This window comes from Mastigoproctus giganteus, chromosome 4 (assembly GCF_048544385.1).
Source record: "Mastigoproctus giganteus isolate SK-2022 chromosome 4, ASM4854438v1, whole genome shotgun sequence".
NCBI lineage: Eukaryota > Metazoa > Arthropoda > Arachnida > Uropygi > Thelyphonidae > Mastigoproctus > Mastigoproctus giganteus.
The window spans coordinates 37517650-37589738 of record NC_143578.1 but is presented as its reverse complement, the minus strand read 5'-3'; the positions used below and the strand labels follow the sequence as shown (position 1 = coordinate 37589738).

General features: G+C 37.1%; 1 protein-coding gene across 1 annotated transcript; it reads left to right on the top strand.

Moving 5' to 3' along the window:
* The first annotated feature begins 20599 nt into the window (after positions 1–20599).
* Positions 20600–71672, top strand: RpS12 (ribosomal protein S12). Its single transcript, XM_090371486.1, has 6 exons — positions 20600–20692; positions 20816–20857; positions 35053–35178; positions 59422–59524; positions 67544–67645; positions 71564–71672. Exons 2-6 carry the CDS (start codon positions 20841–20843, stop codon positions 71627–71629), a joined length of 414 nt encoding a protein of 137 aa, XP_090227612.1. The 5' UTR covers positions 20600–20692; positions 20816–20840; the 3' UTR covers positions 71630–71672.
* The last annotated feature ends 417 nt before the right edge of the window (positions 71673–72089 follow it).

Below are 72089 nucleotides of genomic sequence, written 5' to 3'. Positions count from 1 at the left end.
AATTAACCCCAGTTTCTGGGGGGGAACCTTGTTATTTATGCCTGGAATCCACTTACTCAGCCACAGAGTGAAAAAAGTGCATTAAAGTTCCTCGCGTTATCGACGAGATTCGGACCTTGTCTTTTCCACCCGGTGTGGGTCAGGATGGTGACGATACCACTGTGCTACACATGCAGACACTGTTAAAATAAGTAATGCATAATCATCTCTACAGTAGACATAGGCACCTCCATAGCCAGGTGGGCAGGAGCAACAGTGCGTAGCACACACTTCTTGATTAGACCGGGGTTCGAGCCCGTGACCACCAAATATGGAGGATGCAGAAAGGTCAGGAAATGACCACCGCATATCCCCGGAGCAATATGGCCTTAGTTGCTAATGCTCCATAAAAAAAAAAAAAAAAAAACAAATAACAACAGTAGACATGTATAGTATCTTCTGTACGGTTGCTCCAGGAACAATAGTTCATCTCCGCCATGTTATTCTGTGATGATACAAAACTCTGTGTACTTGGTAGCAATACCCGTCACGAGGTGGAACCCCCAATCAAGGAGAAAAAAAAAAAATAATAATAAAGGGGCACAATGGCCCTGTGGTTACGACATCGGCCTACCTGCCTGATGGACCCGGGTTCAAGTACTGCCTTGGCGGAAGTGAACACAGCTCCATCACTGGGAGACTGGTATAATAATAATAATAAATTAGAATAATAATAATAAATAAATTAATAGTAATAAAATAAATAAACATCGTGAAAGTTACTCCAAGGGACCTACCTATCCCAAAGTTAGAGTGGCGGCTAAGGCTGACTGTGGCGCCACCTGGCTTCACTGGTGAGAATTACCACTGGATATGAGCGGAAGCTAAACAGGTCCACCATCCATAGATGGATGATGGCCAAGGATATCAGATGCTTCAGAGGCTCATTCAGAATTTCTTAATGTTGATGTTGACAATTCTTCTGGGGATATTAGCAGACGAAGCATAGGTACCAATGTCAGAGAGAGCAACATAATAGTCAACAATATATACGAGCAAAGATGCAGATATGGGGATGTAAATACAGTATATGAGTTGATTACAAAGTTAAAGAAGATTGTGGTTGATTACACCACGAGCGAAGCCAACAAGGTTATAAAGACAGCATCAAATTTTATACTAGATAAATGGGTTGACATGGAGATAATTACTACAGCCTTGCTCATTGATAATGAGCGTTTGAAGGCTAGGATTGATGAGCTACAATTAAGAGCCAATCTATTCGATGATCTTATTAGAGATCAGTCCAAGCTGTCAACAATTGGAGAACAACAGACAGTTTCTTATGCAGATAAATTGAAATCAGGTGTTGTAAAGGGGCAATTGGGTGCTCAAGTTGTTTTAGAGGATCATGAAGGTGTGTCAGATGGAAGTCATTGGCATCAACCTAAAAACATTCAGCAAAAACAGGGCAATACTCTTATATTGCGAGCAGAAGACAATACTCAATTTACTTCCAGTCAAGAGGTGAAGGATGTTGTGGCTCAATCCCTGAAAGAAGGCTTTAAGGACATTAAAATTAGAAATTTAAAAATGATAAGAAATAAGGGAGTGCTGATTGAAACAGTTAAAAGGGAGGATTTGAATAAAATTATCAATTCTGAACAGTTAGTAAATAAAGGTTTAAAACTAGACAACATTAAACTTTCAGACCCTTCAATTTTAGTATATGATGTGCCAAAGGATGTGGAAAAGGAGGAATTTTTTGAGGACTTGTTTTATAAGAACTTTAAGGATTTTGGTTTTACTGAATTGGAAGTTAAAGAGGGTGTATTATTTAGATTTTGTACTGGATCTAAAGCCAGGTATAATAATTGGGTTATAAGTATGAATCCAAAATTATACAGGTGTATCTTAGCTTGTGATAGGTTATACATTGGGTTTGCTTCTTTTAAATTCAGAAAGTTTGTAATAATATCCAAATGCTTTAAATGTTTGGGATTCGGACATTCAGCTGGTAACTGTACACATAGGACTGTGTCTTGTGGGCATTGTGCCCAGGGGGGGCATAAATATAGTGATTGTCAAGATAAGGATGGTACTCCAAAATGTGTTAATTGTAAAAGGAAGGGAAGGATTCATGATCATTCTATAAGAGATGTTAATTGCCCTGAATATATCAGGGCATTGGAAATTGCAAGTATGCGAATTAATTATGATGAATAATGCTAGTACGTATGATCATAGAGTAAATTATTTAAGAATTGTTCAATTGAATGGGCAAAAATCAAGAAATGTCATGGATGAAATTAAAGTTGGTATGATTGAAGGAGGTTATGATATTCTGTGTCTCCAAGAACCTTATGTAGGTACATTTGCAAACTCTTGTAAGGTCACTGGATTTCCAATAACTGCTCATGTTATACACACTACTGTAGTTAAACCTAAAACTGCTATTGTAGTTTTTAATAAGAGTTTTAATATCACTGTTATATCTAGTCTTTGCTCTGAACATGCTACTTGTATTCATGTTTCAACTAATGTGATATCATTTTATTTAGTATCTCTATACTGTCCACCTTCATGTAATATTGATATTTCAGTGCAATACTTAGAAAATGTAATGAATTTTGTAGCTTCTAGTAATCTTATATTAGCAATGGATGCTAATGCAAAATCACATTTGTGGTATAGTGATATGGTTGATTATAGAGGTGTTCAATTAGAGGAATTCATTTTATGTCATAATTTAAGTGTTTTGAATGAACCTTTTAAACCATATACTTTTGATAACATTCATGGTGTTTCCAATATTGATATCACCTTAGTAAATAATCAATTAAATAGAAGAGTCAGTTCTTGGGATGTTGTTACAAATATGACTAACAGTGATCACAGAGCTATTGTAATAATTATAAATTTATCTGAAATTAGCAATACAGATATGTCAACAGATGATACTTTGAGATTTAATTATAAAAATATTAAGTGGGATAAATTTAAAGGTGCTGTGTTGGATAGTTTTTCAATTTATACTAGGGAAAATTTAAATTCATTAACTGCTTCTGAATATGCATTTTTTGTTCAATCCTCTATTTTTAATGCTTTAAATTTGGCTGCAAAGAGAAGAAAACAGAGAGGTCATAAAGTACCTTGGTGGTCTTTGGAGCTATCAGAATTAAGGAGGGAAGTGTTTAGAATGAGGAAGCTTTTTCAGAGGGTTAGGAGTAGAAGTAATAATGAAGCATTAAGGTATAAAGAAATGTATAAAATTAAGAGGAGAGAATACCATAAGGCAATCTCTGAACACAAATTTAATGCATGGAAAGAATTGGTTTGTACTACTGGAAATAGTGAGCCATGGGGATTGTTGTTTAAGTTAACTAGAAACAAGTTGAATGTTAATAATTTAATTAATACTGTGTATTCAAATGATACTGAGTCTACTGATTGGTATTCTACAATTGCTACTATTACTAGCACTTTATTTTTGAATGACAATTGTGGGGAAGATAGTGTACAGCAGCAACAAATTAGACAGGGGAATGAACAATACACTGGATCATCTGAGATGGAATTGTTTAATATTGATGAAGTGAAATTTGTATGTTCTAAGGTTGGGGATAATAAAACACCAGGTTTAGACTTGATTGAAAATAATTGTGTTAAAAAGTTTGTTGACTTGTGTCCAGAAATAATGGTTAATATGTATAATAAGTGTTTATTGAAAGGAGTTTTTCCAGGATTTTGGAAAATTGCTCTGTTAAAATTATTACAAAAACCTGGCAAATTGTTGACTGATCCTAGGGGTTATAGACCCATTTCTTTGTTAGCAAATTTGGGCAAAATATTGGAAAGATTGTTGTTGTTAAGGCTAGAGAAATTGTTCAACGAACAAAATCTTCATTTTAAAGCCTTACGAAGAAAGGCTTAAGTTTTGCAAATTACAGAGTCTGGAGACTAGGCACCGGCGAGGTGATCTGATAGAGGTGTATAAGGCTTTGAATGGTTTGAGCATGCTCAATGCCAATGGGATTCTTCATCTTTCTCAGAATAATCACCTCAGAGGGCATAAATTCAAATTGAGGAAGGACGGATGTCGGATAGATGTGCGGAAATTTGCCTTTGGCCAGCGGGTGGTTGGTTGGTGGAACCGACTTCCATCACTTGTTGTTGAAGTTGATAGCCTAAACAAATTTAAAGCTCAACTGGACAGGTATTTCGAACGAACGGAGGGGTGAAATGGGAGAGGGTTTTTTTTTTTTTTTTTTTGGCTGATGCTGAATAAGCTTGCTTTCTTGCATCATATGCCTCTACTAATGCTAATGCTAATGCTAATGCTAAATATCAATATGGTTTTAAGAGAAATAGTTCAACAGAAGATGCCCTACGCGATTTGATTAATTTTAGTGTAAATTCTGGTGAGAAATATGTGTTAGCATTATTCATAGATTTTGAAGGAGCATTTGATACTGTATGGTATCAAAGTGTGCTTTTTTCATTAAGAGAATTAAATTGTCCCAATTTGTTATACCAAATTATTAAAAGTTATTTAATGGATAGACAGATTATTATAAGGTCCCAACATTTAACTTTTAATAGAATTATTGATTGCGGTTGTCCACAAGGATCTGTGTTGGGTCCTATTTTATGGAATCTGGTCTTAAACCAGTGGTTAAGTAGAACAGTCCCTAATTGTTATAAGGTGGCTTATGCTGATGATTTGGTTTTGTGCGTGACAGGAAGATCTAGAGCAGTATTAGAAAACAGAATGGAGGTTATTGTTCAGGATTTGACTGATTGGGCTATATTAAATAAACTAAAAATTTCATCTTCTAAAACTGTCATGATGTTATTAAAAGGAAAAATTAGACTACAACAGACCACCTCGATTATTAGTAAACAGTAAACAAATTCCTCTTGTTTCCCAGGTAAAATATTTAGGGGTTATCTTGGATGACAAGTTATTATTTTTCCAACATTTGAATTATTTAAGTAGGAAAATAAAAAATTACACTGCTTCTATAGTTAGGGTTACCAGAAAAGATTGGGGATTAGGTAAACGCATTTTGTATCTATATTATAAAGCTATTTTTATTCCGATTGTGTCGTATGCTGCATCAATTTGGTATGTTCGTACTGTCAATGTAAAATTTAAACAAAAACTATTATCAATACAAAGAATAATGTTGTTAACTATTTTGCGTGTTTGTAAGACTGTTTCGACTAATGCTCTACAGGTGATTGCGGGGGTATTGCCTTTGGATTTAACAGTCGTGTATAGAGCTTTTGTTATTTTATAAGAAAAGGAATACAAATTACATTTCTGGGGATTACTAATGAAGTTTCTTCTGCAGTCAGCAAACAGAAGAAAGAAATTTTGGTGAAATTAATTAAATTATGGCAGGACCGTTGGGATTCCAGTAGTACTGGTAGAGTAACTTATTTATTTATACCTAGTGTTGAATTTAATTTTAATAACAAATTGCATTGTTGGTTTTATCCAACTATGGAATGCTCATATTTGATTACGGGGCATGGTTCCTTAAAAAGTAAGTTGCATCAGTTTAGTTTAGTGGAAGATCCTTACTGTGTTTGTGGAAGGTTGGAAACATGGGATCATATCTTATATGAATGCAATTTGTATGATGAATTTAGATTAGACTTATTTAATTTGGTACCTAATTTTATTAGGGGTTCTGAATTAATTTGGCTGTCTAATGAAAGGAATTTTGTAGAATTTCAACGGTTTTGCAGGTTGACATTTAATAAAAGGAGGAGTATACATGTTGTTACTAATACTGACTAAAGACCTTTTTTTTTTTTTTTTTTTTTTTTTCCCTCCTCTGGATGGATAGGCATTCTGTCTTGGAGGCAGGGAGAAAAAAGGAAAAAAAAAAAAAAATTTTTTTTTTTTTTTGGCTGGCCTTGTGGAATGACCATGAGGCGGGATTGTTGCACTCACTAGTAAGATGTATTCTTCTAGTTGGTGCATTTTTTTTTTTTTTTTTTTGCTGGCTTTTGGGTGTGGGCACCCCAGGAGCAGGACTGCTGGCACCCACCAGTCTTGCACCCTTACTGGTGGGTGCGGGATTTAGGTGCAATATGCACAGCCAGAGCTAATAGATCCAGGCATAGCTCCTCGTGCCAGGGATGGGCACCAGGTGGTAATTGCCCAATGGACTATCACCTAGTGGCAGAGTAGCCTGTTTCACTTATAACACATTACACACACGTGTACACACATTTACACTAACAGGCCATTATGAGAATATGTTATATGATAAATTGGTGGAGATGGATGTATGTCCGGGTGCCACCCTTCGACAGTTAAATACATACATACATACATACATACATACATAGATGGATGATGGACCTGTTTAGATTGTTAAATTGGAATAAATTTAAGAATTCTCTAAAGATTTCTTTTGATGACAATATTTTGGGTCAGATAAATAGATTGACTCCTGCTGAATTTGCACTTTATGTACAAAATAGCTTGTATAAAGCTTTACTCATAGCATCTAAAAGAAAAAGAGAGATTGAAAAGTGTGTCCCATGGTGGTCCAATGCTTTGACGGTTTTAAGAAGGGAGGTTTTCTCCCTTAGGAAGAAATTTCAAAAGTGTAGAAGTAGAGATTCTACTGAGTTATTAATTTACAAGGAATTATATACAATTAAAAGGAGACAGTATTATAAAGAGATATATGAACATAAATTGCCTTCATGGAATAATTTTGTATTTGCAACAGGGAATAAAGATCCTTGGGGACTTTTATATAAACTGTCTAGAAACAAATTACATATTAATAATGTGATCAATACAGTTATTATTATTATTATTATAATTAGCCATATGGTGCAAGGAAGCCTGAGGCTTTTGCTGCACCAGCCAAAAAAAAAAAAAAAATTCTGAGTTACCCCTGAGAGAGAGGTCAGAAATAGAAGGGAATCACCAAGAAAGAGAAGAATGATGATATCCAGCTCAGGACCCTGGGTGTGCCAAACCCATACTCACCAGATGTGAGCCTCTGGGGGGAAAGATAATGGGGAAACTTGTGATTGGTTGTCAACTGTTAAGAAAATCACTGATGAGTTGTTTGTTTGTGATACTGTAGATGATGATGCTGATGAGCAAAAGAGAATTAGGTTACACAATTCTTGTTATGTTGGAGATAATGATATATAATTGTTTACGAAGAGTGAATTACTGATGATATGTTCAAAATTAAATGTAAATAAAACTCCAGGTATGGATTTGATAGAAATTAATTGTATAATTAAGTTGATTGATCGTTACCCTGAGATTTTAGTGGTTATGTACAATAAGTGTTTATTGGGTGTTTTCCAGGTTTCTGGAAAATAGCCCTTTTAAAACTTTTACGTAAACCAGGTAAATCAGTTAGTGATCCAAGAGGCTATAGGCCTATATCACTATTAGCAAATTTAGGCATGATTTTTGAAAGACTGTTGCTGTTAAGGTTAGAGTATTTGTTTGTCAAAATTAAACTGGAATTTCCATATCAATATGGATTTAGGAAAGTCTTCTCAACTGAAGATGCTATAAATTCTTTGGTTGATTGTGGTAAACAATCAGAAAGGAAATATGTACTAGCATTATTTGTAGACTTCGAAGGTGCTTTTGACAAGGTGTGATATGAAAGCATTTTATGCTCACTGAGGAGAATAAACTGCCCTCATTTACTGTATAAAACTCGAAGAAGTTACTTAAGTGGAAGGAGAATTCAAGTTTGCTCACAACATTTAAAATATGGTAGTGCTATTAATTGGGGCTGTCCACAAGGTTCAGAGCTTGGTCCGGTCTTCTGGAATATGGTGCTGAACCAGTGGTTGGAGATAGAGATTCCACATTGTAAATGAGTTGCATATGCTGATGATTTGATTATATGTGTTTAGGGTAAATCTAGGGTCATATTAGAACAAATGATGGGAGAAGTAGTACAAGATTTAAATAAGTGGGTATCTTTAAACAAACTTAAGATTTCGGATACCAAGACAGTCATGATATTGCTAAAAGGCAAATTGGATTATGGAAGGCCACCTAAATTAAAAATTAATGGGAAACAAATTCCTTTAAAATCACAAGTGAAATACTTAGGTATTTTACTTGATGATAAGTTAACATTTTTTCCGTACCTTGATTATATTAGTAGTAAGATTAAGAAATTTACATCGGCAGTTATTAGAGTTACCAAAACTGAATGGGGCCTTGGGAAAAGGATAGAAATATATAGTATTTCTGCCTATAGTAGTAGTATATGCAGCATCTGTATGGTTTAGATGTATTAACAATGTTAAGTTTAGACAAAAATTATTATCTTTACAGAGAGTAATGATGTTGACTTCAATTAGAGCATGTAAGACCGTGTCAACAAATGCTTTACAAGTTATAGGAGGGGTACTGCCATTAGACCTAGTAGTTGTTTATAGAGCATTTTGTTATTTTTTGAGGAAAAAGAAAAGGGTTAGTTTTTTTGGGGATAAATGTGTATTCTGTTGAAAACATTAAAAATGAAAAAGAAATGATTATTACAAAGTTATTGGAAATGTGGCAACACAGATGGGAAACAAGTGTTACTGGAAAAGTTACTAGAGCTTTTATTCCCAATGTGAAATTTAATTATAATGTCAAAGATAAGAAGTGGTTTTATCCACATATGGAGACATCATTTTTAATGACTGGACATGGGTCACTAAATCAAAAATTGTTTTATTTTAGGTTAGTAGACCAACCTTATTGTAGATGTTCACTGCCTGAGACGTGGGATCATGTCATGTTTGACTGTCCCATTTATGATGACTATAGGAGGAATTTAATGCTCGCTATACCCCACCTTGTCAGAGGGCATGAGAGTAAATGCTTAGATAATAGGGATTTTTTTCAGGCCTTTCAAAATTTTGCTAGGTTGTGTTTAGGAAAAGGAGGGCTTTGTCTATAGTTACTTACAGTTCATAAATGCTGTGCACTTTCTTTCTTTCTTTCTTTTTTTTTTCCCCCTTCTCTCTCCCTGTCTTGGCATAACCAAGACAGGCAGAGAAAGGAGGAATTTTATTTATTTTATTTTTATTATTATTTTTATTATTATTTCTATTTAATTTTATTATTTTATTTATTTATTTATTATTATATTTTTATTTATTTATTTATTTTTTTTTTGCAAGCAAAAAAAAAATACAGGTCACCAGAGTGCGGGATGCTGGTGCCAGGCATTTTGATTTAATGTCTGGTGCAGGATTGCCCTGCATTTATTCCCAAGTGGTGACAGGGTCTTTTTTTGCTGGCACTCAGGTATGGGCAGCCTGAACACAGTTTGTTGGCACCCACCTGTTTAGCACTGCTCAGGTGGGTGTGGAGTTGGTGCTAATTTGCACAGTGAGGCGTATAGTGGACCCAAGTCTGTCTCGACTTGTCGGGGGCGGTCACCGGGAGACAGCTACCTGGGTGTTGGCTGCTTCGTAGTGGCGGGGGTGGCCTGGGTGCAGCATGCATGGCATGTATTCAGGCCTCTATTCAGAGTTTGTTGTAGATAGGATTGGGGGTGGATTTGGACGAGAGTCTTGGGGCCACCAGAAAAGAACATACACAAATAGATAGATAGATGATGTCACAGAGAAATATTAATCATACTGCATCGAGTGTGGTGCAGGATAAAGTCACTTCTGTTCAGGCCTTAGGCAGAGGAATCGGTTCGAAAAATCAGAGACAGTCTCCCGAGGAAGACAGTGGAGTGAGTGGTGCTGACCCAGTATGGCTACCACAAGAGAAGGGCAAGACCATCCAGTCCCACTAACTGGAAGTACTTCCTGTGCAACTGCGGTAGTGACCACCCAGGGAGGGAGAAAACACCAACGCATGAAGTGGAGCATCGAAATGATTACGTACATCATGCAGGCATACTATGAAATAACGAAGCTGGAGACCGATATGACAACTTACAGGGCGAAACTACATACCAAGTGGGTGGAACGATTCCTGGATATTCAGGTTTCCAAACAGTGAATAATGGACCAGAGAAGGACCATCGTCACGACACACTTGATAGCTTCTGCAATCTTGGAAAAAATCAAGCAGGACATGAGCGATCAACTACAAAGGATAAAGAATATAAAACCAGAGGACGAAGAACATCCCACCACCAAACCAGAGGAGGAAGAGCAAGAAGAAATACAACCCACAGCAGCTGAAGTGGAAACAGAGGAGGTCATGATATCCAAATTAGAGAACGAGTGGAAGAGGGCCCTAACTGAATTCGAAGGAATGGACCCCACAAAGACTCACGTGATACTAAAGCAGAGACCGAATAGAACCTTGTGGAGATTCACAGACCACCTCAATCGGCACATAATACCTCATTACCTCAACAGCAATGGTGCAACACTGGAGGCCATCCACACAGCTGTGTATTGTGCTGGGTAGCAGCCACGAGGATTAATGGAAGAGAAGCAAGAGACCAGCAGCACAAGAACCGAAAACAAAAGGAACCACCAGCTGGGAAAGAAGACTTCAGCAGAAGATAGAAGAATTAAGAGTCAACATAGGGCCAATTGACCCAGTACCAACGGGGCAATAGGAGTAAGGAATTAATTGGAAAAGTGAAGAGCATCCTCATGAGGGACACCTTCCACAGCAAACATGAGACAAAAAATCAGAGAATAGGAGAGTACTTGGACACATTGAAGCAGAACCTCCTTGCATTCAGCAAGAGACTACGCCAATACAAAGAGAGCTCCCAGATGAAAATAAATAACCGAATCTTCGATGAGGACCAAAGAGGCTTCGATAGGAATCTCAGAGAAGACGGGAAAAAAGGGAATGGACAACCTGAGAAGAAGCCGATTGAGGAGTTCTGGGGAAAAATATGGAGCAGGGAATTAATACATAACAGCCGAGCCCCATGGATAGAACTAGATGCAAGAAAACCAAGGACGCCAAGAAATGAGAGGGTGAGAGATTCGGGAAGAAGAAGTAAAACAGACGATCAAGAGATGAGTGAGAGTTTCACAACTGGCGAACTCCAGGAATAGATAACGTCCACAACTAATGGTACAAGAAGCTCACTTGCACTCACAAGCACCTGGCAGAGCAGTTCATCCACATGATACAGCACCCAGAGACAATCCCGAAGTTTCTCGCTCAAGAAATCACATATCTGAAGCCTAAAGACGAAGAAACAAGAAACCAGTTGAAATATAGGCCAATCATTTGCCTCCAACAATGTACAAGATTCAGACCAGCTGCATAACCAGGAAGATATCAGACCACTTTAAGATCCAGAACATAATGGTCGAATAGCAGTAAGGATGCAAGGAGCGATTATCCATAGATGCCACGGTTCTGGAGCAAGCCTACAAGAAGTGCTTCAACATGTACACAGTCTACATGGATTATCGCAAAGCATTTGACTCCGTTCCTCATAGCTGGCTAATAGAGATGCCGAACATCTACAAAGTCAGTCCATAGTGACAAACTTCCTAGGAGAAACGATGGCGAAATGGAGTACCACCGTTACGGTCGAAAACATCACAACCAGGCCAATCCTCATCAGGAGAGGAATCTTTCAGGGAGATGCCCTGAGCCCATTGTGGTTCCGTCTAGCACTTAACCCATTATCTACCATGCACAACAGTAGCAAGTACGGATATAACCTCAAAGAAGGGAAGAAGAACCTGTACACCCTCGCCTCTGCATGATTGGTTGAATAAATTTAAGGAGGAACTGGATAGGCATTTGGAGGGAATGGTGTGATTTTTTTTTTTTTTTTGGCTGATGCTGCATAAGCTCATACACATGCTTTCTTGCATCACATGCCACTACTACTACTACTACCTGATGTAATGGATGACATCAAGCTGTACGCGGGAACCGAGAAGTACCTTCAGCAACTACTCCAGATCACCGAAGAATGCAGCAATGATAATAGGTTGGAATTTGGTCTGCCTGACCGAAAAATACCATCAGAGACATAGAAGCCTGCTGAAAGCAAAGCTGAACGGAGGGAACACAGTTAAAGCCATAAGCACCTATGCAGTCCCACTGCTAACATATTCCTTCGAGGTCATAGATTGGACTAACACCTAGCTGGAGGATATCACGAGAAACGCAAGGACAATGATGATCAAGAGCCACTAACACCACCCGAAATGTGCCGTGGAGAGGCTGACAGTTGCCCGGAAAGAGGGAGGAAGGACCTGATAGACCTCATTGAGCAACAGAAGACAGCGATAGTTAACCTGAAGGATTACTTCCAGAAACACACAGCAGCATTTCACCAGGCCATAAGGAAGATAAACATGCGGTTGGGGAGTCCCCTGGTTGGGGACTCCCCAACATCCTGGTTGGGGAGTCCCCTCCCCAACCAGGAGGTACAAACGAAGCTAGAAAGATGGGCAGAGAAGACACTCCGTGGCAGACACTACAATGATCTCCATCAAGATCGCATAGATAAAATTAGCATTAGCATTAGTAGAGGCATATGATGCAAGAAAGCAAGCTTATGCAGCATCAGCCAAAAAAAAAACTTCCACTTCACCCCCCCGTTCGTTCGAAATACCTGTCCAGCTGAGCCTTAAATTTATTTTCTCTTTCCTCAATTTGAATTTATGCCCTCTCAGGTGATTATTCTGAGCAAGAGGAAAAATCCCATCAGCATTGAGCATGCTCAAACCATTCAAGGCTTTATACACCTCTATCAGATCACCTCGCTGGTGCCTAGTCTCCAGACACTGTAATTTGCAAAACTTAAGCCTTTCTTCGTAAGAGCAACCCTTTGTTCCATTCACTAATCTTGATGCCCTTCTCTGTACTCGTTCCAGCAGCTCTACAGCCTTCTTGAAATGAGGCCTCCAGACCTGTATACAGTACTCAAGGTGTAGCCTGACAAGAGAATAATCACCTCCTTATCCCTGCTATAAAAATTCCTGTATATCATTGACAAGACACCATGAGCTACTCTTGCAGCCCGTCTGCACTGATCAGAGAACTTCATATCTGCCTGCACAATTACCCCCAGGTCCTTTTCATTCTCTACCGCTGTCAGTGTAGTACCAAAGAGTTGATACGCTGCTCTGGGGTTGCTGTTTCCCATATGGAGTACTTTATTGCTTCCAATGCATGGCCCACGAGCGGGACTCTTTTCCCCGAGACTGAAGGAATCATGGTCGCCATCCAAGACCAGGAAATCAACACTAGAAACTATAGAAAATACATCGCCAAGAAGCCCGGGGTGTTTGTGACACATGTCGACGATGCCACCTAGCCTCAGAAACGAATCAACACATCACTGCAGGATGCAAGGTGATCACCGAGACTGAGTACACTCATAGACACGACCAAGTATCCAGGATAATACATCAGAAGCTAGCAAGGAAATACCAGTTGGTCAAAGAAAGTGTACCGTTCTACAGTTATTAAGAACCCCATGCAGTACTAGAGACCGCAACCCACAAGCTGTACTGGGACCGCGCCATAATGACGGTTAAGACAATCCCGCACAACAGACCAGACATTAATTACCTGCTTGTTTGCTTGATGTTTGCAGAGCAATCGGGTACGGGACATGATACTGCCATGGGGGATGTCTTTGTGTGTGCGCGATGCAAGGAGTGTATCGATATCAGGCAACAACTCGGCGTTCTTGTGGGCCTATGTGAGAGCTTGAAGGACAGGGTGGATGCCCTCGAAGAAACTAAATTGAGGGGCCCATCAAGCTCTCAGCTGCCCACATCAACGCCAGAGCTTGCACTTGGGCATCGCGTGACACAGAGGCAACCCCCAAGGCAGAATGCGCTGGTTCCGAAGGAACTAGTAGTTGTTGGTGACTCTATTGTCAGGGAAACGGGGAACATGCTTTGTAAAAAAAGATAGGTGGAACAGGACCAGGGTATGTCTGCCAGGGGCAAAGGTTGATGACGTTGTAGAGCGAATGTCATCTTTTAAGGGCACAAAAGGTGATATAGTTGTACACGTTGGCACTAATAATATTAAGAGTAGGAGACCGGCAGAATTACTTAACAAGTACAGGTCACTGCTGAACAAAAGCCGAGAATTAGGGTTGACTTTGAAAGTGTCTGCAATTCTGCCCAGACACGATAGGAGGGAGTATATGATTGAGAGCCTTGTCGATCAATTCGGCCCTGGAAAGATTGTGCAAAGTTCAAGGGGTAGAATTTTTTTCAGCCTGGACTGTACTTGTTAACAGGAGAGATTGCTTCTACAGGGATGGGATACACTTAAATAGAAAGGGTGCAAGAATATTTGCTGATGCTATCGAGGCAGTGTTAGGTGGGTCGGAAAACTGCTAGCTTGGGGGGAGACAAAGACCAATAGATTGACAGTAGCCACTGGCAGAGGTGAAAGAGATTCTTGCACTGCTTCTACCAGAATGAGCAGAAGCCTGAAAAACAAGATGCATGGTATTTCAGAGACTGCTGGGAGCCATTGCGGTACAAGTAAACACATGGGTTAGCATTAGCATTAGCATTAGTAGAGGCATATGATGCAAGAAAGCAAGCTTATTCAGCATCAGCCAAAAAAAAAAAAAAACAACCACTACTCCCATTTCACCCCTCAATTCGTTCGAAATACCTGTCCAGCTGAGCCTTAAATTTGTTTAGGCTATCAACTTCAACAACAAGCGATGGAAGTCTATTCCACAAACCAACTGCCCGCTGGCTAAAGGCGAATTTCCGCACATCTATCCGACATCCGTCCTTCCTCAATTTGAATTTATGCCTTCTCAGGTGATTATTCTGAGCAAGAGAAAGAATCCCATCGGCATTGAGCATGCTCAAGCCATTCAAAGCCTTGTACACCTCTATCAGATCACCTCGGCGATGGCTAGTCTCCATGCTCTGTAATTTGCAAAACTTAAGCCTTTCTTCGTAAGAGCAACCCTTTGTTCCATTCACTAATCTTGTTGCCCTTCTCTGTACTCGTTCCAGCAGCTCTACATCCTTCTTGAAATGAGGCCTCCAGACCTGTATACAGTACTCAAGGTGTGGCCTGACCAATGCCTTATACAAGGGAATAATCACATCCCTGTCCCTGCTAGAAAAATTCCTGTATATCATTGACAAGACACCATGAGCTACTCTTGCAGCTCGTCTGCACTGCTCAGAGAACTTCATATCTGCCTGCACAATTACCCCCAGGTCCTTTTCATTCTCTACCACTGTCAGCGTAGTACCACAGAGTTGATACGTTGATCTGGGGTTACTGTTTCCCATATGTAGTACTTTACATTTGTCAATGTTAAACTTCATTTGCCACCTCTCAGCCCATCTGCTCAACCTTTCCAGATCCTGTTGCAGCAGCATAGTATCAGTAGTGTCCTTAACAACCCTGCCAACCTTTGTATCGTCTGCAAACTTGGACATTAAGCCTGATACACCATCATCAATATCATTTATAAATACAGAAAACAACAATGGACCCAACACTGAACCCTGAGGAACTCCATTAATAACATTAGGCCACGTTGAGCAGTGTCCATTGATTACCACTCTCTGTCTTCTGCCACTCAACCATCCCTTTATCCATAGCAGCAATTTGCCTCGAATACCACACTTCTCCAATTTGTGCAGCAGTCTTCCATGCGCAACAGTATCAAAAGCCTTTCTGAGATCCAAATATATAATATCAAAGTTATTCCCTGCATCCAGTTCTTTTGTGACTACATCATAGTATCCAATCAAATTGGTCAGACAAGACCTGCCCTTAACAAACCCATGCTGTGTCTGAGCTATAACTGAATTCTTGTCCAGATGATCCTGCAGTGCTTCTTTAACCAGTGCCTCCATTAATTTTCCTGGAACAGAAGTTAAACTAACAGGTCTATAATTACTTATGTCAGCCTTTGATCCTCCTTTGTGAATTGGGGTTACATTTGCACATCTCCAGTCCATGGGTACCTCCCCTGAGTCCAATGAAGCGCTCATAATTATGGCTAGGGGTTTGCTTACTTCCTTTGCTGCCTCCTTTAATATAACTGGATAGATCCCATCCACCCCGGGTGCCTTTTTTATGTTTATCCTCAACAATTTCTCCTCCACTTTCCTCTAAGTTATTAGAAAATCATCTAGCTCACTGCCAATGTTTACTTCACCTACGACATTCCCCTTCCTGAATAACTCCTCATGTGTGAATGTAGATGCAAAATACTCGTTTAGATTGTTAGCCACCTGAGCTGGATCCTCAACTGTTGAACCATCAACATCCAGTGGACCAATCTGATTCATCCCTTTCCTTCTTGAGTTTAAATAGGTAAAGAACTCTTTTCTGTTTTTCTTTGCATCCTTTGCCAAGGATTTCTCATAATCTGCCTTTGCCTGCCTAATCTCCTTTGTGACTTGGTTACAGACCAACTTATATCTATCATAGGCTTCCACGTCACCCATTAATTTGTATGTATCCCATGCATTTTTCTTCTCTGCCATATGTCTCATTAGTTCATCTGACAACCATTTAGGCCTGAACCTTGAACAATATTTCTTGGTTGGTATGTAAAGCCTGGTAGCTTCCAAGATTAGTTCCTTGAATGCTTCCCATTTTGAATTTGCTGTTGGTAACATCATCAGTTGGTCCCACTGTATAGAATTTAAATACTGTCTCAGACCATCATAGTTGCCTTTACGAAAGCAAAAACCCTTCCCTTTACCTCTGATGGTAGTTACCTCCTTGAGTAAATCCCACTTCGGCACACTGTGATCACTGCCACCCAGTGGTTCATTTATCTGCAGATTCCTAATGCATGAAGAATCACTACTGATAATCAGATCAAGAGTATTACTCCCTCTAGTTGCCTCCCGAACATGCTGGTGTAGAAAACAATCATCCAATAAATCCACAAAAGCCTTGCTAGTGTGTGAGTGACCAACCCACAAATTCCAGTCAATATCTGGGAAATTAAAATCCCCCATTATAAGACTCTCTGATTTACTGGCCCATTCTATTTCCCTGTACAGTATCTTATTATACTCATCAGAGTCATTAGGCCTATAGCACACTCCTACTCTCAATTTTGATTTACCTATGCTTATGTCACACCAAACTGACTCAACACTGCACTGTCCAGCGATGTCAACTGGCTTCACTTCCTTGGATTTTATGTGTTTTTTAACTAATAGCATAACCCCTCCTCCCTTCCTATCCTGTCTATCCTTTCTGTAGACGTTGTACTCCCCAAATTCCAGTTCTGCATTCCTTATATCAGTGTGACACCACGTCTCTGATATCCCAACAGGGTAGCTAAGAATAGAAACAGGTGCAGGTATACTTGTGTGTACACCAATGCTAGGAGTTTAGTAAATAAATTTGATGAATTTGAGATATTGCTCAAAACATCAAAGGCAGATATTTTTGGGATATCAGAGACGTGGTGTCACACAGATATAAGGGATGCAGAACTGCAATTTGGGGAGTACAACGTCTACAGAAAGGATAGACAGGATAGGAAGGGGGAGGGGTTATGCTATTAGTTAAGAAACACATAAAAACCAAGGAAGTGAAGCCAGTCGACATCGCTGGACAGTGCAGGGTTGAGTCAGTTTGGTGTGACATAAGCATTGGGAGATCAAAATTGAGAGTAGGAGTGTGCTATAGGCCTAATGACTCTGATGAGTATAATAAAGAACTGTACAGGGAAATAGAGTGGGCCAGTAAATCAGAGAGTCTTATAATGGGAGATTTTAATTTCCCAGAAATTGACTGGAATTTGGGGGCTGGTTACTCACTCACTAGCAGGACTTTTGTGGATTTATTGGATGATTGTTTTCTACATCAGCATGTTCGGGAGGCAACTAGAGGGAGTAATACTCTTAATTTGATTATCAGCAGTGATTCTTCATGCATTAAGAATCTGCAGATAAATGAACCACTAGGTGGCAGTGATCACAGTGTGCTGAAGTGGGATTTACTCAAAGAGGTAACTACCATTAGGGGTAAAGGGAAGGGTTATTGCTTCCGTAAAGGCGACTACGATGGACTGAGACAGTCTTTAAATTCTATACAGTGGGACCAACTGATGATGTTACCAACAGCAAATTCAAAATGGGAAGCATTCAAAGAACTTATCTTGGAAGCTACTAGGCTTTACATACCAACTAAGAAATATTGTTCAAGGTTTAGGCCAAAATGTATGTCAGATGAACTAATGAGGCATATGGCAGAGAAAAAAAATGCATGGGATACTTACAAATTAACACATGACACAGAAGCCTATGATAGATACAAGTTGATATGCAACCAAGTTACAAAGGAGGTTAGGCAGGCGAAGGCAGATTACGAGAAATCCTTGGCAAGGGATGCAAAGAAAAACAGCAAAGAGTTCTTTACTTATGTAAACTCTAGAAGGAAGGAGATGAATCAGATTGGTCCACTTGATATTGATGGGTCAACTGTTGATGATCCTGCTCAGGTAGCTAACAAACTAAATGAATATTTTGCATCGACATTCACACATGAGGAGTTATTCAGCAAGGGGAATGCCAGAGGTGTATTCAACTCTAGCAGTAAGCTACAGAATCTTGAAATAACTGGGAGTAAAGTGGAGGAGAAACTGTTGAAGATAAACACAAGAAAGGCACCCGGGGTGGATGGGATCTATCCAGTTATATTAAAGGAGGCAGCAAAGGAAGTAAGCAAACCCTTAGCCATAATTATGAGAGCTTCCTTGGACTCAGGTGAGGTACCCACAGACTGGAGATGTGCAAATGTGACCCCAATTCACAAAGGAGGATCAAAGGCTGACACAAGTAATTATAGACCTGTGAGCTTAACTTCTGTTCCAGGAAAATTAATGGAGGCACTGGTTAAAGAAGCACTGCAGGATCATCTAGACAAGACTTCAGTTATAGCTCAGACACAGCATGGTTTTGTTAAGGGGAAGTCTTGCCTGACCAACTTGATTGGATACTATGATACAGTCACAAAAGAACTGGATGCAGGGAATAACTTTGATATTATATACTTGGATCTTAGAAAGGCTTTTGATACTGTTGCACATGGAAGACTGCTACACAAATTGGAGCAGTGTGACATTGGTGGCAAATTACTGCTATGGATAAAGGGGTGGTTGAAGGGGAGAAGACAGAGAGTGGTAATCAATGGACACTGCTTATCGTGGACTAATGTTATTAGTGGAGTCCCTCAGGGCTCAGTGTTGGGTCCATTATTGTTTTCTGTATTTATAAATGATATTGATGATGGTATATCAAGCTTAATGTCCAAGTTTGCAGACGATACAAAGGTTGGCAGGGTTGTCAAGGACACTACTGACACTATGCTGCTGCAACAGGATCTGGAAAGGTTGAGCAGATGGGCTGAGAGGTGGCAAATGAAGTTTAACATTGACAAATGTAAAGTACTACACATGGGAAACAGCAACCCGAGAGCAACGTATCAACTCTGTGGTACTACACTGACAGTGGTATAGAATGAAAGGGACTTGGGGGTGGTTGTACTGGCGGATATGAAGTTCTCTGAGCAGTGCAGACGGGCTGCAAGAGTAGCTCATGGAGTATTGTCAATGATATACAGGAATTTTTCCAGCAGGGATAAGGAGGTGATTATTCCATTGTATAAGGCAATGGTCAGACCACATCTAGAGTACTGTATACAGGTCTGGAGGCCTCATTTCAAGAAGAATGTAGAGCTGCTGGAACGAGTACAGAGAAGGGCAACAAGATTAGTGAATGGAACAAAGGGGTGCTCTTATGAAGAAAGGCTTAAGTTTTGCAAATTACAGTGTCTGGAGACTAGGCACCAGCGAGGTGATCTGATAGAGGTGTATAAAGCCTTGAATGGTTTAAGCATGCTCAATGCTGATGGGATTCTTCCTCTAGCTCAGAAAAATCACCTGAGAGGGCATAAATTCAAATTGAGGAAAGACAGATGTAGGATAGACGTGCGGAAATTTGCCTTTAGCCAGCGGGTGGTTGGTTGGTGGAACAGACTTCCATCCCTTGTGGTGGAGGTTGATAGCCTAAATAAGTTTAAGGCTCAGCTGGACAGGTATTTTGAACGAACAGAGGGGTGAAGTGGAAGTGGTTTTTTTTTTTTTTTTTTTTTTTGGCTGATGCTGCATAAGCTTGCTTTCTTGCATCAAATGCCTCTACTAATGCTAATGCTAATGCTACCCTTGTGGACAAGGACGAAAAGGCTACTTATTTGATTGACATAGCGGTACCGAACACTGCAACCTGCAGAAAACACATGGGGAAACAATCAGGAAGTTTACTATTTTTTTTTTTTTATCAGATACCACAAGACACATTTAGAAATCTTGTAGCGTCCATGCCTTGCCGGATACAAGCTGTTTTGGCTGCACGTGGAGGACCAACAAAATATTAGGTCATAATGTTTTGGCTAATCGGTGTATAGCTGCAATAGCATCGCGTAGGAATTTACCATTGAACTGTAGCTGGGAATAGTAGCAGTACTAAATGTTTTTTTTTTGCACTGAATGACGGTAAATGGATGCTGAAAACATTGACATTTCCATGAGAACCGTACACATATAATGATTTTTATCTTGTTTTTTATTTGTATTTTTTAAGAAGTTAAATTTCGCGATTTATACAGAAAAAAATTATGATTATATTTTTCGCTATTTCTGATTTATTTTGTTTACAGAGGGCGGCGCTACCTGTCAGTTATTTCTTTTGTGCATGTGGAATTTAGATGAAAATATTGGTGAGTTTGTAGTAATCTAAAGTAATCCAGTGTGCAGTGTGATTAATGGTATTAATAATTTGGCATTTTTATTTTAAAAGTTCCAAGGCTTAGTTTGTTGTTTCTCGTTTTATTTCTTTACAGGTGGATTGAAAATTACATATCAAAAATGTCGGATGTTGAACCGTAAGTATATCATTTTTGCTATCTTTTCTTGCATGAAATTCAATTTACACGTGAATAATAATAATAAAAATAATGAGGTGGCCAGCATCTATAGCCATAACGGAAGAGAGGATTAGTATAAAAAGCATCATTCCAATAATGAATATAAATAGGAAATTATTCGTATTAAGTTATTGTAATTTTGTATATATTCGGTAAATTGCTTTCTTGCGAATGTCTTGGAGCACAAGGATGCTCATTTGGTTGACACCATTAAATAATTAATGACAATTACAATGGGAATAACAATCATCATTTTTTAATTTTTTTTTCATTTCGTAGATTTTTTTTTTTTTCTTTACAGGACAGTTTTTGGGCATAACATTAGTATGATTGGTATTATATACAATAGTTGACTGATTAAATTTACACCTTGTTCATTCATAATACTTCATATGAATGGTATCATGATTTTAATATTAATAGTGGCCAATGATGGAAGAAAGCAAGCAAGCTTATACAGCATCAGTCAATGAAAAAAACAATGCCAACATTTCCCATATCACCTGTCGATTCTTTCTAACAGTTTTTCTACTTGATTATTCAAACTATCCACCTCTACAACACTAGATGGGAGTTTGTTCCAACAATTGACCACCTGCTGGCTGAAGGCAAATTTCTGCACATCTACCCTGCAACCATCCTTCCTCAGTTTGAATTTTTGTCCCCCAACAGTTATTGGGTCATAAATTATATTCATAAGAGTTTTGTTTCATACAGTCAAATTGTTAACTGTTCCTTGGCATCTGACATGTTCCCTTTTTTCTGTTATCTTCTATCTATACATAAAAGAATATTTTGCTTTTTCACGTGCACACTTTTTTCTTTCTGCAAGGTGGGGCTAGGGCTAACTGCTATTGTGCCATATTACAACAAAGTGATTGACAGGTCTGTCTCAAAGATGCTTTTAGGAACTCTTAATTTTTTAGTCTTTAAATTTTTCTATATATAAAAGTGGTTTTCTATATATAAAAGTGCTTTTAATTTTTAGTTATACTTTTTAGAATTCTACACGTTTCAAGGCAACGATTCAATTTTTTTCAAAAGTTTCTTCAGCTATTAGCAATGTTATTAATAACAGCAGTAATAGAAAAGAGAAAGATCGTATCAGAAAGGCTGAGAAGAAAAGAAAAGATCTTGAGTATGAAGCAGCACTTAAAGATCCTGATTTCAAAGAAAACAAAAGCAATTATTGAAAAATATGAAAATAATTAGTTAAAGGCTTCACAATTAAGAAAGGAAAGATACGAAAAATGAAAGACTACTTTTATATCACAAGACTACTTGTAGTGGAAATAAGGAAGAAATGTTTGGTTTGTGAATACGTCACAGGTGACAGCTGGTCGAAAGCATGTATTCCACAGATTTATATGTATTCAAACAAAGGAGAATATAACTTCATTTTTCAACAAACAGTTTCCGGTGAAATTGGCTTTTAGTATGACAATAAACAAAAGTCAAGGTTAAACATTGCAGGTTGGTGTTAACTTAACATCACCATGTTTTTCGCATGGACAATTGAAGGCAGCTAAAAACCTTTGTATTAATGGAAAACAAAATCAAAAAAGCCGAAGAATTGGGTGTGGGAGGACTTCCCTCACTAAAAAAATTAAAATATATAAAAACGTATAATCCAGGTTCGTGTAAGCAGAAGGGAGCAAAGCAACCTGCTGACTTGTTTTTTAAAATTAAAATCAAATCATCTCATATAATTTTTTCTCACCAAATTTCTCTGTGTATTAATGCATTAATTTTTGTTTTCATTTTTCAATTTCTAGAGCAGAGTTTAGCTTCCCCCCTGCCCACTCACTTAACGTTGGGTGGTGCCATAAAATATGGGTAATATATATCTGCACTAATGATATATTGCAGTATCCATCATTTGCATTTTTAAAATTTTTTTTTTTTTTTTTTTGTGGTTTGGTTTAGGTTGAAAAGCCTGAAATTAGTGAAAAAAAAAATTATCGTTCCAGAAATTTTACAGTGGAAGTTGGAATAAGTTATGAACTTATAATTAATAACATTTTAATACCATTTATAAATACCATTTTCAATTCAATAAAAACTAAAAATAAATTGTTTATAATTGAAAAATTGTCTGCCATACAACTGGATGCCTCCCTTTTATGGGTGCTGCATTAAAATAGTGCCAATTTTTTTGAAATTCATGGAAAAAATAAAATTAATTGAAAATTTTCAGATAATCAGAATTGTTCTGTGTATACAATTTTTTTTTTTTTTTTTTTCCACAGAAAGTATTAGAACCTACTAGAAGTGTTTAAACAACTGAATGTGTGTGTGTGTGTGTGTGTGTGTTGCTGTGATGGTGATTTTATGAATGTTGACAAGATTTCTGACTTGTTGAGTTCTGCCAGAATTACACTCCTGCTAGGTTATGGCCAATAAAGAGAAACTATTGTTAAGAGTATGGACTGCATATAGCCGACCGGGCTAGCCGGGTGGGTAAAGTGCCTTCCTGGCAACCCAAAGATTGCGGGTTCAATTCCCGCCTCAGGCTTGGATCAAAGTACTGCAAAAACCTTGGGAGGTGCATTATGGCCACAGAAGCCTATGTGCCAAAAACTACCAAAAAAAAAAAAGATTGCATATATGAAATCCCAAGGAGGTGGATATCAAAGTAGGGGTTATAGAAAGTTAGAGAAATGTATTTGAAATTTGGTGAGGCTCTTTATTGTACATGCTGATGGAATTTTTGATGTTTTCCATGAAGCCCATGTTGTGTTATGCAGGTCATAATCAAATGGAGTGCACCTTAAGAGATAATATAAATACATATCTAGACACCTATGATGTATCTTAGCTTTTGTGAAGGGTGTTGGAATAAAGTCAGTGAAGGAAAGAGATGGTTGTGAACAGGTATATAATGCTGTTATGCAAACATGTTGGTATTTAGGATATAAAATTGTGGCCTCTCAGAATAATAGAAGTAGATACAAAACACAGTAAACACATTTTAATGCTTTTGAAAGGACTGGTCCCAGAGAGAACTGTTAGTGGGACACACTTTTGGAGGCTGTTTTTCATCAATATTTTTGTAAATAACATTAATTTTTTTTAAAGCTTTTTCTGCATTGTTTAGTAGCGGTTTGTGCATGTGTTGGTTCTGCTTGCTGTATTAGCATTTTCTATGAGCTCTTTGTCTGTCTGTTTGGCTGGCCAAAATTTAATAAAAATGAAAGTTTTTGAGAAATATACTTTAGCTCTTTTATGTAAATTACTTTCTAAAGAAACCATGATAGGAATGAAAGATTTTATCCTAAATTTATCTCTTGCAGGAAGATATCAGATGCATTTCCATCATTAATCTGTACTTTTCTAGGTCTTCTTTGCACTCTTGTAATCTATGTTATGTGGTTATTTTTCTTTTGCATTTTGTTCAAATTCATCAAAACTATTTCTGGTTTCTTTTATGAAATCTAATAAGTATGCATACAGTTTTGAACATGTACGTAATGATGTTTGAAGGTCTTGTAATATTTTGCTGGTTTTGTGAAACTGTATCAATATATAATTCCATAATACAAGGATAAACATATATTCAAGTTCTTCCATTTTTTCGTGGATAATAGAGGCTTCTCTTTTTTTCGAAGAGAATGGCAAAACCAATGAGGCTTCTCATTGGTTTCGCCATTTTCGTATTCATCATCCTGAAATTTAATTAAAGCATCGATAATTGAATCATAATTATTCATAATTGCTCTTGTAGCTTTAATATGTGCTTCCCATCTAGTGTCAGAAAGATGTTTTGGAACTTCAGACTTGGATCCCAAACCCGATTTTAAAATAGACCGTCGTTTTGTCAAAGCAGAGAAAAATGTACAGGTTTGTTGCAAAATTGCAAAGAAATTTACTGCATCTACACAACAATCAACTGCAGCATGGCCAACCAAATTTAATGAATGTCTGGCACCAGGAATATATATGGCATATTTATTTATTTTTCTAAAATTTTTTGCAGCATACCTTTATATTTCCTGGACATGTTGGCCGCATTATCATAGTACTGTCCTCTACACTTGCTAAAATCAATGTTACATTCATTTATAATACAGATAAAGTATCAAATTGGCTAAATTTTCTCTAGAATAGTTTTATATTGGAATTAACGTTAAAAATTGTGTAACGGGATGACCACTGTAAGGACATACATATCTTACAATAACAGTTAATTGATCAATATGTGACAGATCAGGTGTAGAATCAACAAACTAAAATAACCAGTTTCTTTTAAATCTTCAAAAATAGATTTTCTTACTTTTTTAGCCATTAAATCAATAATTTCGTCGCATTCTAATAATCAAAGAAAATTTTCATTTCCAGGTGAATTAAATTTCTCTTCATCGCCTCGAAATGGCAATCATTGTTCAGCCAAAGTTACAAATGCAACAGTACATTGAAGCACCTGCCTCCAATATTTTTGTTTTTATAATTTATCTAATTTTGAATCTAAAATGGATCCACCTTTTCTTGATAAATGTGTGAGCAAAGCTGCTCTATGATCAGTTGAATTCTTGTGTTGTTTAATTAAAACGGGGTTTTGCCAATCCTTAAAGCCATCGTTGGCTAAACGCAATTTTCAATTTGAATAAAGCTTGCATACAAAACAGTAGACACATCTAGTTGATGGAGATTATACTGGCCACTCTTGACTGCACTTTTCACACTTACTTTTTATGGAGGGAAAGAGTCCTTGGGAGCAATACCTTGATTTTTAAATGTTTTGATTTTTCAAATGAATCCTTCCAGTGTTGACAGTCAAAAGGGCCTTTTTGAACCCAAAATGAGATTAGCATTAGTAGAGGCATATGATGCAAGAAAGCAAGCTTATATAGCATCAGCTAAAGGGAAAAAAACCTTCTCATTTCACTAATCCATTTGTTCCAAACGTTTGTCCAGTTCTGCCTTAAATTTATTTAAGCTATCAACTTCCACAACAGCAGATGGAAGTTTGTTCCAGCAATCAGCTACCCGCTGGCTAAAGGCAAATTTCAACACATCTATTCTACAACTGTCTTTCTTCAGGTTGAATCGATGCCCCCTCAGGTTTGTAATTAGAGCAAAAGGAAGAATCTCATCAGCATTGAGCCTGCTCAATCCATTCAAGGCCTTGTACACCTCAAACAGATTGCCTTGCAGGTGCCTAGTCTCCAGAAGCTTCAATTTGCAGAACTTAAGACTTTCTTCATAAGAGCACCTTTTTGTTCCCCTCACCAGTCTTGTTTCCCTTCTCTGTACTCATTCTAGCAACTCTACATCCTTCCTAAAATGAGGCTTCCAGGCCAGTATGCAGTACTCAAGGCTTGGCCTGACCATTGCCTTATACAAAGGGATAATCACCTCCTTTTCCCTGCTTGCAGAATTCCTGTATATCCTTGACAAGATCCCATGACCTACTTTGGCAGCCTGTATGCACTTCTCAGAAAACTTCATATCTGATTGCACAATTACCGCCAAGTCTCTTATTCTCCACTACCCTGAGTGTAACACCACCCAGTTGGTACATTTCTCTGGGGTTACTACTACCCATATGTAGTGCTTTGCAGTTGTCAATGTTAAACTTCAGTTGCCACTTCTCAGCCCATCTGCCCAACTTTTCTAGATTCTCTTGCAGCAGCATACTGCCATTACTGTTATTAACAACCCTGCCAACCTTTATATCATCTGCAAGCTTTTACATTAAGCTTGATATACCTTCATTGCTTTCATTGATAAATATACAAAACAACAATAGGCCCAACACTCAACCCTGAGGGACACTACTAATAACATTAGTCCACATAGAGCAGTATCCATCGATTACCACTCTGTCTTCTCCACTCGACCATTCTATTATCCATTGTAGCAACTTGCCCTTAATGTCATACTGCTCCAATTTGTACAGTGGTCTTTCATGTGCAACAGTATCAAAAGCTTTCCCAAAATCCAAGTATATGATGTCAAAAATATTTTTTGCATCTAGTTCCTTTGTGACCATGTATCCAATCAAGACTTGGTCGGACAAGACTTCCACTTAACAAACCCATGCCGTGTCTGAATTATTACTGATGTCTTGTCTAGGTGATCCTGCAATGTTTCTTTAACCAGTAACTCCATTATTTTCCCTGTAACAGAACTAACAGGTCTGTAATTACTCATGTCAACCTTTGATCCCCTTTGTGAATTGGAGATACATTTTCACGTCTCCAGTCTGTGGGGACTTCACCTGAGTCCAAGGATGCTCTCATAATTATGGCTAAGGGTTTGCTTATTTCCTTTGCCACCTCTTTTAATATAACTGGCTAGATCCCATCCACACCGAGTGCCTTTCTTTTGTTTAACTTCAACAATTTCTCCTCCACTTTGCTCTCAGTTATTACAAATCATTTAACTCACTGTTAGGGTTTGATAAACATCTGGCCCTTTCCTCCTTGAATAACTCCTCATGTGTGAATGTAGATGCAAAATACTCATTGTTAGGCCGTTATTTGAGAATGATCATCTACTGTGAAACCATTGATATCAAATGGACCAATCTGATTTATCACCTTCCTTTTGAAGTTTATATAAGTAAAGTAGGCCTTGCTGTTTTTCTTTCGTTCCTTTGCAAAAGATTTCTCATAATCTGCCTTCGCTTGCTAACCTCCTTTGTGACTTGATTACAAACTAGCTTGTATCTACCATAATCTTCTGTGTTGCCTGATAATTTATGTGCATCTCATGCATTTTTCTTCTCTGCTTCAAGTCTCATTAGTTCATCTGACATCCCATTGGGCCAAAACCTAGAACAGCATTTCTTATTTGGAAAAAAAGCATAGTAGCTTCCAAAATTACTTCCTTGAATGGTTTCCATTTAGAATTTGCTGTCGGTAACATCAGCATTTGGTCCCATTGTATAGAACTTAAAAAATCTGAGACCACTATAATCACCTTTATGAAAGCAAGAATCCTTCCCTTTACCCCTGATCATAGTCACATCCTTAAGTAAATCCCACATCAGTACACTGATCACTGCCACCTAGTGGTTCCTTTATCTGTAAATTCTTAATGCGTGAATAATCACTGCTGATAATTGCATCAAAAGTGTTATGCCCTCTTGTTGCCTCTCTAACATGCTGCTGTACCAGAAAACAATCATCCAATAAATCCACAAAAGCCTTGCTAGTGTGCGAGTGGCTAAGGTAAAGAAAGCCAACACAAGAACAACAAAAAATGTCGAATAACTTACACGGAAAGTTAGTTTCCCAACACCGGACTCTAGCGCTGCTCGCTTGATAAATAGATGGTTGGTGTTATCGGTATGGAGCCGAAATCGAGAATGATATATTGACTGACAGGTAGGCATGGCAAACGATGGAATGATTGGTGGTGGGCGTGACAAACGACAAGCTAGTGTGTAATCATTGGTTGGCATTATAATGTGTATTTATGAGTAAAGAACGGTGCATAATAGTTTTGTAGTGAACGGTAAACAGGTAATAGTAGCGATGAATCTTTTAACGATGGAAGAAATTTGTAAGGAAAATAAAACGTTGGTTGATTTTTTGATGAAAACTAAATTAATAAAAGTTTCATTCTGTTCATTTTTATGTTCTTCATTATGTTTTTTTTTTTTTTTTCTCATTATCAAAAGCAGATTTTTGGAGTTCATGAGTGTTTTTACTATACAGTTGATTTAGGTTTGGTTACGAAAAAAGGAAAAGGTTTCTTTATTTTTCGTAACCTTCAATGGTAGGTTAGGAAATAATAAGAAAAGAAAGAAAGATTCTATACATATATAAATAGCTATTGAGGTGTTGATTGACATTATGGTACGTGTGTATCTGCACGAGTGTCTTTAAAAATAAAAGTACAGTAATAAAAAAATAATATTTTGTTAATAAACAATTTATGCGCTAGTCCACATGATTCTAAAGGTGCCTCCGTAGCCAGGTGGGCAGGAGCAGCAGTGCGTAGCACACGCTTCTTGATTAGACCGGGTTCGAGCCCGTGACCACCAAATACGGAGGATGCGGAAAGGTCAGGGAATGACCACCGCATATCCCTGGAGCAATATGGCCTTAGTTGCTAATGCTCCTAAAAACCAAACAAACATGATTCTAAAGAAAAAAGGTTAGGTTATCCCCTCCACTTCAGGAGCGGTTCAAGCTCCCATGTGATTCAAGTGGAGGTAACCTGAACCTTTTTTTTCACCATTATGGAAAGCGTTCATTAGGGCAAGTTAACGTTAGTGCTTCTGAGTGATACTAAACTGATGTTATTGTGTGTTGTGTTCGCGCACCAATCAGCACATCGTTTGCCACCCCTACCTGTCAATCAATATATTGTTCTCCGTCTTTGCTCCAGACCGAGAACACCTACTGTCTGTTTACCGAGCGAGCAGCACTACAGTGCTGTATTGGAAAACTAATTTTCTGTGTACGTTATCCGACGTTTCTCATCATTCTCTGTTGACTTTCTTTACATTCGCCGTTTCAGTCTGTATCTGGGAAGCTAAAATCCCACATTATAAGACACTGATTTACTGGCCCACCCTATTTCTCTGTATAATTGTTCATTGTACTTATCAGTCATTAGGCATATAACAAACTGCTACCTTCATTTTTGCTTTCTCAGTGCTTATGTCACACCAAACTGCCTCAGCATTGCACTGTCCATGTCAACTCTATGCATTTCCTTAGATTTTGTGTTTCTTAACCAACAGCCTAACCCCTCTCCTCCCTTCCTATCCTTTCTCTACACATTGTACTCCCCAAATTCCAATTCTGTATTCTTTTTATCTGAGTTACACCACGTCTTTGATATCCGAACAATATCCACCTTGGATGTCTTAGCCAGCATTTCATATTCATTTACTATACTCCTAGTGTTGATGTACATGAAAGTATACATGCACCTGTATACTTTCATGTACATGAAAGTATACATGCACCTGTTCTTACTCTTAGTTACTTTAACACAGCCCATGTATTTACTTGTTTCATGACTCCCAGCCATTCCTGAAATCCCTAGCAACTTCCTTTCTGGGATGCTGTTCATTCCAATAGAAGCATTGCAAGAATCATTTCCACCTCTGCTTGCAGATACTGTTAATCTATTAGTCCACGAATCCCCCCAAGCTAGCAATTTTCTGACCCACCTAACATTGCCTCGATAGCGTCGGCAAATATTCTTGCACCCTTTTATTTAAGTGTATCCCATCCCTGTAGAAGCAATCTCTCCTGTTAACAAGCACAGACCACACTGAAAAAAATTCTACCTTGAGCCCTGCACAATCTCTCCAGGGCCAAGTTGATTGACAAGGCTCTCATCATATACTCCTCCTATCATGTTTGGGCAAATTGCAGACACTTTCAAATTTAACCGTAACTTTTGACTTTTTTTCAACGTTGACCTGTACATGCTAAGTAAATCCACAGGTCTCCTACTCTTGAGTCTTTAGTGCCGACATGTACAACGATTTCACCTTTTGTGCCCTTAAAAGATCATATGATCTACATCATTAACTTTTGCCTCTGGCAGACATACCCTGGTCCTATTCCACCTATCCTTTTTGCAGAATATATTTCCCGTTTCCTTGACAATTGAGTCACCAACAATAACTAGCTCCTGCGGGACCAGCGCATTCTGTGCTGAAGATTGCCACTGTGTTGCCTGGTGCACAAGAGTGAGCTCTGGCATTGAGTGGGCAGCTGAGAGGTTGATGGGCCCCAATTTTAATTCCTTCAAGGGCATCTACCCGACTCTTCAAGCTCTCATTGATGCCCATCAGAATGCTAAGTTGGTGCCTAATTTCTTCACATTCTCTGCACCTAACACACACACACACACACACACACACAAAGACATCCTCCATGGCTAGATCATGTCTTGTTCAAGAGAGATTTGCAAACATGTCATATTTTGCACATTTTTTTAGACTGTGATACATTGGAGAATCTCACCTTTCGGTTCTCCCCCGAACCACAGCACTTTTGCTACTCTAGTCTGGGGCATGATTTCCTTTTAAATACAGTTTAATTAACAATAAAAATTAAAAGGATTTATAAATTTAATAGATTAATTGTCAATACTATATTAAGCTAACAGATTCCTACTACAGTGCTGGCGCCTCCGTAGCCAGGTGGGAAGGAGCAGCAGTGCATAGCACACGCTTCTTGATTAGACCGGGGTTCGAGCCCGTCACCACCAAATACGGAGAATGCGGAAAGGTCAGGGAATGACCACCGCATATCCCGGAGCAATATGGCCTTAGTTGCTAATGCTCCAAAAAACCAAATAACAAACTACAGTGCTGCGTATTACGCGATACCTTACGCTATTCCGTATCGATACTACACAATGCCAGCAAGTTTCACACGGTACAAATTTTACCGATACTAAGTAAGAGTAATAACCTACAAAATGTCCATCTAAGTTCAAAATAAACTAAGAATCTAACTAGGAATATAAAGCTGCTTCTAGAAAATAAAAACTCTGTGGTACTACACTGACAGTGGTAGAGAATGAAAGGGACTTGGGGGTGGTTGTACAGGCAGATATGAAGTTCTCTGAGCAGTGCAGACGGGCTGCAAGAGTAGCTCAGTTGTCTTATCAACGATATACAGGAATTTTTCCAGCAGGGATAAGGAGGTGATTATTCCATTGTATAAGGCAATGGTCAGGCCACACCTAGAGTACTGTATACAGGTCTGGAGGAAGGATGTAGAGCTGCTGGAACGAGTACAGAGAAGGGCAACAAGATTAGTGAATGGAACAAAGGGGTGCTCTTACGAAGAAAGGCTTAAGTTTTGCAAATTACAGTGTCTGGAGACTGGGCACCAGCGAGGTGATCTGATAGAGGTGTATAAAGCCTTGAATGGTTTAAGCATGCTCAATGCTGATGGGATTCTTCCTCTAGCTCAGAAAAATCACCTGAGAGGGCATAAATTCAAATTGAGGAAAGACAGATGTAGGATAGACGTGCGGAAATTTGCCTTTAGCCAGCGGGTGGTTGGTTGGTGGAACAGACTTTCATCCCTTGTGGTGGAGGTTGATAGCCTAAATAAGTTTAAGGCTCAGCTGGACAGGTATTTTGAACGAACAGAGGGGTGAAGTGGAAGTGGGGTTTTTTTTTTTTTTTTTTGGCTGATGCTGCATAAGCTTGCTTTCTTGCATCAAATGCCTCTACTAATGCTAATGCTAATAAATTAATATCCCAATTAAGTTAATAAAATGATAAAAATTTAAGAAAAACTTCGCCAGCACCAAGCTAATTTCATTCCTTTTTTTTATTACAATATTGCAAATGACATTATGCTTGTTAATTATTTATTTAGATTATTAAATTGATTATCCACCAATTTCTCAAGATATCATCCTTAGTTAAAGTACTCCAGGGGCTCACATCTGGTGAATATGGGCTTGGCACACCCCAGGGTCCTGAGCTGGATATCATCACTCTTCTCTTTCTTGGTGATTCCCTTCTGCTTCTCCCCCCCCCAGGGTAATTCGGAAATTTTTTTTAAGCTGGTGCAGTATAAGCCTCAGGCTTCCTTGCACTATATGGCTAGTAATAATAATAATACTCCATAGATCCACATCATTGTATTTGGTATAGATGTTTTGTTGATTTTTTTCTGTATCATAGTCTGAAATATTAGGATCAGATGTACAGGCCTTGCATAACCCGAGTTCGATTAACGCGTTTTTCAGTTACGCTATTTGAAATAATTATACCACTTTACACGATACAAATTTACAGTTAATGCGAACTTTTTTTTTTTATGCAATGGTTGAAAAAGATTTGAATCGTGCGTTAAGCTTACCGCGCGTCGGACGGGCAATAAACAAATGTTTGACTGCTGTCCGCCTCAGTGTGTTCCGTCAACCATCAGAAGAAGACATGTTTGTTTGTCTCCTGCTAACAAAGTCAATGCAGACTTGCATTTAAAAATTCAAAATTTTAAATGAGCCAGATGAAAATGTTACCGCAAAGGAGAGATAACGGTAAAAAAAACCAGATGAAATCTTTCGTATCGCAGAGAACCTCAAATTTTGTTTGAGGTTCTCTGCGATATTTATTTCGCCAGTGCCTAGAGAAGATTGTTGTCGGCTATTGGAAATTGATTGATGAAAAGAGAAAGTCAACACTGTTCAAATATTTCCGTAACAAATTGTTTCTTCATTGTGTATTTTATGTCATAGGTTCCCAAACTTTCTCGGTTCATGACGCCTTTAGTGTCAGTAATTTCTTCACGGTGCACCAGATCAAAAGAAATACCTAACAGTTCCGTTTAGTAGTTAGGTCCAAACAACTTAATAAGAAAGGTTGAAACTGTGAACTACCTTGAGCTAGTAGTTCACCCGATGTCTGACAGATGTCGAGTATCGCTGTGTTTCCCTCAAAAATTTAAAATATTCTGCGCCGCACAGTTTGAGAACCGCTGTTTTATGCAATAAACATTTAATTCCATAATTATTTTCATTATCTTTTACATTGTATACAGTTAAAGTTATTTAAAAGGTATTTTAAAAATTCTTTATGGACATTCCAGAAGGTCAAGGACCAATTATAATTTTTCCTATTGATTATTATATTTGATTAACGCGTTTCTGTTTTGCACGATGCGCTCACTCAACGAATTAATCGCGTTAATTGAGGTCAGCCTGTAGTTGTACTAGATCCAACTATCTGTAGGAATAGTTGGTATTGATACATCAGGTCAATCCTCAATAAATGAATCTTCATTTATTTGTGTTACTTTAAAATAAGTGTCAACTTTGGGTAAACTAGATAAATGAGCCTGTAATAACTTATTTTTTCTCTTTTGATACTCACTTGCAAAACTCTTCATTTTTAATCCTAAGGAAAATTTTGAAATTTTAGTAAATAATAATTATTCACTATTGCTTTTATTACAATTTGCAAATGACATTTTGTTAATTATTTATTTAGATTATTAAATTGATTATTTTACTATTGTTGATAAATTACCTGTAAATTATGTTATATAAAATCTGTGGCTAAGATTTAGTTTAGGGTGCACCCTCTCTAGACTCGCCGACAATTTGCAAATGACATTTTGTTAATTATTTATTTAGATTATTAAATTGATTATTTTACTATTGTCGATAAATTACCTGTAAATTATGTTATATAAAATCTGTGGCTAAGATTTAGTTTAGGGTGCACCCTCTCTAGACTCGCCGACACAGCAGTGATTGACGGATGGAGACCATGCCTACTTCAATTTTTTCCCCTGTTCTTGCAGAGTATACCTCTCCACTGGAGAAATGCTTTTTATTTAGAGTAGTGCACTACTAAGGTAGCTCATGACAAAGTGCCTCTACAATATGATATTGTTGCAGTAAGTGGTGGCAAACCCAGTTTGGTAAAAGCTGTGTATAGAAAGAGGCTATGCCTGACATATACTGTCTTTTAATATCTTTTATAGCTTTAGCCTTTTGCTCCAGACTTAACCCAGTTAACTGAAGTTATGGAATTTATTGCTGTTGATCCATCAGTTAAGTTTATGATAGTGAGCTGAACCAAGGTCAGAATTACCTGGGGATAGGTTTGCAACCTGCCCCTATATTCACAGAACTTTTGATTATATATTATATGTTATAACTTACATTAAAATTTGTTATATGAATATATTAAATTTGGAACTTTTTTGGTTTAATATTAAGCACATAATTTTTTATGGTTATTGATGAAGAATAGAAATTGAAGTTGGTTATTTTTATTTTTTGATTCTTTTGGTGTACAGGTACATCTGGTACAAATGATGTTTTGTACCTGTACATCTGGTATAGGTTCAAAACATCATAGACAGATGTACATCTGTTTATGATGTTTTTCTACACTATGAATTCTGTTTAATAAAGTTCTTAAAAAATAATGCTGTAGTAGGATCTGAAATGTGAAATATTTTTTGCTCTTGGGGGTTGGTATTAATCCTCCATGTTATTAATTTTTCTATTACCATGTACCTGTTTTCGTTATGAAAATTTATATGCTTGCTATATTGTTAAAATCAACCACTATAGCAATGCTTATTACCCCATATTTGAATGTCTCGGTGAAATCTTGAAGTTTTTTCACTCTGTTGTATGTCATTTTGTTTTAAATAATATTTATATGTATATATTTAATGTTTGAATTTCCATTTCAGAGAAGGCCCCACTGCCGACACTGGCAGCATGAATGTAAATACTGCCCTTCAAGAAGTGTTAAAAATTGCACTTATTCATGATGGATTAGCCCGTGGACTTCATGAAGCTGCTAAAGCTCTTGACAGGTAAAATGATTGTGCATAAAAATAACTAATTATTTGTGCCCATTAAATAACCCCAGGGGCTCACATCTGCTGAGTATGGGCTTGGCACACCCAGGGTCCTGAGCTGGATATCATCATTCTTCTCTTTCTTGGTGATTCCCTTCTACCTCTGATTCTTCTCTCTCTCTCTCTCTCTCTCTCTCTCTCCTCTCTCTCTCTCTCTCTCTCTCTCTCTCTCTCTCACAGGGTAACTCAGAAAAATTTTTGGCTGGTGCAGCATAAGCCTCTGGCTTCCTAGCACCATATGGCTAATAATAATAATAATAAAAACATGGCAGACAATTATAAATTATACTTTCCAAATAATAATATTACTATCATAGTAGGGTAACAATTCAAACTGTCTAGCATGTTCACTGTTTTGCTTACCATTGCTCTAGAAAATAAACTCCACACCTCTGTATTTGAGTATAATTTAATTTTTTCCCTTTGCCTGATATTTTATGACAGTATCAAGTTTAAATAACATCAGATGACAAACAAAGGAAAGAGAAAACCATGAAGGTATAATTAACCAAAAATTAAACTCTTCTACTAAAACTACAGTATATTATGTTTACAGGTAATTACTACTTTTACCATATGGAAAAAATGATAACAAACCAATAAAATAAATAATTAAATATTGAGTATGAAAGCCTACTTTCACCATGAGAAATAGTAATAGCCATATAGTGCAAGGAAGCCACAGACTTTTGCTGCACTGGCCAAAAAAAAAAAAAGAGTAGATAAAAAAAAAAATTTATTTGCTTCCCCCCTCACATAGATAACTATCTAGTTGACTTTGAATTTGTTCAAACTGTCAGCCTCAACTACCTGCGAAGGCAACCAACAACTCTCTGGCTAAAAGAAAATTTCCTATAATCTAGTGTGAACCTCTTTCCCTGTAATTTGAATTTATGCCCCCGAGTTCTGAAGTTCTCTATAACAGTGAAAATTCCACTTTCATTCACTTTGCTAATCTCTCTCAGCCTTTTAAACCTCAGTCGGGTCACCTCTGAGTTGCCTGGTTGCCAAGAACTCCGATTATGTAGTCCACATAATCGGAGTCTTTCCTCATACCCTTTTGCCAATCTCACCATGTGAGTTTTTTTTTTTTTTTTTTTTTTATGTGAACCCCAAACACGAGAGGTATTAGAACCTATAGTACTTAGTGCCGTGCTTGAGTTGGAGGTTGAGAAGACGAAAGAAGATATTTGTTGACATTGGACTTGAACTTCTGTAGATTGTAATTTTCAGGAAATACGTATGAAGGAAGGTTGTTCCAGAAAACGGCAGTTGAATGAATAAATGAGGAAGATGAAAAGTTGGTTCTGTGGGTTTGAAGTTGGACAGTAAATGGATGTTGGCTGGTGGCGGCACGTGTTCGGACTGTTTTGAAAGAGAGAGCAGGAATTATAGATGCCAATTCAGAAGAACAGTGCCCATGGAAGTATCTGTAGAAGAGGCATGCAGCAGAAACAGTGCGTCTGTGAGACAGCGAGTGGAGAGACTCTGTTAGAGATGAGTCATTAATTAACCTAACTGCCCTCTTCTGAATGGAATCAAGAATCCTGAGAGAGGTTTTGGGGGCACCACCCCAGATGTGGGAACAATATTCCATGGCAGGGCGTATTTGCGATTTATACAGAGTGAGCAGCTGTTTGGAAGAAAAGTAACGCCGAGAGCGAAAGAGAAAACCAAGTTTTTTAGATGCAGAGGAAGCAATATTTGTAATGTTCTTGTGCCAAGAGAGATTAGAAGTCAGGGTAATCCCCAAAAGAAATATATCCTTTTGCCTAGAAATTGGAGTGTCACTAAAGATAAGCATAGGAGCAGAAGAATCCTTTTTGCGAGATATAAGACAAGACTGAGTTTTAGAAGGGTTGAAATCAACTAAGTTGTCTTTGCCCCACTGGAGAATTACCTGAAGATCGGCATTTAAGGAATTGGTAGCAGATTTTCGAGAAGTTGAAGCTGATTGAGCAGGACAACATTTCTCAAAACGGAAAGTTGAATGCAATGTGCTATCATCGGCAAAACTATGGATAGGATTTCCAGTCAATGGAAGGTCATTAATATACAAGAGGAAAAGAGTGGGGGAAAGAACTGAACCTTGGGGGAACCGGCATTAGTGGAGAAGTTAGAAGACAGAGAGCCATCTACCATCACCCTCAGTGAGCGATCAGAGAGAAAACTGGATAACCAATTACTAAAAACAGTTGGCAAACCATAAGATGGAAGCTTGTTTAGAAGACATTTATGCCAAACACGATCAAAAGCCTTTGAGATGTCAAGAGCAACTACTTGTGTTTCACCGAACCTTTCCATTGAATTAGTCCATAAATGGGTAACATAAGCCAGAATATCACCAGTGGATCGACCTGATGGAATCCATACTGGCGATCATTGATCTGACGAAAGGTTTCTAGGTAGTTTAAGAGTTTGCGGTTAATTGATTTCTCCATTACTTTAGAAAGACTAGAAGTAATTGCAATGGGACGATAATTGGATGGAAGGGATTAGTCACCCTTTTTAGGAACTGGCTGGATATGAGCAAATTTCCAAGCAGAAGGAAAAACACCTTTGGAATAAGAAAGTGAAAAAAGGCGGCAAAGAATAGGAGTAAGTTCAGGAGCACAGATTTTGAGAACAAGTGGAGAAATACCATCAGGACCTGGAGCTTTCTTAGCATCAAGATTCATCAAAATCCTTCTGATATCCTTTTGACGGAAGACCACAGGATGTATTGAATGGACCGTGTTGGGAATGGTGGGAGGTGTTTTACCAAGATCATTAATACATGAGCTGGAAGAAAAATGGGATGCTAGCAGGTCAGCTTTATCCTTGGCTGAAGTGACAACAGAACCATCTGGTTTGGACAGAGGTGGGAGCAGAGATGGGCAAAAGTTGTGGCCAATAGCTTTGGCAAGACACCAGAATGCTCGGCTACCATTAGGGCAAGAAACAAGTTTTCTACTCTTAGCCTGTTCAAACTCTAGTTTGGACTGATTAATAACTGATTTACAATTGTTGCAAGCTTTGGTGTAGGCAGAAAATGAAACTGAAGAATTAGAAACAAGCCAATTACGATATGCAACATTCTTCTCTTGGACAGCCTTAGCACATTTATTGGAAAACCAAGGTTTAGATAAAGGACGATATTTTAAAGTGGAGTGTGGGATAAAGGATTCCATTCCTGCAAGAATAATTTCACTGACACGATCTGACCAAACGTTGACATCAGAACTTTTGAAACAGTAATCCGACCAAGGAAAAGAAGTAAAGAAGTCTCGCAGGTCATCCCATTTTGCATTCTTGTAATGCCAAACAACACGAAGTTGGGAATAGCCATGAGATAAAGGTTCCATTGGAGAAGAGACAATCACCAAGTTGTGATCTCAAGTGCCTAAAGGACCTCTCACTTCGACCGTGTACTTAGAAGGGTTGTTTGTGAAAAAAAGATCAAGTGTATTGGCTGTATGATTTGGATTGTCTGGTATTCTTGTAGGTAAATGAACAATCTGTGCTAGGTCATTAGTAATTGCAAAAGCCTCAGCATCTCTATCAGCTGGGTCAGTGTGACTAGAAAACGGAAGCCAGCTGGAGTTGTGAACATTAAAATCACCAAGGAAAATTACCTCACTGTTAGGAAAGTTGGACTGGAGAAAGTCAAGTTGCAACGAGAGGAAGTCAAAGAGCCGACCGGGCTAGCAGAGTGGGTAAAGTACCTGCCCGGCAACCCAAAGGTCGCGGGTTCGATTCCCGCCTCGGGCTTGGATCTAAGTACTGCAAAAACCTTGTGAGGTGCAATATGGCCACAGAAGCCGATGCGCCAACAACTACCAAATCAAAAAAAAAAAAAAAAAAAAAGAAGTCAAAGAGCTCCAAGTGATTAGTGGAGTTGGGAGAATGGTAGAGACAACAGATGAATTTGACACAATGAGGTAGAGAGATTTTAAGCCAGAGAAGATCAAAGAGAGGAGATTCCAAATTGCTAAGTCTCCGACAGGGAATATCAGAACGGACATATGCACAAGTACCACCTTTGAGGCGAAAGGAATCATACAGCGAATAATTTGGGCATCTGAGATGAGCAGTAGTTGAATCAACCGATAACTGAGATTCTTTCAGAAAAAGTACATGTGGTTTGGCAGACTGCAAGTGGAAATAAATGGACATTGTTGAGATTAGAATTGAGACCACGTATATTTGTGAAATGAATTAGGAAGTCCTTGGGAGGTTTAGATCTTTTCGCAGATAAGCTTGCTCTATTAGTTTGACAATTCATGGTATATTCAATAGTAAGAAAAAGTGGGTGGGACATGCTGTATGAAGTAATGAAATTTTTGGATATGGCGTACATGTGGTAAGAATATACCCAGATCATACTGCATGATGGAAAAGATAGGGAAGGGTTGACCGGAACTTAGCTCTAGAGACTAAACATGGGTTCCACCACGTCAAGCCTCCAATAAGCAAAGTGGTGGTATTTCCCCGGTTGATGAGAGTCATCTACCACCTAGTACTGCCTGGTAACATAGAGGGGCGGCGTTCCTCCATGTGGTGTGGGCGCCACACCTCGACCCCTGCTTACGTTGGTTCACACCTGGGTGGTCACCCACCATGTACTTGTGCATGGAGGTTATACCCAGGATTACTAACAGTCCCACCATCGTGAAGATGCGAGCAGAGGATTTGGCTGTCACAGACCGTCCGGACTTCGCCGAAATTGGGTCCACTTGACTTGAGTGTGGCCCCGGGTGCCAAGCGTTCCGTGGCCAAGCGATTTGTAGTGCATTTCTAAAAGCGATTTCTGCAAAGAGTATTTGAGCAAACAGATTCTATTTTTGTTTCAAAAACCGCTTTCTTGATTTCTTTGTATATCTCAGTAGCACTTTCACTCTACAAGAAGTAGGAAAAGGCCCAGAAAGGGAATCCACCTTTCTGTTTTTTTCTATAAATACTAATTACTAACCCAGCCGCTTGGTCACCTCGTGGCACTGCTCCTGCCTCCCCGTGGCGGGGCCGGTAACCTGGGTGGAAAAGATAATCCCCCAGGGCCAAAAGGAGCCATCATGGATTCTACAAATTTTCCACCCTTAGAGCCTTCAAGCTCAAGACCAGAATATGGTAATGAAGACAAGGAAAATAGCCAACCCAAAAGGCTTCGAACAGAAACACACTGTTCAGATATTCCCAATTTTTTGGTGATGCACTCTCTGTCTACCCAGCCTGTGGGTAAGTTATCTCCGTTCGTGATTCAAAGACATCTAGAATCAATTGCAGGATCACCAAAAATGGTAAAGCGACTCCAATCCGGAGATCTCCTGATTGAAACAGCTACCACAAAACATTCGGAGTGGCTATTAAAGACAACGACATTTGGTGGGTTGCCAGTATCTGTTACTCCCCACAATACCTTAAATTCATCAAAGGGTGTCATCACAGAATGGGACTTAATTACTGTGTCTGAGGATGAATTAGTACAAGAACTTAGCAACCAAAAGGTAATCAGCGCTAAAAGAATAATGACAAAAAAAGATGGAAATCTCATTCCAACTCGTTCCATCATTTTAACTTTTAGTACTCCTGATTTGCCATCCTCAGTAAAAGCTGGATATTTAAACTGCCGAATTCGTCCATACATCCCAAATCCTCTTCGCTGTTTTAAATGCCAGAAATATGGCCATTCACAGCAGGCATGCAGAGGTGACACCATCTGTCCTATTTGTGGAGCAAAGGATCATATGCAGGCAGATTGTCCAGCCGCAATTCCCATTTGCCCCAACTGCAAAGGCAATCACCCCGCATTTTCTAAAACATGTGAAATGTGGAAAACAGGTAGGAATATCCAAAAATATAAAGTAGAACACAAAGTCACATATCCTGAGGCACGCAGACAAATAATGCTGACCATGCCAAGTCCATCTTATGCCTCTCGAACCCGAAGTTTTCATACAACTGCAATTCAAACAGATGTGTCGATACCGCCCAACATCTCGCTAGCTAATTGGGTTAAAGGAACCATATCAACCACAGGAAAAGAAAATTCTAAAACGAAAACCAGCAATGCCACCAACACCCCAATTAGTATCCCAAATGATACTGAGACGGTCTCAAATAACACAGAAAAATTCCCAATTGAGACTCGGACAGTTCCGCATAACAAAGAAAAACTTAAAACTGCTAAAGATAAGAATAAACCTGAATCATCAGCCAGTAGTATGGAAGTAGATGTAAACCCAGATCATGAAGAACCCATACTAGAACTTCACGCAAATGACACGATGGATACTGGACGCCCTACTTTCCCGAAAAAAGACCGAAAAAAATCCTCTTCAAACAAAAAACAGTCAGATGATTCATCCTCAACTAAACCAAAATGAACCACAACATCTTACAATGGAATTGCAGAGGCTTTCGTTCCAACACAGACGATATTCAATACCTAATTAACCAATATTCTCCGGTTGCCTTTTGTTTACAGGAAACTTACCTAACCACACAAATTTCTCCTTCGATAAAGGACTATTGGATTTATCGAAGAGATCGAAATACTGCTAACGCTGCCCATGGTGGTGTGGCAATACTAGTACATTCAAAGATCCCATCAAAACATATCCCACTCCAAACTGAAATAGAAGCTGTTGCTGTTCGTATAACTCTCCATGGTACAATAACACTAGTCTCAATCTATCTACCACCAAACTGTACTTGCTCTTTAAAAGATCTTGAAGACCTCTTTATACAGATACCTCCACCTTTCTGTATATTAGGGGACTTTAACGGGCACCACCCATTATGGGGCTCTACTAAATTGGATAGACGAGGTAGACTAATTGAAAGTTTTTTGGAGGCACTAAATCTCACTGTACTCAATACAGGTGCACCGACACACGTACAGCTCCCAGCAGGACACACCTCAGCAATAGATCTCTCAATTTTTTCACCAGTACTAGTCCCAACCATAGAGTGGTATGTAATAAACGATCCCATGGGCAGTGACCATTTCCCAATAGTATGCAAATTTCTGAAAGCAAAGACTCCTTCATTTCAACCGTGCAGAAAGTGGAAATTTGTCCGAGCAGACTGGGCAAAATTTCAGTCATCAATTGACCTTGACGAGGAAAAAATCCGCCACCAGCATATTGATGGTGTGACAGAATACATCACGTCGCATCTTCTAAATGTGGCTAAAGACACGATACCACTATCAAATCCGCCGGGCCGAAAACATTATAATTACTGGTGGAATGACAAATGCACCACAGCAAAGAGAGCAAAAAATAAAGCCTGGAATTTGTTTCGGCAGTGCCCAAGCACAGTCAATCTCATTAATTATAAGAAATTAAGGGCAAAAGCACGCTTTATACAAAAGCAAGCAAAGAAAGAATCCTGGACCCGTTTTGCATCCAGTTTTAACAGAAATACTGATCCCAAAATAATATGGAAAAGAATTAGACAGCTGTCTGGTAAGTTTCCTACCATACCTTCTCCAATCCTCTCCTGGAATGGGCAAGATATATCTAATCCTGTAGATATAGCCAATGCTTTGGGCAATATTTTTGCAGAAATCTCATCAACATCAGCATATACTAGCTCATTCCAAAGAATTAAAAACACTAAAGAAAAGCATGGTATTAATTTTGAAACTTCAAACCTTCTCCCATATAATAAACCTCTGCAATATTCTGAACTATTACATGTCATTAGAACAGCCCGCAATGGTGCTGCTGGACCAGATGGGATTTATTATGTCATGCTACAACATCTTAATGACAAAGCTTTGCGTCTCCTCCTAGTCTTTTACAATCGTATATTTTTAGAAAATGTTTTTCCAGTTTCCTGGCATCACTCTACAGTTTTGGCATTCCTAAAACCTGGAAAAGATCCATCCAATCCATATAGCTATAGACCCATATCTCTCTCAAGCTGCCTCAGTAAAATCCTTGAGAAAATTATCCACAGAAGACTCATCTGGATCATCGAGTCGGAAGAGCTAATGAGCCGTAGTCAATATGGCTTTCGTCAAAACAGGTCATGCTTAGACCTTATGGTCAAGGCTGAATTTGCCATCCGTAATGCTTTTGTCAAACATGAACATCTAGTAATGGTTTCAATAGACATAGAGAAGGCATTTGATACCACCTGGAGGCATGGTATACTTAGTGATCTGTATTCTCTCGGACTACGTGGCAACCTTCCTGTATTTATTAAGAACTTTCTACATACTAGATCATTTCAAGTTCGATACCAACATGCCCTCTCTTCAACTTTCATTCAGGAAGAAGGTGTTCCACAGGGATCAGTATTGAGTGCCACTCTTTTTGCTATTAGAATTGATTCCATCACCAAACAGCTTCCAAACACAATTGAGACTTATCTATATGCAGATGACCTTTCCATCTCCTGCCATTCCCAAAACATGAGATCTATTGAAAGACAGCTTCAAATTTCACTAAATAAAATACAACAATGGGCCAGCCTCAACGGCTACCGACTCTCTCAGCAGAAAACAACTGCAATCCATTTTTGCAGACAACGAAAACTTCATCCGGATCCTGAACTTCAAATTTCCAATGTCTCCATCCCAATCGCTACTAACATCAGATTTCTAGGATTAATCCTTGACCACAAATTAAATTTCCTAGATCATATTAAAAATGTACGGACTTCCTGTCTGAAAAAGATAAACATACTCAGAGCCTTATCTGCCCGAACGTGGGGTGCAGATCGTACCTCCCTGCTTTGGTTGTACAAGGCATTAATCAGATCTCGTCTCGATTATGGTGCTCCAATCTATGATTCTGCCAGAAAGAGTGCATTACGCTGGCTTGATCCTATTCAACACAGTGCTTTGGGAATTGCAATTGGTGCGTTCCGAACGTCGCCAGCACATAGTCTCTACATAGAAGCTCACGAGCCCCCACTAACTTTACGCAGGAAAACACTGTTATTGAAATATGCTGTCAAGATACAAAGTTGTGCCTCTCATCCCGTTCAGTCATACCTTTTAAACCCACCATTAGAAAACCTATACAGAAACAAACCCAGCATAGTTAAACCAGTTAGTCTTCGCCTTCTTGAACTGGTGCAGGTTTGGAATATTTCCATCCGGAAAGTACAGCAGATACCAACCTTTGCTCAACCACCATGGGCTCCTCCTCCTCTTCCAACATGTGACACTTACCTCTGCCAATGGAGAAAGAATACTTTGCAAGCAACAAACTTCAAACAAATTCATGATGTTCACATTCAAAGATATATTGATTTCTACCAAATTTATACAGATGGCTCTAAATCTAATTCAAATGTTGGAGCAGCTGCAGTGTTTCCAAATACAGTTGTATCAGTATCCCTTCCATCAGATTTTAGTATATTTTCTGCTGAATTGTATGCAATAAAACTTGCTTTAGAAAATCTCTATTCTGACTGTTCTTTAAAATCTGTTATTTATACTGATTCCCTCAGCTCAATCATGTCGCTAAGTAATTGCGAAGATAAAGTTCACCCTGTTCTAGATGAAATCAGAAGCTTGTTACTACAAATAAAAAACGTCAACAACTGGTTGCTTTTTGTTGGATACCCGCCCATTCCGGTATTTTAGGCAATGAACTGGCTGATAAAGCTGCAAAAAATCCAACTACCTTTGATTTAACCAATATCCCTGTTCCAGCATCAGATTGTGTACTAACCGTTCATGCTGCTTGCCTATCACAATGGACAGCACTCTGGCACTCTCAGACTAATAATAAACTCTTTCAGTTTAAACAAGATCCGAAATTTTGGCGTTCCAGTGTCCGTACATCGAGACGAGAAGAAGTAGTCCTTTCAAGGGCAAGAATAGGCCATACTCATCTGACACATCTTTATTTACTCACAGGGGACGATCCACCACAGTGTACACATTGCTCTAACATCTTAACTGTTAGACATATTCTCATTGGCTGCCCCTACTATAAACAACACAGAGTTTCATCCTTGATCTCACTGATAAATAATCGTAAACCAATAACTCTTGAAAATCTGATTGGTGATAAGGCAAATATTTCTGAATTTTTTGACTTCCTCAAGCAAACTGGACTTTTTAATAATTTCTGATTTAAAATTTTCTTTTGATTTTATGGAAATTCCTCATCTCTTAAAATAACAAGTGAATAGGCACATTATAGCCATAGATGCTTATGTGCCATTAAGCCTCCATAACAACATTGACTTGAGTGTCACCCGAATATCAGTTCCATCAGCGTTTTAGACTCCCAGGTAGCAAGTACAGCTTGTCTGGCATATCTGAGAGAATGTCTGTGACAACCTCAAGGACCAGAGTTGCTTGTTTTTGGATCCTTTCACGAAGTTGAATGCCTTTTTTCAGATGAGGTCTCCATACTTACACACAGTATTCAAATGTGGTCTTACAATTGCCTTATACAGTAGAACTATGACATCCATATCTCTACAGGATAGTATATGATAAATCATCAACATTACTCAGAAAGCTTTTTATCTTCCTGTATTATAACTCCCAGATCCCTTTCTTCTCTACTGTTTTTAATTCAACCCAACCAAGCATATAATTTATTTTGGGGTTGCTATTTCCCAAGTGTAAGTCCTTGCATATCGCTGCATTAAAACATAGCTGCCACTTTTCTGATCATCCTTGCAGCCTGATCGTTAACAGACCAGAAACTAAAATTGTTTCTTGTCTGTTAATTATTTATTTTACAAAACAAACTATAATTTTGGATTTTTGGAGATTTTTCACCAATGTAAACAACAGAAAAAATGTTAGGACAATCAAAATATTTAATCTTATTTTATTTTAAAAATATATATAAAATTGTACTGTAATTCAGCACAAATTCCAACTAAACATTTACTCTTGATATAGCTAATATTTATTTTTTTATTATTATTATTTTGTATGTCATTTTCTTCGATGGGTATAACTTTATAAGATAAAATGCAAATAACCGGATTATTAAATTCTTTATCACAATGACAAACATTTTCCTCAAGCAGTAATTATTTAGTTTTTCATTTTTGTAATACCCTTAATTTGACATTGGCATTTAAAAATTAATCGTACATATACTAAATGCATCTTTCTTTGCTTTTTTGTGTTTCTAAGTATTGTTGAAGAAAATGGGAAAAAAAAAAAATTTATAATATTTATTTGATTTTTTATTAATTTTATGCCAAAAAAAGGTTTTGGATCACAAATAAAACTGCTGTAATTGGTCACCTCTTCAGGAATATAAATATGTCGGATAACAAAGCTTTTATAGTACTGCATTGCCACAATTAAAGTATCTATTTAATCTGTGTAATGGAGGAAATGCAACCAAATTTTCCATGTACGTTCTTCATGGGATGTGGAAGAGAATTACATGAAAAACAAAGTAGTTCCAAAAATCGCCACCAGGAGGAAAGCTTTCCTGTAAATTATTATTATTTATTATTATTATTATTATTATTAGCCATATGGTGCAAGGAAGCCTGAGGCTTATGCTGCAGCAGCCAAAAAAAAAAAAAAAAAAAAAAATTCTGAATTACCCTGAGAGAGAGAGAGAGAGAGAGAAGTAGAAGCTAATTACCAATAAATAGAAGAATGATGATATACAGCTCAGGATTTTGGGTGTGCCAAGCGCATACTCATCAGATGTGAACCCTTGGGGTTAAATGATTAAAATGTTAACCATAACAGCCCATTGTGTGAGGTTGGGAATAAAATGCAACTTGTAGTCACTGATCAAATTTATATGTTCAGTCACTACAAGACTAATATTAGGGTAAATTTATGTCTGAAAGAAGACTTACCATCTCACTGACATTTTGTAGTTATTTATGAAGTGATTAGAAACCAGTTACTTACGAAGTGATTAGAAAAAGGAAAACTTTATAGGGATTGTCTTTATTTACTCCTTCAAATTTTTTTTAATTTTTCAGGTTTTCAATCCCCTTCCCCCTCCATTTGGTCAGTGACTACAAAGAATTTTATATGGATTAATGTGCTACTTGATCAGTGTGGCTGTTTATACTGCACATGAATAGCACTCCATTAACCCTGGTACCATAACATTGTTACTTTATTGCCTGGCATTTTCATGTAACCTATCAGCAATACAGCATGTGGCATGGCTGTCGTCATATCACCTATTGTGTTGCCGATTATCACCCATCTGGAGAGTTGTTTGTTCTTTCTCCTCTGTGACTGAAGGAATTTCTAAAAGCTGTAGTTGCTCATTCTCAGTTGGAGGGAATAGGGTTCCCCTTTCACTGGGTGTTTCAACCTACACAGTGGTGCATGATCTAAGTTGCTGATGAAACTTAGATCATATTACACAATTATAGAAAAGCAGAAAGATTAGGCCACAATATCAGAACAGCTGTCATTTATCAGTTTAAAGTTAATAGCCTATCTTTATATTTACACTAGATAAATAAATATATCTGCTTTTACGTATGGGAGGAAGATTAACTCCTAAGGAATTTTACTTGGTGGGGTACCAGATAGCACAACTTTGGTTGAATTTTTGGCTGCAAATTGCATTCTGTGATGAAAACATAGGCTCCCTCTACTGAATAGATGATGAACTGTGTTCTGAGAATGCATTGTTTCTTTTCAAAGCTCATTACTTTCATTTGTTATAATTTCCTAGAGAATGTTCAAGTTGTATGAATAAAAAAAGGTAAAGGTAAACTGCAGCCATTATCAACCCACTGCAGGTTGATAATGAAGTCTGAAAAACTGCAAAGTTTTTCAGACTTCATCAGACTTTTCAATTCTTTCAAAGTTTTTTCAGACTAGCTGTCATCGAATATGGGTGGACAAATTTAGTTATAAGTCGAATATAGGGATAGCAGAAATCTGATGCAAGCTGAAGTAAATATTGATACGTGGTCAGGTATTTCATCAGGGGACCACACCTGACCATGTATCAGGAACTGTTTCTATACTTGTCCATAACAGTGGGAGAGAGGCAAAATGAAGCAAAAAGATTAAAATTAGCACATTCTCTTACAGTATGGACAAGGTAGTCCCAGTACTGTGTCGATGATATAAAAAATTAAGATAAATAAGGATAAAGCTAAAATAAAACATAAATAGGTGTTTTCAAAGTAGGAAAAAATGTTTTTGAATTTAATGTAGGTTTTAAGTAAATTTGGAAGGGAAAAAAATTTTTTTGTGTTGAATTTAGAACAAGCATGTAGTATAGGGCAAGGTATTAAATTGAGGATGGGGAAGGGATAGTGTAGTAATTAAATAAACACAAAAAAAGTGATAGAATGAGGATAGTTAGAATTTCAATATTTACTTCAACTTGCATCAAATTTTTGCTATCCCTATATTCAACTTATAACTAAATTCCCCCACCAATATCTGATGACAGCTATCCTGCCTTTTATTTTATCTGTTTAATCATTTTACTTTGCAGTTCACTCACCTCTAATTGGCTTTGCAATTCAGCCTATAATTTTCTTGATTCATCATAACTTATAGGATATCCATATTCATTCTCCTTTTACAAACCTACATCTTTTAGCCTAGAGAGCAATCTGCTGGGTGTTTTCATGGAACAAGTGTTCGGGTAACTAAAAGTAAGAACAGATGCATGTACACCAATGCTAGAAAGTATAGTAAATAAATTTGAATTGTTGATCAAGGAATCAAAGGCAAATATTGTTGGAATATCAGAGACATGGTATCACACAGATATAAGCAGTGCAGAATTGAAATTTGGGGAGTACAATGTGTACAGGAAGGGAGGAGGGGTTATGCTGTTAGTTAAGAAACACAAAATCTAAGGAAGTGCATCCAGACATAAACACTGGGAAAGGAAAATGAGAGTAGGAGTGTGTTATAGGTCTAATAACTCTGAGCACAATGAACAGTTGTGCAGAGAGTGGGCCAGTAAATCAGAATGTCTTATAATGGAGAATTTTAACTTTCCAGATATTGACTGGAACTTGTGGGTTGGTCACTCGCAGGATAGCAAGACTTTTGTGGATTTGTTGGAGGATTGTTTTCTACAGCAACATGTTCAAGGGGCAACCTGATCTGATTATCAGTAGTGATTATTCATGCATTAAGAATGCAGATAAAGGAACCACTGGGTGACAGTGATCACAGTGTACTGATATGGGATTTACTTAAAAATGTAACTGCCATCAAAGGTAGAGGGAAGGGTTTTTCTTTCGTAAAGGTGACTACAGTGGTCTCAAATAGTTTTTAAATTCTATACAGTGGGATCAACTGAAGATGTTACCAACAGTGAATTCTAAGTGGGAAGCCTTCAGGGACTTAATCTAGAATGCTACTAGGCTTTTCAAACCAACTAAGAAATACTGTTCAAGGTTCAGGCTAAGTGGATGTCAGATGAATTAATGAGGCTCGTGACAGGGAAGAAAAATGCATGGGATGCATATAAATTATCAGGTGACACAGAAACCTACAGCAGATATAAGCTAGTCTGTAATCAAGTCACAAAGGAGGTTAGGCAGGCAAATTCAGATTATGAGAAATCTTGGGCAAAGGATGCAAAGAAAAACAGCAAAGAGTTCCTTACTTATGTAAACTCTAGAAGGAAGGGGATGAATCATATAGGTCCACTTAACATAAATGGTTTGACTATTGATGATCCTGCTCAAGTAGCTGATAAACTGAATGACTATTTTGCATCTGCATTCACACGAGGAGTTATTCAAGGAAGGGGAAGCCAGAAGCTTATCAAACTCTAACAGGGAGATAAGTGATTTTGTAATAACTGAGAGCACAGTGGAGAAATTGTTGAAGTTAAACATAAAAAAGGCAGCAAGGGAAGTTAGCAAACCCTTAACCATAATTTTGATAGCATCCTTAGATTCAGGGGAGGTCCCTGTGGACTGGAGATGTGCAAATGTATCCCCAATTCACAAAGACACAAATAATTATAGACCTGTTAGTTGAACTTCTGTTCCAGGAAAAATAATGGAGTCACTGGTTAAAAATTCATTGCAGGATCATTTAGACAAGACTTCAATTATAGTTCAGACACAGCATGGGTTTGTTAAGGGGAAGTCTTGTCTGACAAATTTGATTTGATATTATGATGTCGTTACAAAGGAACTGGATACAAAGAATAATTTTGATATCATATACTTGAATCTTCGGAAGGTTTTTGATTCTGTTGCATGAGGAAGACTGCTGTACAAATTGGAGCGGTAAGGCATTAGGGCAAGTTGCTGCAATGGATAAAGGGATGGTTGAGTGGGAGACAGCAGAGAGTGGTAATAAATGGACACTGCTCTTTGTGGACTAATGTTATTTGTGGAGTCCCCCATTGTTGTTTTGTGTGTTTATCAATAATATTGATGAAGGTATATCAGGCTTAATGTCCAAGTTTGCAGATGATAAAAAGTTTGGCAGGATTGTTAATGACAGTATTCTACTGCAACAGGATCTAGAAAAGTTAAGCAGATGGGCTGAGAAGTGGCAACTGAATTTTAACATTGACAAATGCAAAGTACTGCATATGGATAGCAGTAACTCAAGAGAAATGTACCAGGTGTGTGGTACTACACTCAGGGAGGTGGAGAATGAAAAAGACCTGGGGGGTAATTGTGCAGTCAGATATGAAGTTCTCTGAGCAATGTAGACTGGCTGCTAGAGCATGTTATATAGTTTTGTCAATGATTATTTTGCATCATATAGGAATTTTGCTAGCAGAGACAAAGAGGCGATTATCCTTTGTATAAGACAGTGGTCAGGCCACACCTTGAGTACTGCAAACAGATCTGGAAGCCTCATTTTAGGAAGGATGTAGAGTTGCTAGAACCAGTATAGAGAAGGGCAACAAGACTGGTGAGGGGAACAAAGGATGCTGTTATGAAGGAAGGCTTAAGTTCTGCAAGTTGCAGCATATGGAGACTAGTCATCTGCGAGGTGATCTGATTGAGGTGTATAAGGCCTTGAATGGTTTGAGCATGCTCAGTGCTAACGAGATATTTCTGCTTGCTCAGACTAAGAACCTGAGGGGGCTTAGATTCAAATTCAGGAAAGAGTTGTAGAATGGATGTGCAGAAGTTTGCCTTTAGCTAGCTGGTAGTTGATTGCTGGAACAGGCTTCCATATTGCTGTGGAAGTTGATGGCTTAAATAAATTTAAGGCTTAACTAGACAAACATTTGGAGTGACTGGATGGGCGAAATGGGAAGGGTTTTTTTTTTTTTTTTTTTTTCCTTGGCTGATGCTGTATAAGCTTGCTTTCTTGCATCATATGCCTCAACTAATGCTAATACTTGGCACTGTTAATTTTTCACTTCAATCTATGCTATGCAAACTTTATCAGACTTTGGAATTGTTATATGAGACTTTTCAATTCTTACATACTTAAATTTTTGCATCCTTTGTTGCTGCTTTGTGCGCCTTGGTACATCTGTTATACCTAGCTTATTTATTTTTATCCAGTAACTTAAACTACATGTTTAATACTCATGATTTTATATTACATTTATTATATATATATATATATATATATATATTAAAAGGTTGGAAGACTGTGCATTCTAGAGGAAACGATGAGCAATCAAAGAGATACATTCATTTTTATCGATTTACTTTTTTTTTTTTTTTTTTTTTTTGTACACTTAAGGAAGTGTTCACAATAACTAACATATACAACACACAAATGACAATTGAGAGGGAAAGATTGGGGTGGAGGGTAGCCTTAGGCAGAATGATGAAAGGGATTGTCATGGTCAGTTTCCGTTTCCTTGGATTCGGACCAGATGGGTTGGGGGTTTTACGGTGACCTGAGAAGTGAGGGGGTTCATTTGACTGTTCCCTTGAGTGCTTGAAAAAGGAATCCAGAGGCAGTGCTTTGCATGTTGCCTCTTCTCGCACATCAGCTCATAGAAGCAACTAAGTTCTAGCGCAGTGGTTTTCAACCGGGGTGCTGCAACAACATTCCTGGGGTGGGGCGTGATTTGGGTTTAAGTTACTTAAACTTATTTTTTTTAATTTATGTTTATTTCATTATAAAACAGCGTACAGTATCTTTTTAATCTTGTGGTGATTTATAATTGATGTTTACTTAGTATCTCTATATAAAGAATAAAATTATTATATTCTGTGTGTGTGTGTGTACAGGAATACCTCGCATAGTGCGGTTTCGCTATAGCGTGGTTTACAAATTGAAAAAAAAAAAAAAAAAATTAACTGCATTACGCACCAATACATTTGATATGTATATATGTATGTGTTATAATGCCAGCACGTAGGCCAATGTGTTATGGATTCAAGGCCATTCTGACTGTTGTCGAAACTCCCATTATATACGGACTCTGCTAGCATTCACACATTAGTAAACACTCTAGATTCCGAGCGGTGAGGTCATTGATTGTGCGTAAGCTGTACAAATATTTTTCCCTGTGTATTTTTATTAAAGATTATTTTTTAAAAATGTTACACCTTTATATGCAAATATGAGTGGAAAGAAGAAATGTAATGGCGTTGAGTGTTCTTCTAGATCCAAACATCGAACGAGGTATGAAAGTAAGGCAGGCGTTGCAAAATGACACTCCATGTTATAAAGAGATGTATGCATATAAAAAGAAGGAAAAAAAAACTGTGCAAACTAAGCTGATCAGTTATTTTTCAAAATAAAAATACAGTACATACTTCACTTATATTCTTTTGGTATGTACATACTGCAATAAAAATAATTTTTACTGTACTTACTAGTATTTTTCATTTTTATCATTTTAGTTTCTTTTTTTGCAAGAACTTCGTGTGCATCAATTTATAGTAAACAAACACCTATATATTTTTGCAACTTGACTTATATAATCAAATTATCGGAACGCATTACATTAAAATACATACTAATAATACCTCGATCAGTCAGCGCGGTATTTTTTTGGCACCAATTAACCATTAACCACACTATGCGAGTTATTCCTGTATATATAATTTGTATTATGAAATGTAATTTTTATAATTATGTTATTATAATGACTAACATATATTTATATATATACAGAGAGAGAATCGGATCTAATGGGCAGAAAAATGAGTAGGGGTACTGCAAAATAAAATAAATTACTTAGGGGTGCCGTTATTAAAAAAAAGGTTGAAAACCACTGTTCTAGCATAACTGTATGTTGCACTTTAGAGCTTCGCTCAAGATTAGGGTCTTCATCAGCTAACAGATTTAGACCTTCATCTATAAGGTTTAATGCTTTTGATATTCCTTTCACTGTCAGGCTCTGTTCTTCTTTAACCTCTGGGCTTTCGCTCACTGCTGCCTCCTCTTGAATGCGATGCTACTCCAGTGAAAACAGATCTTCATTTGACAATTCTTGATGATGTGAATCAATTAAATCATCAATATCAGTTGCCTCCACTTCAGTGAATCCTATCTTTTTAGCGTGCTTTATGCATTTGTTTTTGGTTTGTGCACAATCTTTATCGGTATCAGATCTGGACATAACTTATGCCACAAACTTTGAATACAGTTACGTGGAACTTCACGCCATGCAGCACCAATTAATTTTTGAGCACCTTTTTTATTAAAGGCTCGCCAATATTTCTGCACACTCATCTCTTCTTGGTCGGTCTTGTTAATTAGATCAGCCAGAATTCACTTTAAATAATTAATCGCTTAAAAAGATTTAATCACATGTTGGTCCTTAGGCTGGAGTGGTGAGGTTGCATTTTCCGTGGGGGGGGGAGCAATCTTGATATTGGAATAGGCATCAACAATACTGGGTTGATTGCTTGTGGCATTATAAAGAATAAGTAAGATTTGAACAGAATTCTTTCTATCTTCCAATACACTTCCAATTCTGTTCGTAACTGAGGTACAAGATAACTTCTGAAAATAACAGCAGTCATTCACCCTTTAGAGTTTGAGGACCAATACATGGGAATGTATGACCTGCCGTAACCTTTAGGGGCATGAAGGTTTTGATAGTGGTAAATGCACACAGGTTTCAGTTTATGACCCCCCCATATTAGCACCAAACAGAAGTGTTAGCTGATCTTTTGCCACCATAAAGCCAGGTGCAGTCTTTTCAGCAATGGAAATATAAGTGTGATTAGGCTTTCTTTTTTTTTTCAATATAAACGTGTTTCGTCGAGGTTGAATATCTGTTTTGGGTATGTACTCCCCCTTTCATGGTGCTTTCCATAAATATGGTTGCCGCACATAATTTAAAGACGTGTAAAGTAAGAAGTCACTATATATGAAATATAAAACATGGACTTGTATTTAATGAACATATTTTTTTAATTTGGCATTTTTATTCTGAAAATGCATTCTATGATGATAAAACCTCCCTCTACTGAATGGCTATGATGAATAATTTCTGAGAATGCATTGTTTAATTAAATTTAATTTTTAAATCATTCAGTTTTGTACAGTGTAACAAAGCTTAATAAAACTTATCCAGGTTTTATTTAATCTTACCAGTTCTAAACTTATAATTCTTCTTCCTCAAAAACATAACAGCTTTATTTAATCAGGAATATACATCAGTCCTAATTTCCTTAGTTTATTGTAAATGTTTCTGTACTTGGTCATTTATCAGTTTAAAGTTAATAGCTTGCCTTCATACCTTTACTGGAAGAACAGATATGCATGCTTTTATTTATATTTGATAGGGTGGGGGATGATTTCTACTCCTAAGAGATTTCAGTTAGTGGGACCTTTTTGGTAGCACTTGCTGGTTGTCAATATTGGCCAAATTTTTTGTTTTCAATTGCATTCTCTGATGAAAGCATAGGCTTCTCTACTGAACAGATGATGAACCATGTTCTGAGAATGTTTTTTTTTTTTTTTCTCCTTTTTCCAAAGGTTATTATTTTCATTTGCCATACATTTCTTGAGAATGTTTAGTTGTGTAAATGGCTAGAGTTGTTAGGATTTAGTTTGTTATTACTCTTATATTCTTAATATATGTGAGGGCTTCTGGCTAAGTAACTTGTAACTCACCACCTATTTTGAAAGGTACAAGTTTTAATCCTCTTTATGGTGCAAGGAAAGTTGAAGCTCTTTAAACACATTTTAAAAATCCCAACCCATCCTGTGGTGTACCTATTTTTGTAAATCTGTAGCAGAAAGTTTCCTTACACATATTTCTTGGCTTCAGAAATCCATCAATGACTTCAAACTTCAGGCCACATTAAATACAGAAATAATTTTTTGATATTACTGGCACCTATGCTTTTCATCATAGTGAATGTGGCACACCATTCTTAAATGACTATAGGGCTTCTGTTTCTTTTTCCATCCTGAAAACAAAAACTGGCCTTAGAAAGCAGTAGAGTACATGAGTATCTCATGGTCTGGTTTACATGTTTTTATAGTAATAGGCACTGCCCTGCCTATTACTTTTCAGCTCTGTGCATATGTTGTTTATAAAGGTCCTGAAGACAAATATGGCAAAAACAGTAAATGTATTGCAGTTGATATTAGGTGAGTAAGATAAGTTTCTGTGAAATTGCTGTGATTTTGAATTTGTCATTAAAAGTGGACTTTTGATATCAAATTTTGTATCCTGTTTAATTTGCAACAATCAGCTAGAAAATAGCTTTTATGCAAAGGAACAATTTTCTTTAATGACACAAACAATTTGATTAAAAGCTATTTTTTAGCTGATTGTTGCAAATTACTACTTGCTGTTACTACTACTTGTTACTACTTGCTGAAAATTAACATTCATACCATAATATAACACAGTAATATCCACTCATCCTGTGTAAACACGGCCTTCTAAGCAGCTTTACCAAAGAGACCCAATGTGCTGTGTAATGACTTTATGTGAAGGGAGTTTGTATGGAGTACTAGAAAATGATTACGCTGAACAACAAAATTTGGATCATATCTTGTTACAAGCACGAATGTAAGTTTACTTAATAGATTTTGGGGTGCTAAACAAGGAAAGTGTCTAAGATGGCAGTTTGGCTCATGTTTTCGAAAAAAAAAAGTAGTTTTTTATATTTATACAATAAGGTATTTTTTATTTATATGGCAGTAAGATGTAGCTATGAATGTACCTGTATCAAACAATGGGACCTTTTCATCTTTCGCTTGTAGTCAGCTTCAGGAGCATCCCTTTTCACCATCCAACGGAGGTTTACCTCTGCATAAATTACTATTAAAGGTAAACGCAATTGTTATGGTTTTAAGAAACTTAGGTATAAAAAATGACTGTTAGTGGAAATAAGGAAGAAATGTTTGGTTTGTGAACATGTCACAGGTGACAGCTGAATCGAAAACATATATTCTACAGATTCATATGTATTCAAACGAAGGGGAATATAACTTCATTTTTCAACGTACAGTTTCCTGTGAAATTGGCTTTTAGTATGACAATAAACAAAATTCAAGGTCAAACATTATCTAAAGTTGGTGTTGACTTAACATCACTATGTTTTCGCATGGACAATTATACGTTGCATTAAGTAGAGTAAAGGTAGCTAAAAATCTTTGTATTAACGGAAAACGAATAAAAAAACAAAAAAATTGGACAAGAAATGTTTATAATCAAATATATAAATGATGGTTTTGTTATTAATTTGTTTTTAGAAAATAAAATAATATAATGTAATTTTTGTACATCATTTGATTATTAGAAGGGGTGTGGTGGCAGGTTTCCCCCTCACAAAAAAAATTAAAATATAAAAACGTATAATTCAGGTTCGTGTGACACAAGTCAGAAGGGAGCAAAGCGACCTTCTGACTTGTATTTTAAATTGTTTTTATATAACTACAGTGGGTATATACCCTTATTTCATAATTGAAAGGCAGTTTTTACCTAAAACATACTGGAGTGTAACCCTTAATTTTAAGGGGGGGGGGAATGGAGAAGTGAATGAGAGTTGTTAATATGGAACTTTTAAGGTAGAAGTAGGTCCCTGTTTTGGTTTCTAGATTAGGGGCGATATCCTCCCCACATGCCCTTGATTTAAAATAACAGGGAGTGTGAAATAAACTAGTTATGAAAAAATTATATGGAAAAAATTAAACTAGTGTTTGCATTTAGTATATAAAATTTTTATTCTAGTAGTTCTGATTCTGAAATTGCATTCTATGATGATAAAACATAGGCTCCCTCTACTGAATGGCTGTGTAGAACCATTTTCTGAGAATGCAATATTAACTCTAAACAATTGAAAGTGTAGAATTAGAATAACTGAAATACAGTGCATGCCCTTTTTGTGATCATGGATAATGTTATTCATTTAATGTTTATAAAGTCCCGATCAGATGCATACGAATACATAGAAGAAGAAAAAAAGTCTTGTAGTCAATGCCTCAATTTGTGTTATTGATTTATTGTGGTTTACTCATGTGCAGTGGAAGTGATTAAGTAACATCCCAATTGATCCTTGTATTTCAACATGTTGCATGCCCAATTACTGTTGTTGCTTCATGCATTTTATATTGTTGTCAAGTGTCATTACTCTATGAAAAAAGTACTGTATCTATATTCCTACCAAGACCTGTACAGCAGAGCATTAACACTTTTCTAATTCTTGACTTTAATATTTTCTTTATTTGTTTTTAATGATTTGTGTGGATTTCCAGAAACATTGACAGTTTCCTTTTTATTGATGAGTTTCTTGGAGAAATAGTGGACAGTCAAATTAGTTTATATTGTTTGACTTGAATGTTTTCTTTCTGTCCGCTTCCACCTTTTTATATACATATGAGGTAGAGAGATTTTAAGCCAGAGAAGATTGAAAAGAGGAGATATTAAATCTCTGACAGGGAATATCAGAACAGACATATGCACAAATACCACCTTTGAGGTGAAAGGAATCATACAGTGAATAATTTGGGCAAGTGGATGAGCAGTAGTTGAATCAACCGATAACTGAGATTCTGTCAGCAAAAGTACATGGGGTTTGGCAGACTGCAAGTGGAAATGGACAATTAACCTCAATGGTTTAATATACACTGGCTGCCTCCCTCTAAACTACTGATTCTATACCATCAACTCCAGGAGCCTTAGTTGTCTTTAAGCTCTGAAGTTTTTCTAATAAATGGTCATCTGTAATTTCAAAATCACTAATTTCAGGTGGCTCAGTCTCACTCACACAGCCTCTCCTTAGCATAAAGGGTGTTTCATCAGTAAAGACCAAACTTGAAGTACCTATTCAGTTCATCAGCAACATCAGGTGATATCTAATACTTTCTCATACCCAGTGCACAAGAGTCCGGTCCAATTCATTTCTTCTTCTTTGTATTCACATTCATGAAAAATTCCCTTTTCCCATTTTTTTGCTCCCTTAGCCAGTACTCAGCCTTGTCTTCCCTAACTTTATCTGTGGTACTATTACAGATCAACTTGTAGCTGTTGTACACTTTGGTATTTTTCATCATTCTGTAACTTTCTCTTATCTTTTTTTCTGCTCTATTAGACTGGCTAGTTCAGTATTCATCCATCCCTGCATCCTCCTTGTGCTATATTTTCTCAATGGTATTTATGACTTCCGTGATTATTGCTTTGAAGGTATTTACTGTATTCGCTCTGCAATCTATCCAATTAATAGATACCATGTGAAACCTTAAACTACCATAGTCACCATTTTCTGAAATTAAAATGGATGCTTTTACCTCTAACTACTGCAATATCTTTCTCCATTTTTCAACTAATGACTGTGTGATCACGAGCATGGACAGGAAATTGCTCTCCCAGATAACCCGAGCGCTAACTTTATATTCTTCATTCATATACTGTTCACTTCCAAATAATTCTTTCCGCACTCTGGGCTCTTAGGTTATACAAAGGCAGGAGTGTCTTTCTATTCTAATTCCTTACCAAATTATGCATCCTGTTAGCTAAACTGCTATACCATTGCTTGTGGCCACAGCATGCAACATTTACACAAAATGAGTATATACTACCAAGCTCTATCTTTGCAGCAAATCTCAAGGCAGGCCAGTAGACATACTTGATAACAGAAACCATGTATATACAGAAAAATCTCAAATAACCTACATAAACACTTGCAAAAAGGTTAAACTACTATCTTATCTGTGTCAAAATTAGGTTACTTTTTGTTTGTCTTTGGGCCTTCAGATCTGTAAGTTATTACTTATTAATATCATTTATATTTTTACCAAAAAATATAAATTTGGTAGCTTTGCTCAGTTTTCAGCTAATGTAATTGTAACAAAGTTGCATTTTCTGTTCACTTCAGTTTCATTAAGAATGTATTATTATTTTTTTATAGGCGTGAAGCATTGCTTTGTGTTTTGGCTACCAATTGTGACGAAGCTATGTATGTTAAACTTGTTGAAGCTCTGTGTGCAGAACACCAAATCAATCTTATTAAGGTAAATCAGTATATGTAGATAAAAATTTCATGTCAATGAATAATCATTTGTAAAGATTACATCTAACATTAATAATGATAAAACTCATTCCTTAAAGTACTGAAACAAAACATAACTGGAGCTTCAAGGAGAGAGAGATTAGAAAGGACCCAAAAAAATTGGGTGTAATAAATGACTTGTGCTAAAAAAAAAAAAAATCTAAATCGTGCAATAATTTCAACACCCAAGTTTGCTGCTATGCCTGTTTATGTTGTGTGTGTGTGTCAATTAGCATTGATGTGGGTGCACCACAGAACCTCCATCTCTTATTAGCTTCATTTTAGTGCTCAAGGAAGCTTATTGTAAATATAACACTAGCATGACACCTAAATACAATTCAGTACTGCACTTAATGATATACAAGGAAGCTGTCCAGTAGCATTTACTGGTAAACTGTTATGAAGTTGGAATCAATCCATGGGTACCATTTCTTGATGGCATTGTGGACAGAACATTATTACATAATGCTCTGTCCTCGGGAACAAATTAAGAACACAATAGAAGGTATCACTGATAGTTCTTCTCTTTTTTTTTTTTTTTTTTTTTTTTTTGTTTTAAGTGAGACCACATTTAAGCAATTTTTTTTGTCATAAAATCCCAACCACAAAGAGCTGTTTTTCATTTTTACATTATCACTTAGCTATATAAGAGATCTTATTGGTATATGCACATTATAATTTTAAGTAATAAGCATGTGTATAAATAATTTTTATGTTAGGGAACAAATAATGCTGTTTGCTGCATATAAAATATACCTTAATTTTTTATTGACTAGATCCCTGACAATTGATAAGCTCTTTGATTTACATTAAGCCAAACCTCTCTCTCTCACACAGTAGTATTTGAGGATTGAGTTTCTAATTGCTGTTAAAATATACTATATTCTATGTTAATCTAAAGAAAAACCATAAGTTTTCTTAGCACTTCCCACACATTTGTTCAGTTTGTTACTTGTGTAATATCATATATAACAGACTGCTGCTATGAACCAGAACTGTAATTCAGGGAAGGCTGGAAGCAATATACATGATTATAATTAGTGTGTCACTTCAGCTAGCTGTCGGGGAAAACTGTTTTGCACTTTCCACTTGCGTAGAAAGTGTTTTGGGGGGGGGATCTAAAAATTGCCACTGGGCAGGGGAATTGGTAGTGTGTAACTGGTAGAGTACTCTTTAGATGAATGTGCGATGATCGAGATGTTTCATTTGGTGATCATTTGTAGCTATTTTAACTGTGTTTTTGACGCTGTGCATCTGGAATTTGTTGTGCCCTGGCTGGAGATGTGATTCAAGAGTTAAAATGCAAATATTTAAAATCATCAGAACTAAATTCTCTTACCCAACGCACAACAGAGGAAAACAGCTATTTCTATGAGCTACTAATCAGTCAAACAACAGTACAAACAGCAATCCATCATGGAAAAACCAGGGTAGAGATTTGCATACTGTGGCAACATCCATTCAAACAGGAACAACATCACAAAGCTGAAAAGATCAGCACATATTGCCATACTAGACTTGTGACCTTTCCGCATTTAGAAAATGTTAAGTAACAGTATTGAAATAACTAAATATGTATAAATATAGTGCAAGCGCATCAGAAATACATAGCTATATCTGAATAATTCAGAATATTAGTAAAATGGCATAATTTTAAGTTATATCTCATATTGTGAATACCTTCACAATGAGTTGCCATGATATTGCACTACTTTGAATAAGTAACGCTTCATCTAAGGAGAAGACTAATGTTACATATTCTCAGATAGATACCACCACCACCCAGACAGCACCGTTTCAGGGCTATTTGGCCCTTCTTCGGTGGGTGGGTAGGTACCCGAGTGATGCAGCTGAGAATAAGTAACATTAGTCTTCTCCTTAGGTGAAGTGTTACTTATTCGAAGTAGTGCAATATCATGGCAACTCATTGTGAAGGTATTCACAATGAGATATAACTTAAAATTATGCCATTTTTACTAATATTCTGATGCGCTTGCACTATATTTATACATAGTCTGGACTCTCCCATAGCTTGAGGCTTACACCCGAAACACTTTAGAGTCTAAATACATGATACACCATCAGGCATCTCTCATATTGTGGAGTTATACTTCATAACTGTTTTGCCATCATTGCATCACTAGGGTACCTACCCACCCACTGAAGAAGGGCCAAATAGCCCTGAAACGGTGCCGTCTGGGGGGCCTGATGGCCAGTGAGTTTCCTCGAATAGGTAACAACAGTCTTCTCTACTGGGGAAGCGTTGCCCATTCGAGGAATATATGAGCTTTGAGTGCGAGTTGAAAGAGCAACTGTCCCTTTCTTCCTTCTACGGCATTTCCTTCCTCTAGGTGCCTCCGTAGCCAGGTGGGAAGGAGCAGCAGTGCGTAGCATACGCTTCTTGATTAGACCGGGGTTCGAGCCTGTCGCCACCAAATACGGAGGATGCAAAAAGATCAGGGAATGACCACCGCATATCCCCGGACCAAATGGCCTTAGTTGCTAATGCTCCTAAAAACCAAATAACAACAACAACATCCTTCCTCTACCTCTCCTACTATCACCTTCCTACATCTTTATCTCTTTTCTAAATCTAATAGGGATAGTTTGAGGATAATCGAGAACTATCCCATACCATATTTCGAAACGATGCCGTCCGAGTGGTGGTATCCATCTGAGAATAAGTAACATTAGTCTTCTCCTTAGGTGAAGCATTACTTATTCAAAGTAGTGCAATATCATGGCAACTCATTGTGAAAGTATTCACAATATGAGATATAACTTAAAATGATGCCGTTTTACTAATATTCTGAATTATTCAGATATAGCTATGTATTTCTGATGCGCTTGCACTATATTTATACATAGTCTAGACTTTTTTTTTTATTTTGGTAGTTGTTGGGCCCAAGGTTTTTGCAGTACTTTGATCCAAGCCCAAGGCAGGATACGAACCCGCGACCTTTGAGTTGCCAGGCAGGCACTTTACCTACCCGGCTAGTCTGGTCGGCATAGTCTAGATTCTCTCATAGCTTGAGGCTTATGCCCTAAACGCTTTAGAGTATAACTAAATATTTAATAAATATTGTTTATTTTTGTAACCTCTGGAGAATGCCTTTAGAGCAAACCCAAAACCATGAAGTGTTTTATCTATCTCAGTGACTGGTACTTGGTTTTAAAGGCCTTCATTTCTCGTTACAGGTATACAGTTTGTGCAGATTGATCAACATTTAAGTTCAAACTTAAATTTTATGGTGATAATTGTTCTAAACCTAACCTTTTAAAAAATCTCCCTTGCAGCCATAATATATATAGAAACTTTATGCTCCAAACAGACTTTTAACCTTGAACTTGGTGTGTGGATCTTTGCGACAGTGAATTACAGCAGTTTGGTGCTATTCATCTATTCCAATCCACAGCTGAAATTCTCAATACCTTTCAAAAAAAGTTTTCTTTGATTTCTCTATTTAGCATTCCAGAAATTTCTGTTAGATAATGTGCAAACAGGAAACATGCAGGATAGAGAATGAAATGCTATTACACCTAATTGTTTATTTGGATGCAAAGTAAAACAGAATCACTCTTCACAATGAATTGTGTGTTTTTTTTTTTTTTTGAAAGAAATTTACATTATCAAGACATTCTAAAATATGGTTATTCACATCAGCATCTAGTTTTGCAGCTACAAAGATAAATCATATATTGTCCGAAAACAGTTTTTAAATTAATGAATTATTTTTAAATATAACATTAAATATCTGATGTTGTAAATCAGGATATTGTAAGCACAAAATTAACAGTTTTCATTACTTTGATTTTGATAGGAAAATTGAATGAAGTAATATAAATGAGGGACAAAAATAAAAAAGAATCTCACTCGAAAGGGAATTATATTCAGTAAACTACTCATTGAACATTAAACTGGAACCTTAATTTTTTAACTTGGGTTGCAGAATGTTGTGGAAGTCTGCTTTAAAATCCTATATGGTTGAAAACTGAGTTCAACCACTTTCATTTGCATGCAAAAAAAAAAAAAAAAAAAAAAAAAATGCTCCTTACAATGAATTAAAAATATATATATAAAATAAATCTGCAGCCATTGTCAATCCACTGCAGGATGGAGGCCTCCTCTGTAGCTCATGTTGAGGAAAATGGATGATAATCTGTCACGCTGGTCCAGTGTGGGTTGGCAAATTGACTGTATTTAGCAGAGGCTTGAATTCCAGTCTACTCAAAGAGTGAGTGCTATTGCACTCCCACTCCTGACCACTCAGCTATGCAAGCCTATAAATATATATACACCTGGTCATGTACATATGTATTATACACCGATAACATTATGGCCAGCAAGTTGTGTAAATTGACACAACTGCAGGTGAACTATGGTGCAGGTCAGGACACGGTATAAAAAACACATGATTACTGAGCTCCGTTAATTATTGTTATTCTTTCTTTCAGATGGGAAAGGCAGCAGACTTAAGCGAGCTTGACAAAGGCCAGATTTTAATGGCCAGACGACTGGGTCAGAGCATATCTGAAATGGCACAGCTGGTGGGATGCTCCCGGTCAGCCCTGGTTAGTACCTACCGAACGTGGTCTGAGGGGAAACCCACAAACCGCCAGCAAGGTGTTGGACGACCACGGCCCATCAATGCTCAAGGTGAAGTCTCTCCCGGATGGTACGTGGCAACAGAAGGGCGACTGTGGTGCAGCTAGCTGGTGATGGGAGTAATGTGTCACAACACACAGTGCATCAAACCCTGCTGACAATGGGGCATAGCCACAGGCTGTTCTGAGTGCCCATGCTAACCACATTTCACTGGCGACAGCACCTACAATAGGCACACGAACATTGAAACTGAACCTTGAGTGATTGGTCTGATGAATCACATTTCCTGTTGCACCATGTGGACGGCTGGGTAAGTGTGTTTACCTGGGGAAGTGGTGGCAACGGTGTCATGCTTTGGGCGATGTTCTGCTGGTATACCCTGGGTCCAGTCATCCATGTGCCTGGCACTCTGATGTCTACCACCTACCTAAACATCATTTTGTTGCCAGGTACACCCTTTCATAGCAACGGTCTTCCCCTCTGGTGGTGCCGTCTTTCAGCAGGATAATGCACCATGCCACACTGCCCGGATTGTTCACGGAACATGAGGAAGACTTTCAGGTATTGCCCATCCTAATTCTCCAGGCATCAATCCCATTGAGCATTTGTGGTTTGTGTTGGAACAGCAACTCCAATCTGCGGTGTCTCAACCATGGACTTTACCAGAGTTAAAAGATCTACTGGTTATGTGTTGGTATCAGATACCACAAGACACATTTAGAAATCTTGTAGTGTCCGTGCCTCGCCGGGTACACGCTATTTTGGCTCATTGGTGTATGTTTTACCCGATTGTGAAATTTACCAGTTCATGAAATGTGCAAATTTTTGTCTATTCTGTGAATTGCCCATTTCATGAAGCAGGCAAGATTTTAATCGCATCTTGACTATTTTGTGAACTGGATATTTAATATCAAATAATAATATAAATAAACATGTCTCAGAGTACAGAAACTTAATTGCCTGAACTGCCATAAAAGTTTAGTTATAAAATATTAAATAAAGTGAAGCACCAAACTCCTAAAATGGAATGGCCTTCTTTCTTCTTAGAGAGAGGAACTCCAAGAACACCAATGTATTAAAATGTTATGATGATTATCACAGGGTAAAGTAAAGTTTAGTTATAAAATTTTGAATTGTGTGCTTCTATCATATGTGTACATCCAAAGTTCTTGAAGTTTAAAGTTGCACAAGAACTTTATTAACCACCCCTGTATATATGTTACACCTGGATTGTGAAATTGACCAGTTCATGAATTGGCATCTCATCTAATCTTTAGTATATGATTTAGGATAGTGCGCAAGTCTAGTTAAAAAAAAAAAAAGTTAGTTTAGTTTATACAATGGTACGGATTCAAGCAGCAAAAAAACATCAATATTTTTCAGTGGTCTTGCATGATCAGGCAATGAATGGCATCCACATTTGCAGGTGTCAACATGATAACAGGCCTCCAACTGCAAGATGCATCTTCAACAATGTCTTGTCCACACTTAAATTCTGTAGCCCAATTTTTGACCATGGTATATGAAGGACAACATTCCCCCAGTTTGTTACATGTCTTCATTAATTCCTTTCAGCAACATTCTCCAGCGGTATCCAATTACTGCACCGTGCTTAATTCTCCCAACAGTAACCATCTGCCTTCACCTTCCACACTTCATTGCCCTCTGTAAAGGAGAATATAGTTGCAGATCTTAAAATTTTCTTTGAACACACAGTCAGCAAAAAAACTTTGCGATTTATATTGGGCTAACTCCCACTTCCCAAAATATATATATATACACACACACAGGCAGTTCCTGGGTTTGCGAGTTCCTCCCCCCCTCCCAAGTATCAACAAAATTGAAAATATGAACATTAATTGCAAAAAATGAATGTTAAACATTCATAAATACCACATTTCAAACCACTCGTGTAGCTATACAATACTGTGTACCCTCCCTGCTTTACGATATTAATCTGTTCCAGAGACACCATCGTAATGTGAACCCAATAACAGTGTTTTGGTAATTCGTTCCAAGACCTTGGAATTAATGACCTAAAAGGTCATTTTATAATGTAAATTTCAAATCATTAAAATGCACTACACTTTCATTCTACTTATGTGCTGTTGTAAGAATCAATTTTGAACACCTTTGTGATATTTTTCTAAAATACATTTCTGGAGGTCACTACCATAAAACAATTTGCACTTTTCAGTTTATTGGGCTTTTCTATTAGTGAAAATAGTTATAAACAGGTAGTAAACTCTGTTACTGCATTTGTGATAATCCCAATAACTGGAATTGTGTGGGTTTTTTACATTATTATGGCAAAATGTGTTTTCCATTTACTGAAATCTTCAATCATACAAAAAACAAATTTTCAGTATCTTCTCTTCGTTCCTTTTTTTTTTTTTAAAGCTTCATACACTTCTGTGCAAATCGTGTTAGTTCCAATTTGTGCATGCTGGCAAAAAATACTTATGCAATGAACCGAGTGCCGAGCCAATATCGAGTGATCAACAAGTGTGCATTTAGTCAACAATGATGATGAAGAATAAACATTCTTTAACATTTGTAAGTCATAATTTCTTTATTATAATTTGCTTGATTTCTTTGGAAAATCAATCATTGTTTAAACAAACTAATTAGCTAACTAATTTCATTGTTGAGAACGTAACCTCTTTTTAACATTTTCTGTGGGAAATAAATTCCTGCCTTACGAGCACACGCTAGGAGCAAATTAACTCGTAAAGTCGTAACTACTTGTACACATTTGAAAGGTATAAATTCCTAACAGCTCTTAAATGAGATTATTGAATTTTCCAATATCTGTCAACTTTAGTCAATAGATATTAGAAAATTCAGTGATCTCATTTAAGAGTTGTAGATAAACCTTCTGATTAATACATTTGCAAATATCTAATAAAAAGTATCTGATAAACAATTGCTTTTTTAAAAAAAGCAGTTGTTTATCAGATACTCTTTTCTGTTCTAATAAAATAGCTATCAAATAACTAAAGCTAACATTATCTAACTTACCATTAAGGGATGTAATGTAATATAGTATTTTTGATTTCTTTATTAAAAATTTGTGAACTCTGTTGGATAAACACCATGTGGCTAGTGATGAGTTAAACTGGTGAACTTTCTAAAACTTAAGGGAAATTCTTTGAAAATAGTACAACACAATTATGCATAGAGTAATTATATTTTCACATAAGAGGGTTTACTGTTTTGCATTCTTACACAGCAGAGTGTGTAGTTATATATTTGTTTGTCACTTTTAATCCTATAAATTTTTTATAGGTGGCAACTAAAATCTATAATTATTTATATAACAAAGTGTGAATTCTGAAAAGTACATGCTGTTTTAAATTTGTTCAATCTGCATAGGTCGATAGTAATAAGAAGTTAGGTGAATGGGCAGGATTATGTAAAATTGACAAGGAAGGCAAAGCCAGAAAAGTTGTGGGCTGTAGTTGTGTTGTTGTCAAGGTAAGGAATATGTAAATTTTGTATCTAAAGGTGGAATTTTTCAATTTGATAATTACTGTGAACATATATTTTAATTGTAGTTTTAACATTACATAACCTTTACTATATTATTGTTAGGATGAAGAGTAGCTATACTCTGTCAAAAAAAACAAACTTTTTTTTAGTTCAAAAATTTAGAGAATTGAAGGTCTTTAATACTTCTCAACATGAATAATTCAAATAAATGTCACATACAAGCCTTGTTTTTGTTTAACTTATTTTTTAAATATAAACATGCAATCACATGCAATCATTTAAACACTGATTTCCATTTTATGCGTGTGAAAAAGTTATCTCCACTTTTATACTGGGCACCATTCTATCCTTCAAACAAAAGAAAATGCCATGGGGAATATTATTTCAAAGTAATTGGAAACAAAATTAATACAAAACAAAAAAGACCGAATTCATGAAATTGGTAATTTCACTTTCAGAATTGTCCATGGACCATTAAAATAAAAAAGTTAGCCAGAGGAATAGAAACAGAAAGACAAAATGTTGGATAGAATGCCAAACATTTCTGCAAGGTGTATTGTTACTAACAAATACTATAAGATTGCAGTTGGTCTCTGTGAGAGCAGGTCTCAGGTCTCTCAGTGATCAAAATCAAAGATAAAGTGTATGAATTTTGATTTGACTAACAACTACTGTTAGCAAAATATTAAATCAGTTTGATTGTCTAAGGGCAATGCCAGATGAGTGATGTTTGACAGATAAATGTTTGTGCACTTTGGCAAGTGCACAAACATTTGTTCATCTGTCAAAAGTTTTGTTTTTCTATCAAACAATTGTACAAAGCCTTGCATCAGATTTCATGTCATAAGCTCTTTTTCCTATACATTTAGAAACTCTTAACCTGATTGAATCCTGCAATTTTTATTTAAGTCAGATGGAACAACACATGTGAAAATAAATTAACAGGTGCAATAAAAGTGATAAAGCAAACTGTTTATTTCACAAATGGGACAGAACAAATTTCACCTGATTTCTGCTCAGTTACCAACTTTCGGTGGAAAATTGCCAAAGACAAATATTGGTGCTCAAACTCTGCAAGTAACCAGACATTCACATTGATATGGAAAGTATATAGTAGCTGCCTGGGAATTGCAAAGGACATATATTGTTGCTTATAAACTGCAATTAAACCATTCACATGATGTAGCAAGTACAGTTATTTATTCAATTCTCACTATGAATTATTTTAATTGACACCTTTCTCTCTATATTAACAATATGTTGTAAAAAAAAAAAAAAAAAAAAAAAAGGTGCTGTGGACAGTGCAAGTAAAAGGAAGGCCATCAGCTTGGATTTAAAGAAGAGTATGAAATAGGATTTGTAATATGGAAGTAGTGGTCACAATGAACTCTGCTCAGAGTTTGGCTGCAACAATTTTTAAGGGAAAGGATAAAATTCTTGATGAAATTCAGAATGCTGCAGGAGATTTTCTGAAAGTAAATGGCTTCTTATGTTACTTTATGTAATATGGTAATCTGATCCATAAATACTGATGTTTTCTGATATATATAAGTAATTAGTTTAGAAATGGAAGATTTACCTCTATACTAATAGTTAACAGAGCAGCCATTGCTGCTTTGTTAACTATTAATATATCAGTAATATAATAGGAATATACTTGCCAAACGCACACACATTTCTGCTCTTTAATGAGAGTTCTCAAACCCTCCAAAACAGTGGTAGGGAACCTGCAGCCTTTGGGGGACCAGTGGCACCCTTTTGTCTGTTTCTCTTAAATGCAAATCCACCTTTTATTTCATGACAACACAAAACTCAAGATATTTTTAAGGTAAATTATCTATTTTTTTTTTATATATATCTTTTATTCTCCTTATATAATTTAGTTTTAAGTTTAAGGAAAATGTGATATGGAAGAATGCAGTGAAAGGTTTGTTGATTTTGAGAAATGATGTGGTTGGATAGATGGAATTAATTGGGCTCTTAGAAGATATAATTCTGAAGTCTATTTGACACTAAGAAGGATATGGAAAAATTCTGTTGAATACACATGTTGAATACCATGTATGTCCACCAAATACGGAGGATGCGGAAAGGTCAGTGAATGACCACCGCATATCCCTGGAGCAATATGGCCTTAGTTTCTAATGATCCTAAAATCCAAATAACAAACAAGTTGGAAAGAATATTCCTGGCCACTTTCTCATCACCACAGATGATCTGGTCAAAAACATTCATCCTTGAGAAGGTTCTGTATCTGTGAACTGGTGAACATGCCTTCCTTTATTTTTGGCCCTTTATATCTTGGAAATTTTTCCTTGAGATATTTGAAAACTAGGCTATCTTGATCCATGGGACTTATGAAACAATTTATGTGTATGTGTAACAGGATTTTGCTTCGCTCAACTATGGACTGTAATGGACATTTTTTTATACCTGGATCGAGTAATTGCTTTAATGGCCAGTCTTTTTTTGTGTCCCATTTGCAAAGAGGTGCCTCCGTAGCTAGGGGTTTGGGGTTTTCATAAAAAAAAAAAAGAAGAAAACAGCAAAATTTTGTGCTCATGATTCTTTCATACGAGCTGTATGGCCTATTGGAATTGATGGTAGTACATTGCCATTATGTAGTAGCACTAGTTTTACCTTTTAAACTCTAACTCAATTTAGATCTATGACGAGTCTCCAGTCGTGAGGTCAGTATTAAGTGAGTCCATTAAACCATTGGTGTCAGTACAGGCAAGAAGGTTATTTTCCATTTTAAACTATTTTTTGATAAATCAAAATTTCTGATAAGATTATTTAATTGCATAATTTTGTATGGCTCTGCGACAGGGAAGTTTGGAGATAATCAGGATCTGATGTGGAGGATGGTTTGGGTGATTTTATCTCAGCCATCTAACCCTTCTGAAGAGTCAGGAGATGGCTGAGGTAAAAGACAAACATTCAGCTGGTGGCTCATGAATGGAAAGTCCTCCATTGGAAATAGCAGGTGGTACATTCTGGTAGTTTAAGGTCCACTCTTTCTTCTGGGAAGTCCCCTGCTGAAGAAGTGGTACCATGAAGGATCTCTCTATATCATATGCACAGTGGAAGGCATTGAGTGGCCTGTGTGATTTAACCAGCTGCAGAGATTAGCAGCATGCATAAGTATTGTAGCAAATATGAGACGGTGCTGAAAGCTGGCAGGAATTGAGTGGTTGTTCAGTGGAGGAAGTTTTAAACATGGAAAATGGTCTAACAATATGTGAAATAAATAGTATGACCATTGATTGAGACAAATTTACTGGAATTGATCAGTGCAAACAAAATTCATTGGTGACAAAAAAAAAAAAATTAAAAAGGCTTTAATATATCAAAAAATTAATATCTAATTCATATAATCAAGAATTTACTGTCTCTTTGGAAGTTATGGCAAAGTTTTTTTTAAACTAACAGATTTTGAGGGGGTCATTGTTAAATTATATAAAAATAGCCAGATTTTTGGAAAAATAATAATTTAATATTATAAATGAAGTTATTTCGTTTTACATTTAGACTAACTCAGATAAAATATCTGAGTTAGTATTAGAATGGCTAAATGATGCAAGGAAATAGACTTTTTCTGCATTTGTCAGAGGCTAATAAAATTTGGTATTTTTTGCAGGTTTCAGTGTACCTAAAATAGCAAAATTGATAATTTAAAAATAAAATAAGAAAAACCTTTCGTCCTTTTGTATACTTACCTTCTGTAAAATATTTTATTGTCAAAAGGTGATATCTCTCAAGTTGAGCAAATATTCATATCAGGTGGAAAAAAAAAAAAAAAATTCTTGTTATTAAGAATTCTTAAATGATTTTTTTTTTTTTTTCTGCTTACAGGAATGAATGAACTATGTGTGTATATGGTTTTTTTTTTTTTTACTTTAGGACTATGGAAAAGAAACAGAAGCCCATGATGTTCTTCATGAGTATTTCAAGTCTAAACGAGGTTAAAGAAAATATAATTTGAAATTGTACACCTTTCCCACAAATAAAAAAAAAAGAAAGAATAGTGGTGTCTTGTATTTCATATCATTACTAAACAACAGAGGTAAAGCACTTTTATTTTACAGGTACATGTCTTTGAGACCAGTTTTAGTGCCTATGGAAATGAGAACTTACCTGTCTGAAAAAGGCAAGTTGCAACTCCATTTGCAAAAGGTCTTTGACGAAATTCATTTGCCAGGGGGATGTGAACCACGATGTTTCCAGGTGAGTAATAAAGCTGCAATGGAGTGGAGTGTCACTATTATTGATTTTTTTTTTTTTTTAAAGATATATTAAAAGAAACCCACTTATATGTAAGTCAAGGGAAAAGTTAGTTTTAAGCATGTCTGTGGGGAGACCAAGTCTGCACTTTTCATAAGACCCAATACAATTCTAATGTTTACTTTCTGTGGGAAAATGTAAGTAC

Coding starts and splice junctions, on each gene's coding strand:
- RpS12 (XM_090371486.1), top strand. Junction 35,179..59,421: donor GCTGCTAAAGCTCTTGACAG/GTAAAATGATTG, acceptor ATTTTTTTATAG/GCGTGAAGCATTGCTTTGTG. Junction 67,646..71,563: donor GTAGTTGTGTTGTTGTCAAG/GTAAGGAATATG, acceptor TTTTTACTTTAG/GACTATGGAAAAGAAACAGA.